Source organism: Euphorbia lathyris, chromosome 8 (genome assembly GCF_963576675.1).
Source record: "Euphorbia lathyris chromosome 8, ddEupLath1.1, whole genome shotgun sequence".
Classification (NCBI taxonomy): domain Eukaryota; kingdom Viridiplantae; phylum Streptophyta; class Magnoliopsida; order Malpighiales; family Euphorbiaceae; genus Euphorbia; species Euphorbia lathyris.
Window position 1 is genome coordinate 4,427,661 of NC_088917.1, and position 72,089 is coordinate 4,499,749.

Here is a 72,089-nt window from a genome sequence, read left to right on the forward strand (position 1 = left end):
ACTCAATAGTAGGATTGCCACCAACGGTTCCTGAACCTACTATCTTACCCTTTTTGTTGTCTCCGAAACTTACGCTTCCTCCATGTTTATGCACGAGTGTGATGAACTGAGTTTCATCACCAGTCATATGCCTCGAGCATGTGCTGTCAATGTACCACAACTTTGACTTCTCAGCACATCTCAGGTCAACCTGCAATACACTAGTTACTTTTAGGTACCCAAAGCTTTTTGGGTCCTCGTTGGTTAGGCTCAGCAGGTGATACGTTATACTTCATTCGGTGACGACACACCTTGGTAGTGTGGTCATTCTTGCCACAAAAGTCACAATTGATCTTTTGCTGGTGAATCCATTTCCGCTGACCAGCACCTGAGTGCTGAGCACAGCGACACACACTCGTTGTGTGTCCTTTCTTCCCACAAATGTCACATTGGACATTTTGATGGGGATTCCATCTCCGTTGACCAGTACCCGAGTACTGAGTGTGGTGATGGGGATTTCTTTTATTCGGAACCCCGAGTTGGTTCTGAATAGATGTGATGTCCTTTTTCAGTTTCTTTGAATCTGATTAGACCTCAATGACAAACTTGTACATAATCTTTAGATTTTCATCCTGCCTGGTATTATCCTGGAGCAGATGTCGAAGGTCACTGAGCTTGACCTCCTCTATCTCATCACATCGCCTGCTGAGTGCTTTTACTTTCTTGTTACATTTTTTAACAAGTGTGTAAAGGTCACTCAGGGCATTAATCATTTCATTTCTGAGCAAAGGTAGGGACATTACCTCAGTAGATTGCTCCTCATTGTCTGAAGCATATGAGGGGTCAGCTTGCTCAGAAAGACAGGGCTCAACAGACTCATCAGCCATGAAGCGGATGTTTGCTGACTCAGTGGCACCAACTCCTGATAAGGATGACGCATCACTGTCGCTCCAGGTGGCCATCATTGCCTTTCTGCTGCTCTTCTTGTCCTTCTTTAGGGTAGGACAGTTTGACTTGATATGGCCAGTTTGATGACATTCAAAGCATGTGATGGGCTTTAAGCTTTCTTTCTTATATCTGCTGTCGCTTGACTCAGCTTTATATTTGTCATTCTTTTTGAACGGCTTCTTGTTGTACTTGTCATTCTTGCGAAACAACCTTTTCATCTTTCTAGTGAACAAGGCCATCTCTTAATCATCTCGTGGGTCAGAAGAGATCCAATGAGCTCATCATACTTGTAGGTGGTCAAGTCCCGAGCTTCTTCAACGACAGTTTTCTTTGCTTGCCAGCTCTTGGGAAGACTCCTCAGTATCTTCTTCACTTGTTCTTCCTCAGTGAAGTTCTTACCGAGTCTCTTGAGCTTGTTGATAATATTGGTGAATCTTGAGTTCATCTCAGAGATGCCTTCACCATCGTTCATCTTGAACAGCTCGTACAACCGTATGTGTTGGTTCACCATGGACTCATTGACCTTGCTAGTTCCTTCATAGGTGACCTCCAGCTTCTTCCAAATTTCTTGTGTTGACTCACAACCTGAAATCTTATTGTACTCTGCAGCATCTAGAGCAGAGTGAAGCATGTTTATAGCCGAGGCATGATTTTGCAATTTCTTGAGGTCATCCTCTGACCACTTAGCCTCTTCCTTGACGACCTTTTGACCGTCAACAGTTTCATAGGGAACAAATGGGCCTTGGACTATAGAGAGCCAGACACTCATATTTGTTGTCTGAATGAAATTTTTCATCATGTTCTTCTAGAAGGTATAGTTAGACCCGAAGAACAGTGGAGGCCTAGTGATAGATAATCCCTTAGGGAGTATCCGAGTTGTCTGATTTCCAGGGAGGAAACGAGTGATGTTCTCATCCATTATAGGGATCAGCTCAAGATAGTTATATCTTGTGCACTGAGCTGGTTGAGCTCTGATACCACTTGTTGGTCCCATGTAACGTGACAAAGTTAGTTCCAAAAGGGGGGTTAGGAACTATTTAAAAAATTTCACGTAAGGTTGACTTTATATTTTAAATTAAGACTTTTATTAAGTCTTTTAGCACAGCAATACTGAGTAAGGTTAGAGACAGCCTTAGTCAACTACTGACTAAAACTGTTTCTACTATGAGTCAGGAGATAGCACTTAAGTCTATTCCTGAACTCAACTCTCAAATCACCCAACTCAACGTATGTTCTTTTTAGCGTTTTACTAGGCAGTACTTAGGAAGCAATATATAAAAGAGTAAAGGGTTAGAAATATGTTACTCAGCAGACTTATCCTGGTTCGGCCTCCTTACATACGTCCAGTCCTCGGAATCTTTCCGAGCTTTTTAAATCCTCTACTGAGCTCTTTAAAGGTAGAGCACAAACCGTTTACAAATAGCTACTGAGTATACAAGAGTACCTTCCTCTATTCTTCTACTCAATACTATAACTACCGCTGAGTGCTATAACCGAGCAAATCAACTTCTCTTTTCTATTCTCTAGAAATGATAAAGTGTTTGTTCTAACAAAAGCTAAAAACACTTTAGATGAATGAATCACTCTAGACTTTTACACAAAAATAGGAATTGGTGTAAGGAATTGCTTTGCTTTTCAAGACAGAACTTTGAGTTGGTATTTGGTCAGCATTTCGACTTGATGAAGATCTGCATCGAATGAAGCATTTGAGAGACCTATTTATAGTGACATCTGAGGCACCTAGTCATTTCGAATTTTGAAATAATCGTTGGAGGGAAACGACTTCATGTCGCTTTCACTCGGTCAGTGCTCAGTGTCTTCGGCCAATAAGAACGTTGCATCTTCTGTCTTCGTCAGGGATCAATTGCTTTTGCGCAGGCTGGTCAGAGTGTCTCCATATTTTAGGAAAAGTCTTCCAGACAGCTTTCTGCCTCGTATGAATATTTCCTTAAGTGGAAATACTTTGTCTCCAAGTTGTCCAGGCCAGCTGCTGACCTGACCTCCTTGTCGCTTGACTCAACAGCTTCGTCTTGAAGCAATTGAGAAGGCTTCTCGATTCTTCTTCTTGCTGGGCTCCGTTTACTTCTGCTGGACCGTGTGGCTTCCATCTGATGACTTGGGCTTGACTTTCTCTTGTGGGCTTTTGGGCCTTAAACTTTTAATGTCTTGATTCTTATAATTCAATTTACTCAACATTGAACAAACACATTAGTATTAATAAATCAAAGCATTTAAATTTAATGTGTTGGAATATTTTATTATGGATAATTAACTATACTTTAAATAATTTTGTCAAATCAAAATTATGTGGAAAAGTGTTTCAACAGACATGGGTTATGGCGCTGTGGTATGGTGATCGATCGACCACCAAGACGAGACATATTGTATAGTGTTTGGTAAATCGTCGAACGAGGAATGAAAAACGTATTGGTTGATCGATTGAGAGACGAACGATGAAGCGTTGTCTGAAACCATGGTATATTCTGGCGAAGCAAAGTCAAGGCAAATGGTAGCGAAGAGATGGACTAGGAAGCATAAAGGGTCGAAATTGGATGAGTGTCGAAACATGCTTGTGATACCCTGTTACAAGAGTGAATGCAGAAAGAGGTATATTAATTGTATATTGCCTTAATTGTATTGTTACAGATAATAGGGAGTATAAATACATAGTTAAACCTAATTGTTATACATGATAAAATAAATATGAATTTGAATTTTAAAATTAGCTGATCCTAACAGGTTGAATAGATTTAGTTACAACTAATTATAACTGAGAGATAATTATTTTGAGTAAAATAATTATCATTAACATACCCAACGAGTTACATTCAAAAGGTAAAAATGATACTTAGTTTCCGTTTGTTTTTATTTTCTAAAACTATTTCTTATATTTTAATTTTAAACACAACATAAAAAGATGTGGTAAAATTTCGAAACACCTGCTTTTAGCAGGAAAATCAACTAATATATACTACCTATCACCAACACTAAAAAAGCTAATAACAACAAACATGTGAACTAAATGTTCCCTTATTTAATTAAGTTGAAAGAAAAGTAAAAGTTAAATAACTTGGGCAAGCAAAGATAATTGTTTGAGAGTGTATCTAAGACCTAAACTCCACATATTAAAAAAATGTAAATTATAAAATTACTACTTGTAGTTTATTCAATTTGTAAACGTGGTCATGTGATTAAAAAATTTACAACAATGACATGTGGATTATGCAGTTTGCAGTTAAAAGATCTGTGAGTCAATTTTCCGAATAGTTCCATTTTAGGGTAAATAGATACAACAATAATTTTTTACGGAACATCTTTATTTGGAAACTATACAAACCATAAATTTCTATTTGTAAAGTTTTATCTCACGAGATTGTCTTTTTAAATTTATCAAACTACAATATTTATTTCTATACTTTTCCTAAAAAATAGATAGTTTAATATGTTGAAAAATGGATTTTCTAGCAGGTTAAGTAATAAAAACTAGGTACACGCTATGTTTACTTTGTTTTTTTATTTTAACTTCTTAAATTTTTTACTAGTTTAATATGAAATAAGGGTAAATAATTTATTAGTCCTCAAATTTTACGTAACACAATGTTTAGTTATTTTATTTAAAAAAAATACATTATAAGGTTCTTATCTTTTGTTAATATTAACATTTTATCTATTTTCTAAATTTTTAACCGAACATATTTTAACTTTCAGAACAATTATATATAAATAATAGGGGCCTTTTAATATATTTTTCAAAATATAGAGATTAAACAATATATTAGGTGAAAAATGAGGGACTAATAAATTATTTAATTTTTATAGAGCGGCGGGAATAGTAATATATATTGTGAGACTAAACCCCTAATACAGAACAAACTTGAAGTGTTTAGGGCGTTAAGTGTGTGTGGGTGCGGAACAGAATAGAAGAAAGGAGGGCGGAGAAAGGAAAAGGGAATTTTAGGGCACTTTGATGGTAAAATAGAGATTTGCTATGGTTCAGGATTAAATTGTTTATGGGCAATAGAAGGATGGTAAATATTTATGATTTTGATTTGATCTTTTATTTATGCATATTCATTTGATTGAATCAGTTTTTTGTTCATTGATTTCTGAGAGTTGTTAACTTAATAGACATTGGCATTCCTTCGTTGACTTTCAATGAGTTATCCACGTTGGAAGAGCTCTAGCTTGTTACGAAAAAGAGCAGACAACCCTAAAATTAGAGATAAAGTGTAAAAATACCCTAAAATAGTCATCTTCCTCCAATTAAATGTAGTGTAGTTATGGAAAGTTTATACCTAGAAACACTGTGATAATATTTGCTAATAAGGAACTGGAACACCATTTTCTAGGGCAAAAGAGAAAAAAGGGGCCAAAATCGAAAATCAAATTCTCATTTGAATTTTACAGATCTCTTCTCTCCCTCGCTCGCGTGGTATCTCTTGGTGTTTCCGTAGCGGAACCACCAGCGTCTCCTGCTGTTGCTATGGAGTCCAATTCTAATAACCCCAATTCGGTTAACCTAACCCCAACACATCCAACATCCGACTCTACACCACCACCACCGCCACAATTACAACAATAATCCGCAACTTCTATTTCCGCGATAAGTTCTAGTTTTAACCCTAATTCTACATTGAATCCGAATTTAGTATCTCCATTGGCACCTGGGATCCCATCCTATGGGCCGGCTGCGATCTCTGGCAACGCTATCCGTCCTTCGAATCAGTTCCGCAATTCTCGCAGCTGCTGGATTATCAAAACCCTAACGCAGGGGTTCAGCCGCACTAGTAGAAAAATGTTCATTTGCATCGCTGCATTTGCATCGGCCCCTTCAAACACGCGATGCAAATTGTCATAAAATAAATATTTGCATCGGCCTCTTATTAAGGACCGACACAAATACTTTCGCTATTTGCATCGACCTTTATTAAAAGGCCGATGCAAAAGGCCATTCATATATTTGCATCGGCCCTTTAAGCAAGACCGATGCAAATACTTCTGTTATTTGCATCGGCCTCTTATTAAGAGCCGATGCAAAAGCCTTCATATATTTGCACCGGTCCTTTACGGTTATCATTTGCATCGGTGTTTGATAGGGCTGATGCAAATGAGTCAAAGGAAAATAACTGGCAAGTCAATGGAAAATGAAGGAAGAAATAAGGAAAAATGTTTTGCCATTTTCAAAAGGGTAAAACATTTTCCCCAAAACATACGCATTTAGAGAAAAATGGGAAAAACGTTAAAAAATGTAAAAATACAAAAATATGAAACGCGAAAAAACATGAATAACGTGAAAACGTTACAAAACACGAGAATATGAAAAAACCTCGCAAAAACATGAAAAGGTGAACAAACGTGAAAAACACAAAAACGCAAAAAAAAAAAGCAAACACTTGAAAAAGCACAAAACATGAACCACGCGAAAAAGTGAGAAAACGCGAATTATACAAAAACATGAAAAATACAAAAAATACGAAAACGTGAAAAAATACGAAAAACACGAAAACGCGAAAAATGCTAAAACACAAAAATGTGACAATAACTGAAAAACGTGATAAACATGAAAGGACGAAAAATGCAAACAAAACACGAAAATGTAAAAAACACAAAAACATGAAAACGTGAATAACACGAAAAAGTAACAAAGTGAAAAAAAATTAAAAACACGAAAAAAGTGAAAAAGGGAAAAATCGAAAAACTAAACGTGAAAACACAAAAAAAATGCAGAAAAAATGCAAAAAAACACAATAACGTTAATAACACGAGAAAACATACAAAAAATGCCAAAAATGTGAAAAAACGTTTTTCGTGTTTTTAACATTAATTTTTTTTCACATTTTCGTGTTTTTCCATTTTTTTCCATGTTTTTAATATTTTTTTTACTTTTTGTGATTTTCGCATTTTTCCACTTATCGTGTTTTTAACAAATTTTCACATTTTGTTTTGTGTGTTTTTTCACTTTTTTAGTGGTTGGAAAATATTTTCTAGTGTTATAACCAAACACTGAAAAATATTTTCCACTATTGTTGCGAAACACAGAATGCAATATTTTCCGCCAAACAAATAAATGGCCCTAATACTGAAGAAAGAAGTTTACTGAGGAAAATGCAGAAGGTCGCTTTACTGAAGAAAAATTCCTATCATGGAAACTATCAGGTTAGCGACATTGTCATCTCCTTAATCTGTAAGAATGAATCCAGCAACCCCATCTTTTGATGAATTCTCTTCACTTCCTCTTGAATTCATTTCCTATCCTCCCCTTCCTAATCCCTCTCCTAATCCCAATTCCATCCCTAATCCTACTCTCTCCCTTCTTGATGCCCTTTTTCCCTTCTCTATCCCTAAGGGTCTGTTTGGATTGGGGTTAGTGGAGGATAATTAAAAGGAGATTATTTTTTTAACCTTATTTGGGTGGGAGTTTAAATGGAGGTTATTTTTCTAACCTCATTTAACCTTGCTTGGAAAGAAGTTTAAGTTTAAATGAAGTTTAAATGAAGATTAAATAGAGGTTCAAAATGCTTCAATTTCAATCCCACCAAATTGGTGGGATTTGGAGGTTGTCTAACCTCCTCCCTTTAATTAACCTTGTGATTGCCCCTAAGAAAAGGCGTCCCGGTCGCTCCCAACTTACCACCACCACCACCACCTCCTTTATGCTTCCTCATCTTCCGCCATTGCCGCCAACTAACACCTCAATAGAAAACCCTAACCCTATTTTGCATTCTCTCACGCGAAAACCGCTTGACGTCGCCGAAGAGATCATTGTAATTAACAAGGAATCCACCTCCGAGGCTTTGATCGCACTCTCTGCCGGGTTTCCTGCGGATTCATTAACTGACGACGAAATTGAGGCTGATGTAGTTTCTGCAATTGGCGGAATTGAGCAGGTTAATTACATTCTTATAAGGAATCATATCATTGCCAAATGGCGCGAAAATGTGAATCTTTGGATTACTAAAGAAATGTTCACAAATTCGGTGCCTAAACATTGTCATGGCCTTTTAGATTCTGCTTATGACTAAGTAACTTCACACGGGTACATCAATTTTGGAGTCTCACAATCAATTAAAGAGAAAATCCCCAGCGATTTTACTGAGGCTAGTGTAATAATCATTGGTGCCGGTTTGGCAGGATTGGCTGCTGCGAGGCAGTTAATAAGGTTTGGGTTTAAGGTTACAGTTCTGGAGGGCAGGAAACGTGCGGGAGGGAGAGTTTACACCATAAAGATGGAAGGAGGAGGTGGAAATAAGGTTTCTGCATCTGCAGATTTGGGTGGGAGTGTGTTGACAGGGACTTTGGGAAATCCATTAGCAATTTTAGCAAGGCAATTAGGGCAGGCATTGCATAAGGTGAGAGATAAGTGTCCCCTATATAGGTTTGATGGAAAACCAGTTGATGTGGACACTGATAGGAAGGTTGAGACATCTTTTAATCGTGCCTTGGGTAAGGCCAGTAGGCTTAGGCAATTGATAACGGATGTTTCCATGGATGTGTCACTAGGAGCAGCATAAGGTGAGTTAAGTACCTTTCCTTCACTTCGCTTAAGGAGGCTGAATTAAGTACCTTTCCCCTGAGTCTGAGTCTGAAGAGAATTTAAGGAGGCTGGTTCACTGTATCAACACTTTGTTATCGTAGGGCTTCATTCTGACATCAATCTCGAGGCTGTGGAAGATGTTTTTGCAAGAAGGAAGAAGTGGGAGTTCGAGGCATCAAATCTGATATTATAGCATTAAAAAAACTGCAGTCTCAGGGGCCTAAATTTCCTTTAATGGAACCTCAGGTTAACCGATGATTATTACTTTAATAGACCATTTTACTGTTGTCATCACTTCACATGTTAATCCAATGCAATTCATTGTTAATTTTCTGCTTAGGTTTGAAAGCATCCGGCAACTTGTCTTGTGATTGTTTGGACACGTAAAATTGCTTAACTTTGCCATCTAGTATGCTGCTTTGTCCTTGTAGATTTCAAGGCATTTTAGGTTCTTAATGGAAAAAAATATATTCAAACTCTGCTAGTATTTTCTGCGAGATATAATTAGAATTGCTGTACCTCGTGTTGCATTCTGGACATCCTGACTCAGTACAACATTGATGTAGAGTTTCTTTAAGAACACTTAGCTGATGAATCTGATTTTCTTTCCATGTCAACTGACCTTGTAATTATTTTTTCTGTGCTACAGATACTTTTCAATACCCTCCTAGGAAGAGATTACATTTGCGCCTCAAGGATTTATGTTCCTTCTGTTTTCCTGAAGGTGTTAAGGTTTGATTCCACTAATTACGTGAAGTAGAGGACTTCTCCACCAAATAACAATCTTGAATATGTTTACTTGGTCAATTTACTTTGTTATTGTTAACATTCATCTTTCTCCATTGTCCAGTGATCAGAGACCATTTATGGATGGTTATGATATTGAGGTCGTGGATAATGAGATTTGGCAGGTTAAAACAGGTTTACTGCATGCTTGGAATGGATTAGACAGGGAAAAGGAAGAAGTACAGCAGCATGCTAGTGAATCATTTCAAGAGAAAGTTGATAATGTAGCATCTTCGCAGGTAACATCCTTTTCGCCTTTTCGGTTCTTCTGAAATCCGTATCCATTTTCATTTCACCTCTGTTGCAGTTGGAAATATCATGCAATGCTGCTACAAGAACTGCAGTTGGGAATACCATACAAAACTTCTCTATAAACCCTTGTCTTCTTCCTTTTCTTCAATTCTCACTCACTGAAGAAGCTTCTCTACCTCTCCAATGGCTATTCCCTTACTCACTCCTCTTTCACCTTCCCTTCTCTTCTATTCCTCCAAACGACTTTCTCTCCATTCACTCCACATTCATCATTTCGCGCTTCCAATGCCGGCGTTCGTAATTTCCATAATCACTCCAATTCCTCTCACTCTTTCTCACTCGCTACATCTCCCACCCAAAATTCACACTTCTTTGAAATGGATTCTCACTCTAATCGAAGAAGAATTTCCACTAAATCATCGAGTTCAGATGGCAGTAGCGTTAAAGTTATCCCTCTGCTTCCGGACTCAAGATTTGCTACATTATAGGCAAGTAAAAGCTTTGTTATTGCTTCATTTTTCTTTACAAATCTCTCAACTAGTGAACTGAATCTCTCAACTACTGAGCTGATTCAAAATTGATTTTTAATGGTAAACATCCTAATATTATCATTTAGAGGTTTGATTTCTCGGTTATAATTGATACTGCTGCTGCTGCATCTACCATCTGTAATTGTGTACTGGTTATTTTTCCAAGCTTTGGAGAGAGGTGTCTTTGTTCTTTGCTGTTTGATTCAATGAGAAGAGAGGCCAAGACATGACAATTACACCTTGAGCTATACACTGATTATTCGGAAAACTGATTTCTGATCCTCGACCGGAGTTGCACCTCAGTTGGGACAATGTAGGTCCTCCTGGCACAAGGAAAACACTTCTTGCTAAGGCAACTGCTGGTGAATCTGGTGTGCCCTTTCTATCTATTTCTGGGTCAGATTTCATGGAGATGTTTGTTGGAGTTGGGCCATCCAGGGTTAGAAGCTTATTTCAGGAAGCAAGACAGTGTGCACCTAGTATTGTATTTATTGACGAAATAGATGCAGTTGGTCGAGCAAGGGGCCGTGGTGGTTTTTCAGGCGGAAAAGATGAACGTGAAAGTACACTCAACCAGTTGCTTGTTGAAATGGATGGAATTGGCACCAAGTTCAAGTTCTTTTTAACCTTATTTTTGTTATCCTGTCTATATAACTGCTAACGGCTCATAGAAGGAGTAGAATAATTATTCCATATGGAGTAACTTTCTTATGTTTGGTTCAAACTTTTATCCTTAAAATAATTGTTCCATGTAATACTTGATCTTTAATTTTAAGGAATAACTATTCTTTGTGAAACTCAAGAATAGCTATTCCATGCTTTGGTGATATATTGATCTTGTTTAAATTATTCTCTTAACCTGTATATGAAACAACAGAGCAAAAGACATCAGCTGTCAACATGTTATTTTTAAATGTCTAATCTAACAATGTTTTCATATTGAATTTGATTTTGGATCTAAGTTTTTACTACTATGCTATGCTTGCTGTTCTAAGGTACCGAAATATTTTATGGTTTCTGAAAGTTGGAAATATATATGAATTTATGTGCATTAGCAAGCTCGAAAGGAGGACTGTTGCTGGTTGGTTTTTGGAACATGCAGAACCATTGCTGAAAGTATCAATTGTTCCACGTGGTACAGCTACTCCGGGATTTGCTCAATATGTGCCCAATGAAAATCATTTGATGACCAAAGAGCAGCTCTTTTGATATGACTTGCATGACACTTGGTGGTCGAGCTGCTGAGCAGGTAACTCTCCTGTCTTTCCTTTCTCGTGTCTTTCTATGAGCTATTGATTGTTGAATTAGGAACTTACACTGAAGTCGAGGGTTAATATGGTTTAGGTATTATGAAATGTCAAAAGGATTGCCAAATTTTGTTTCTTTCCAAATGCTAAGCTTTGGTACTGTTAGCGTTAATACTAACTGAAATTGTAGAATCACTTGGCTTGGAAGAGTGGTTCTTTTCTCTCTGTTAATATTAACTGAAATCTACCCAATTCAAGGTATGTTTTACCTATTTACTTCAAATATTATATAGTTTATATTATATTAAGCTTAATGATGCAATTAAGTGGGTTTAACATTTTATAATTGCAGAATGATTGATGAGTAAGAATTATCCTGACATCATTTGAGCAGGACAGAATCTTCTTCAATTATATATTTAAAAAGTACAGCGATACTGAGTGAGTCAGCTATTAGACATTTTCCCATATCTTTTGAATTGATTTGATTGCATTTAGATGATGCATATCTGGAACTGGAATAAAACCCAATATGTTCCTCTTTTAACTACTGCAAATATTTTATTTTCTTTCTTATTGCTTCCTTTTTGTTTTCCATCCAACACAAAATAATAATAATAATAATAATAGAAATGATATCACCATTCATTCTCCTCCATATATTTACGGGATTTTAGTTTTGGTATGAATGGGTTTATTAAAAAAAAGCCAAAGCATATCATCTTTTTATCTTTCAATTTTACACATTAAATTCATTACTCCCTCCATTCCCTTATATAGGTCATTCTAGCAAGGATTAGGGATTTGATGAGCAGAGTGACTCTGGATTGTTTAGTTCAAGGCATCCGCAATGCATCTAAAACTTGTCTTGCATTGATTTGTGTCTTTTCTTAGATAGTAATCAGTTGATTTTCTTTCTCGACACTTTTGTTTCAGGTACCAACTATGCTTGATAAACAATGGGCACATTTACTTTCAGTTGCATTCCTTGTTGTTTCACGAGCATGGGTCTCTGATAGTATCGCCTCACTGAATGGTACTAGTATCTATTCATGAAAATATGCTTTATTTTCAAGGAATAGTTTTGTTTTTATTGAATTCTTTGTTAGCAGAAAAATTAATGATCATGCATGAATGCATGTTTGGCGGACAATTACAACTCATTGGAAGGTTGCATCAAGCAGCTCCTAGAACAGGTGGCCATCAACATGTCAGACAGGTGATAATTAATATGTTCAATTCTATGTATAGAGATTAGCTGTTTGTCTTGTGTTCTTCTGAAGTATCTTCTAAAATTTGCCAAGGTTGGAACTTTAACAGTACTAGTATAAATTCATTCACATACTGTTATTATAATATGCTCAATTTATTACCAAATGCCTTCTATAGCTGAGGTTGAGATTAGAAATATTAATTTAATTGTTGATGAGTTTCTTTGCTATGTGATAGAAATAGTGCAGCAGCATAGTTGAGCATGATGCATTGATCTTGTGGCAAAATACAAGTTTATTAGGCTTAAAAAATCATTGGTAACCCTTGAATGTCCCATTTATAGGTCGGTTCAGAATTCATAGCCTTAATGATTTGTTTGCTCACGTATGAATTTTAACATTTTATCTCCAATATGGCAATATAAATTTGGAATTGTAATTTCTATGTATAGGCAAATTGTACTTTTTACATGCATTGAAGCTAAATATGTTCACTTTTGTTTGTAGACTTTCAGTTCATTCTCTAGCCATTATAATAAATTACTGAGCTCCATTCAATCCAAATTCTTTTTTAATTCGGAAAAAATAGTCATTTGCATCGGCCCTATAAATTCGTGATGCAAATGGTTTGCGCCGATACAAATACATTTGCGTCAAAGGCTTTTGCATCGGCCAATGGCCGATGCAAATAGCCCTAAACGGCCGATGCAAATGGCCTTTTTTCCACTAGTGCGCCTGGTGTGAGTGCGCCGATGGTTGTTGCTTCTGGTGCTCCTGGAGCCATGGCTGTCCCAGCTCAGATGATGGCTTATCAGATTAATCCTGGTCAGCCTCCGAATCCAGTTTTGAGACAATATGCCCCTATGCCAAATGGTTATGGTGCAATTCCTGGAGGTGTTCCTCAATGGACTTTGCCCTCTTCGACTGGCCCCTTGACATTTGGCACCCAAGAGCAATTTTACCAACTTTAGGGTAAAATTGATCCAATTTGCCAAGGTTAGGATTAAAATTGCTGTTGGCGGCCAACTTTAGGGGTAAAATTGCTCTTGGCCACCAAAGTTACGTCTAAAATTTCACCAGCAAAATTGCTCGGTAAAAGTTAGGGCTAATTTTGCATCTTATCCCCTAAATTTGTGTTTTTTTTAATCCTTAATATATATGCTTATTCTTACACTTGTTTGTTTGGTGCGGAAAAGGGTGCTAAGTTTGAATTAGTAGGAATCTGCTCTTACACTCGCAAAAATCAAGTAATTATCCCTTCAATTGATGAGAGATTAGCTGATTGGGTTCATATCAGCTTCCTTGTTAAACCAAGAGAAAGCACTGATGATGATCATGCTGAGCCGAAACTCATCTTTGCTGAACTGTTTGCTTATAGAAATGGATCACCATTCGATTTTAGAATCGCTCATTGCTGTGTACTGGAACCTAATGATCCCGGTAATGTGATGTCCCTACTACCTTTTCTGCATTTTATGATACTTATTGATCTTTTTTCCTTTGTTGTTCTTGTTCAATATATCATTAACTGTCACTGTTTATCCTTTTTTAATTTGAAATATATATTTGCTAATATTTGGTTTAGTAGTTGAACGTGGCCTAGGCGAAACATGAGATAAAAGTGATTTTGATGATTTGATTACTTGATGTTGATTGGTTTTGGCTCTATCTATTTTGTCGAATTTTATTCTCGTTGTCATTTATTCTTCTAGTCTTCTCCTTCCAAAATCCAAAGTTTGAGTTTACAATTCCAACCGTCTGATTATTAATCAAGATACAATTCTTCTTCTACCCTTCCCAAATTCTGATAAATTACACCAATAGTACCTGAACTTTACCTATTTTACACTTTGGTACCTAAATTACATTTTGTCCCAAAAATATACCCGAAGTAACGATGACCGGACAATTTAGTAAATTTTACCGGTAAATGACCGGTCAATGCAAGTTTGTTTGAGTAAATTACATTAATGGTACCTGAACTTTTCCTAATTCACACTTTGGTACCTAGATTTTTTTGTCCTAAAAATATAACTCAAATGAAGGTGACTGAATAATTTAGTACATCCTATCGGTTATTGACCAATAAACGAGAGTTTGACCATTTTAAATTAAAAATTAGGACCTACAATACACTCAATTAACATAAAATTATAATACTACCCTTTAATATATATGTAGAGCTAAAGAGTAGTATTGTATATGTTAATTGAGTGTATGATGGGTCTAAATTTCTAATTTAAAATGGTTAAACTCACGTTGACTGATCAAATATACTAAATTATTGATTCATCTTTATTTGAAGTGTATTTTTTGGACAAAATGAAATTTAGGTACCAAAGTGTGAATTAGGGTAAAGTTTAGGTACTATTAGTGTAATTTACTTGTCAACCCCGCATTGACCGGTAAAATATACTAAATTGTCCTGTCATCGTTAGTTCACGTATATTTTCGAGACAAAATGTAATCTAGGTACCAAAATGTAATCTAGTGGACAAGGCCAAAGTAGGGTGAGGAGATTGGTAAGATGTTCTTATTATACTATGAAAAAGCTTGCACTTCCACCAACAAAAACAAGGTGGGTTATGCACCAATACCATGCAAAAACCACACATCTTATTCCAAGCCGAGTAAGATGGGTGGTTTTTGCATGATACTGCTGCATAATCCATCTTGTTTTTGTTGGTGGAAGTGCGGAATAGCTTTTAGTATGGTAAGAACTTTTCTTACGCTATCTCCCCACCCCTTATTTTGATAGGAACACTGTCCACTAGATTTCCAAAATCCCACTTTTGTTTTCCTTTTGAGTCGATTGCTATTCGATGAAAGACTTAATATCATTGAGAACAAAAATATAGCACCAATTATCATCCAAAGCTTCTCAAATTTAGATGTTAAAGAGTTTGATATTAGGAACATTTCCTTTTAAATTAATCCTATTGATATGGTATGTTGGGCAGAGTAATTTTATAGTATGCAAATTAAAAGTTAAAAGAAAAAGCAGATGAGTAATGGAAAAAACTAGAAAAGCAGAGAAGATGAAGCAATGAGTTATCGACATTTAAGATTTTGGTCCACTAGAATTTCGTGGTCTCCATCCATATATTGCTGGATTATTAAGTTTTTTTTACATGTATAGTACCTATTTTCTTTGGGAAATTGGGTCCCTTTTAGGCCTGGACCCTAGGCGGTTGCAGTCCCCGCCTAGTCTCAAGGCTGGCCCTGTAGTTGGGCGAAGTCTCTGGTCATAGTGCAACATGCTCGATTTTGCTTCATTATACTGCCCTAGTGGCTGGACTCATCGCGTCACTTGTTATTGTCTCTTAGCCTTTGGAGCTGATTGAGTCTCTTGTTTATGTTGCACATACATTTTGCCCCAGTTTACAACTTACTCTATTCCACAATCCAAACTTGAGTTCCTTCATACCGTTTTCCATGTATGTGTGCGTGTTGAATCACTCATTTAGCTATTCACAACATGAATGCTTATGCTTCACTGTGTATGAATGAATAAATGATGGATTGCCGCTTTGGAGTGTTTGAATCTCAACTTTGCTAATACATGTACACCTGCAGGAATCACTTATGAGTGTGGAATATGTGATCCTAGCAAGAAAATTCCTCATTCTTCTAGATACCTTGTTGGTCACTGGCCATACCAAAATGGTGAAATACCTAATTCTGTATATGAAAGCCATTGGTAAGTACTGTACGGTTTAATATTTTCTTCTGAAATCATGTGTATGATTGATTTTGACCTCAACTTTTTCCTTTGGTTTATCATGCAATTGAAGGTTCAAAGAAGAGATGTCTGGGAGCTCCAAGGGTCGCCAACTTGATCTTAATAAGCTATTCAATGGGAATATCCCAACGCAGTACGCCCGAAGGTAATATCTGATCTTTTATAATAAAGAAATTGCTAGGCTGATATGAATTTGATCGTATATGCATTAGCCTTTTTGAGCCGGATGCATCAGTTTAGATGTTTTTTTGTTTTCTTTGATGATGAGCGGTTAAGATTTTAGAGAAAAGAAACCAAACCTTAAACTTACAAGTTCGCTGGTAATGTCAATTTGTTAGGCTTATACATTCCACGAGACAACAAGCATCTATCTCGCTTGGTTCTCTGGTCAAGTCAAGTTTTTGCAGTTATGCTTCTTCTTTATGGGCGACGTGATTGATAAATCTTTTCCAGGATGATTAATGATTGATATGTATTTCGAGTTTAAATGCTTTACATTTACATGCTTAGTGAATGTTTAATAGGTTATGTCATGAGCATAACAGTTGTTGCAACTATGTTTTCTGAATTATATATATATGCTTGCTTTGGAACAGGATGATGAAAAGTGCTGATTTTGCTGAGCTTGCTTTGGAACTTCATAATAAAGGACAGGTTTTCTTCTTGTTGAAGCGTTGGGTTCCAGTCGTCACGTATTCACAGGTTGTAAGGTGGAAGATTGGGTTCATGTTAGCTTCACTGCTAAACCCAGAAATGGTTGCTGCACTGAATCTGATGATGTCTCTCCGAAGCTGTTTTTTGCTGAACTCGTTGCTTATGGAGCACAGAAAGATTATAGTCTGGTTCAGTGTGTTGGGAATTTTTCAGGATTGCGACAATTTAGCGGAAACGATAAAATAATTTTATTGAATTGTGAGGTTTACAAAAGGGTGTTACAATGGGATAAAAACAAAAATAGTACACTCAGGTGTTTCCCAAAATACCCGAATTAATTATCTTTACTATTTTGTCTTTCCCCAAAATAATTGAACTACCCTCTGTTAACAAATACACAATACTGCATATATAAATTACTCTCTTTCAATATTCACAATTCTCTCCTTACCACCTAAATTTCTAATCCCTCAAAATCCAAAAATTAAGGAAGCATCTCCTTAGCTTTATAAGCCAAGGAGGGGATAAGGCCAGCAATAATTGCTGGCCTACCCAATTAATTAGGTAGCAGCAAATTGCTGCTGCCCATTATTTTGACTTGGACCACCAATTTCGGTGGTCCAACTTTCACATTTTTTTTTTTTTTATAATTTACAAATTACATGAAAAACTCTCTAATTAATACAAATTACATAAATGATCCCTCATTTATTGGGACTTCAAACTAACAATTCCTTAATTGTTTTAAATTAATAGTTAATTTTTTCAACAATCTTTCCCTTAACTATTAATTTAAAACTTTTCATTTTTTTTTTATATATTTTATATGATGTACTTTCCCATCATCACCGGAGCACTTCTCTCCGCAAACAACTTCTCGGTGCACTTCTCACCGAATCAATGATGTACTTTCCCATCATCACCGGAGCACTTCTCTCCGCAAACAACTTCTCGGTGCACTTGTCTCCAAATTAAGCAAATTCTTCTTCGCCAACATGGTCTGTCATATTGACACTTTCTTTTCTCTTGTTTTTGCAATTCCGTTGCACGTGCCCAAACTTTTTGCACTTGAAACATTGAGGCTTCCCCTTGTACCAGCAGTCCTTCTCATCATGATCATGCTTTTTGCAATGACCACATTGAGGAATTTCCCTTTTTCCTTTTGAATCTTGGGTGAGGAAAACTCCCTCAACTGCTTCCTCATTTTTTCCATTTCTCATTGCTCTTCTTTGTTCTTGAGCTTGCAAAGAATTAATTAATTCGGATAAGGATAATTGACTTATATCTCTTGAATCTTCAAGAGATGAAAGTTTTGCCTCAAACCTTTCAGGCAAGCTCACAAACAATTTTTCAACAACTCTGCTATCAGGCAGATCTTCTCCCATTAGCCGGATTTTGTTCACAACCGCCATCAACCGGTCATAATACTCATGTACCGACTCATTTTCTTTCATTCTCAAAGTCTCAAAATCTCTTTTGAAATTCAAGACTTGCATCCTCTTTGTTCGTTCATTGCCTTCATAAAGTTCTTTCAACTTTTCTCAAGCTTCATTTCCTGTTTCACAAGTCATAATTCTCGTGAAAATTGACTCTGAGACAGCACCATGAATGATAGACAAAGCTCTTGGAGCTTTCGATGATTCCTCTTCATGAGCCCTTATTTGATTTAAAGTTGGATTGTCTCCAAGAGGTGTTACCTCCTTCTTAGATTCAACCCACTGCCATAAACCCAACCCTTTTAAATGAGTTTTCATTTTGATAGCCCAAATTTGATAATTTTCGCCATTGAAACTTGGAGGAGGAAAAACCGAGGATGATTGGTGGGCTGCCATTCTCCAAAACTCACCGATCCCTTAAGATCGTTGAAGCTCTGATACCAGTTGTTGGGAATTTTTCAGGATTGCGACAATTTAGCGGAAACGATAAAATAATTTTATTGAATTGTGAGATTTACAAGAGGGTGTTACAATGGGATAAAAACAAAAATAGTACACTCAGGTGTTTCCTAAAATACCCGAATTAATTATCTTTACTATTTTGTCTTTCCCCAAAATAATTGAACTACCCTCTCTTAACAAATACATAATACTGCATATATAAATTACTCTCTTTCAATACTCACAATTCTCTCCTTACCACCTAAATTTCTAATCCCTCAAAATCCAAAAATTAAGGAAGCATCTCCTTGGCTTTATAAGCCAAGGAGGGGATAAGGCCAGCAATTATTGCTGGCCTACCCAATTAATTAGGCAGCAGCAAATTGCTGCTGCCCATTATTTTGACTTGGACCACCAATTTCGGTGGTCCAACTTTCACATTTTTTTTTCAATAATTTACAAATTACATGAAAAGCTCTCTAATTAATACAAATTACATAAATGATCCCTCATTTATTGGGACTTCAAACTAACAATTCCTTAATTGTTTTAAATTAATAATTAATTTTTTCAACACAGTGTTCTATACTAGAACCTAATCATCCTGGTAAAATATCATTCCGTCCCGCATTTTTAATATGGTTTTATACTAGAACCTAATCATCCTGGTAAAATATCATTCCGTCCCGCATTTTTAATATGGTTTTGTTGAATATTATATATAATTAATTTGCATTTCTTCGTTAATTTTTAATTTTGCAGGAATCACCTATGAGTATCGGATTTGTCATCCAATGAAGAAACTTGTACGTACTTGTCTGCAGGGGGCCATCGGTCGCCGGACGCTGGATGAATTTGGGAGGGGCGACACGCATTGAATGGTGTGTAGTATGGCAATTTAACTTTAAGAGCTTATTCTAATATCTTGTTCTATGCTTGATTTCACATTAAGACATAGCACCTATTTGGCTTTCCAAACTAAAGTTTCAAAGTCAATTAGGATTTTAAACTATCAAAATCATCAATTAGGTCTCTGAATTAAGCAAAAATCACCAATTAAGTCTTCATCGAAAATCATTCAATTGAACAGCTTCCGACCCACCTCCCCAAACCCATTTTGAGCCAACTCGGAGATCATTTCAGTGCATAACAAATAGTCATAAGTTTTTAATTTTAGGATAGGATGGGAGCCAATAGATTATTTTTTGAGTGGTCAAATGAGTGTTATGCCATAAATTAAGTTATCAGCCACTTGATCTAATCGCTAATATTGTCTCAAAAACAATAACTATTGTATGGTTTAAGCCAAAGATCATATTGGTTCTGCTTTTGATAAAATTTTATGTTTGGAATAGCAAAAATGGGTATTAGATGACAATTATATGTATTTGATAAGACATTTTTCGATTAGCTAATTAATGATTTCTGAAAACAAGCCCCTCAGAGGACCTAGTTTATGCATATGATCCTAACTTCGTTTAGCTCGTGGAACTATTAACATGTCATTGTTTTAACAGGCCACCTCACGAGTAGAGGTGGTAAAATGACACACGACCCGATTACACGACACGAACACGACACAAATTTTTAGTGTTAGTGTTGAGCTTAATAGGTAATGGGTCATTTTTGGGTTAACACGAAACTCACACGCTAATTTTTAGGTTGGGTTAGTGTTGATATGTGAATCCGAAAACGACACGAAATGACACGGATATTGAAAATTATTGTTATATTCTCTCATGTTTTTTTTATATATGTCACTTTATTAATAAAGATAATAAAATTATAATTATTAATTACAAATATTGATTTGAATTTCCTAAATTGTTATAAACACATTACATGACCCTCAAACATGATATTATCGAACTTTTCGATAATTATTGTTAACATACTAATCTAAAAATGATATAAAATGTTTAAAAACAGTATCATATCTTCTTATATTTTTAAGAGTTATTATTAATATATATGCATAACAAAATTACATGTAACCCGAAAACACGACACGAAATCGACACTAACCCGAACAGGTTAACACGACTTTGACACGGAAGTTTTTGGGTCGGGTTTGGGTTTACTCTTTTTGACACGAACCCAAAATGACACGACACGAACACGATAATTGCCAGGTCTACTCACGAGTCACTGTTTTTACTCATTTAGCTGTTAAATGGAGTTTGAACCACATATATAATTGAGCGGTCTAAGAGAGGCTTAATGTGTTTAAAAGTAATTGATCAAGATCAAGAACTTAATAAGTAAAAAATATTTGATCATGGGCTCATAATATGCGTTTTGCCATGATTATAGTAAATAACATTTATTATTACCCGTTAGCAGCAGGCCCATGAGTTCTGATTTTGTTGAGCTTGCCTTGGAACTTTATAACAAAGGACAAGTTTGCTTCTTATCTTTTTCTCTCTCCTTCATCTTTAATCTATAACAGAGCCGAGCCGACTTTTGACCTGCTCATGCTCGATTCGTCAGAAAATTGACGAGCTCGACCTCAACATTCTATTTGTGAGCTGTTCACAAGCTTTGCTTGCGAACAACTCGTTAATTCAATTTATGAACTCCGGTTACAAACAACTTATTGATTGTTTTCATTATTTATATTGATTTGGAATTTCTTTAACACAAAACTACGTAGTTTTGAAATCTACAAAACTAAAGTTTACACAAAACTACGTTGTTTTATATTTTCCCTTTATAGGAAATATTATTATTAAGAAAATAATCGAACCAAGTTTGTTCTCGAGCTTGTTCATGAACATTATAATCAAGCTTGTTCATGAACCTATAATTGAGCCCGCTCGCGAGCTTTCCATCCGAGCTTCGTCGTGCTTAAGCTCGACTCGTTTATGAATCGAACCGAACACGATCGAGGTTTTATCGAGCCAAACATAGCTCATGAACGGCTGAACTCATTTACAGCTCTATATACGAGTTTCCTTCCATCCAAATAAATGAATAAAACTAAGAAGAAAAAAGACATTGTTTGTCTTTTGAATTCTTGAAGTACTCACCATTAAAATAATGGTAGGAGATTTTGTCTGAATCTTTGACAAACTTCTTATGCGAAATCCCCGAACAAAATCTCGTGCTGGTGATATCTCCGACACATTCATATTTCCGGCTGATATGCATACTTGGAAATTCTTCCGTCGGTGATCACTCACCGCACTGAAGGAATTTACTGGTTATGCTGAAACTTCTTGTAGTATCTCTTGCTTTGCTTTATCATTAATCTTTACAGTAGATGCATCATCAGCGGTTTTATGTTGGTTACTTAGGATGCCGAGTATGAACTTGTTCAAGCATCCTGTTCCAGTCGGCGTACAATATGTTGTCAAAAGGCGGGAAAGACGGGAGATTTTGTTCGTGCTAACTTCATGGCTAAACCCAGAAATATAAATACTGAATCTGATGATGTCTCTCCAAAGCTGTTTTCTATTGAACTGTTTGCTGATGGAAAAGGAAAACAATATCGTCTGGCTCAGTGTTCTATTTTCGGACCTAACATTCCAAGTAAAACATAATTATCTTTCCTCGTGTCTTCGCTAGGCTGATTTTGTTTAGGGATGGCAACGGGTAGTATACCCGCGGGTGTACCCGCGGGTATCCGGCACTACCCGATCCTAATGGGACTATCCATACTCTGTATAAAAGGGTATGGGACGAGTATGGGATCAAAACTATTACCCTAATGGGACGGGTCCCTAGGGTACCCGGTATCCGTTATAAAAAAAAATTATATTAATAAATATCATTGTTTTTTAGATGTAAGACGTGAAATTTAAACCCCAACCATTTATTTTTCAACAATTGAGTGATACCACTAAGCTACTTTATTCTTATTAATTAAGGTTCAATTTATTCAATTTTTAGATTGATGATTTATTAAATTTATAGTTTGTTAAATTTGTAATATTTTATTTATTTATTGATTCTTAACGGGTAAGGGTACCCGCGGGTACCCGCGAATTAAATGGGAAGGGTATGAGATGCAAAAAGTATACCCGTTAGGGTAATGGGACGGGTACGGGTAATTAAAAAATAAAAGGGTAAGGGTTTGGGAATGACATTACCCGCGGGTACCCTACCCGTTGCCATCCCTAGTTTTGTTGAATATACAAGGCAAAAAGTACAATTAAGCCCCTTAACTTTATTTGTGTTAAGTATGAAGTCTCTAATCAATTATTTTTCCATATTGAGCCATTGATCATTGATTCTGTTATGGATTCGGCTCTTATTTAACTTTTCCATTGAGTTTGGGCGGCACGCATCGTTAAGGTGATTCGGCCTATTGATGTAGACAAATAAAAATAAGAGTTTATTAATTAAGATAGATAGAAAGTAAAAAGTGAAAAGAACAATTACAGAAATTAATTTCCAGTAGGTTTTTTCAAGCTTGATCTTCTCCTCTCCCAATTCGCGATTTTCAGCATTAGAACCGGCAAATCAACATTCTCCCTTAACACTAAAATCCATTTCTAGCAGGTTCTTTCAAGCTCGATTTCTAGCTTGAAAGAACCTAGTGGAAATCAATTTCAGTAATTTCTTTCCTATTCAAGAAAAAGTTATTTTTTATTTGTTCACATGGAAGTGGAGATGTTCACGTTAGCTGGTCGAATTACTCAAAATCTGGTGTTGCCCAAACTCAATGGAAAAGTTAAATAAGGGCGGGATTCATAATAAAATCAATGATCAAGGGTTCACTGTGGAAAAATAATTGATCAGAGACTTGATCTTTAAAACACGCAAAGTTTAGGGTCTTAATTATGCTTTTTGTCAATATATAATGGAACAATGGCCTATTTGGGCTCCCGTGCTATTCAAAATCTTGTCCTTTAGGTGACATTTAACTTATTTTGGATGAAAAGTAACAAATTTGCAATTTTTTACGTGACATGTACAAATGATAATTGTTTTAATTTTTTTTTCCATGTAGGCTTAATATGTTAATAAATAAGGAAAAACTTATTCTTATTTATCCACGTATTAAGTTTAAATAAAAAATGTCTAATACATCTTCACCCTCCTAAGTTGTTCTAGAACGGTAACTACATTTACACTTAATTCTTTCAACTTATTTATTTAGAATAAATAAACCCCCAAATAGGTTAATATTGTGATTTTGAAGTTTTTTTTACCTTTTTTTTGTTCATGTATCAGTGGATTAGTTAGATGTGACATTAGATACTTTAGACACATCTTTTATTTATGTTATGTTGAATGTTTTTTTGGGTTGAGGGCTCATTGGAAGGGTTAGTTGTAATGTTTTGAAATTCAGGGATTGGTTGTAATTTATGGACAACTTAGGAGGGGGCCTGGAGATGTATTAGGCCATGAAAAAAATTAAAATAATTGTCACATGTATATGTCCATTATGCAACAATTCAGTTAATTTGCCATTTTTAACCAATTGACAAATGATACAAGTAAATGACAAAATTTTGGATATCACGTTGCCAAATAAAACTTTAATTCTAAATTTGCAGAGTACAAGTGTTGGGTTTGCGACCCCTAAGAAGAAAATTGCTCATCCTTCTGAATTCCTGGATGCTCAGAGGTACCAAGGTGGATGAGCAGCCATTGTTGTCTGAGAAACGCGAGATGAAAATGCGCAGAAGGCTCTATTATCTGTCGGTTTCTTCCTTTTTTACGTATACATGACGGAAATGAATCTGAAAGTTGTATTTCGATCCTGGTACCAATGCTTTTCCTAGCTTGTGTGCTTTTTACTGCAATGGGAACTTGTTGAGTCATCTGTAACTTTTGTTCTTTTGAAAACTTCCTGGGGAGAGTTCGGTTTTTATTTCCAGAATTCTAGAAATAAGAGATTTGACACAAAAAATGTAAGCAATAAAACTATCAAAACATTTCAATAGTCTGATTTAAAACCGATTTTGTGGCAATACTATGGATTTGCTTAGATTTTGTTTTTGACCGGTTGTATCACTCAAAATCAGTGTCATGACTTGGATTGAACTGGTTTATAGAATTGGACAATTAGAGTCAACTTATGACCCGGAAGTTCAATCGGAACCAAAACGACTTCCAAAACATGGTGAGGATTCATCTTCGAAGGTTTGATTAAAGCAATAAAAATATTGAAGGAATGAGAAAGATGAATTGGTTGTAATTTTTTAAAGGAAATTTAAGTCCTGTTTAGTTTATTTATTTGCTAAAATTTTCATTTTTAATACAAAAAGTAAATAGGATGAGCAAGAGAGTAAATGTGATTTAATACTTTTTATTTAGTAATAATGTTTTTAAAAATATTTTAATTAAATTTATTTGATTATCATTTTACAAGGAAAACATCACAAGTAAAAACATAAGAATATTTTTACAGACTTAATACATCATTTTTAGTTTGAACTTATTCACAAAGGTTGATGGACTCTCTTAATTTTTAAGTGTTTTGATAGTCCTTTCAACTTGCATAAAATAAACTGCATGTGAAATATGTTGCTCGTGTCTTAAAATGTTATTACATAATTCATATAATATATAATAAGGAAGTTTTTACTTATTCGATCGTAATTTGTCTTTTCTAATATTAAAATCACATATCCCGACCTTGATCGTTTTACTCTTTTTAAGATACGTGCAATAGATCTTCCGCATTTAATTAATTTATTTTTTATAACAGAGTAATTAATTGATTATATTTTATGTAAGTTCCGGGAACTAACTGAATATTTTATATCAACATTTTTGGATAAGTTCACGAGAGAAAAACGAGTATTAAGCCGATAACAAAAAAAATAAAAAAATTAGACTCTACTTAATACTCTATCTCTAATCAAAGCTTCAACTGCTTTTCGTCCTGATACCAGAGCACCATCAAACGTAGCAGAAGTCATATAATCACCACACAAAGATAAACCTGACCCAACCTTTGAATTTTTCATCAAATCAGACGGTGGACATTGATTTGGCTGTGCAAATCTAACCCTATACGTTCTCAAATGCTTCCATGTTTTCACCATTGAATCACCAAACCAATCACACATCTCCTTCACAATCTCATCCGTCAGATTATCATCTGAAACTTCATCAAATAATCCAATCAACGACACTGATACTAACGCCTTCCCCGGCGGACCATACGACGTTGCTACATTCGTTGCAAAGTACATGTTGTTCACTATTCCCTTGCCTGACCCGTTGAGAAACAGTGCCGGATCTTTAACCGGGATTTTATCCGGATCTGATGAGAAATACACGCATACTGTACTCCGAGCTGGTTTTCTATGTACCTGTTTAATGTTCATTCCTGCTAAAAGCTTATCCGCCTCCGGTTCTTCAACCACGATGATTACTCCGATTTCGCTATTTATAATTTCTCCGTTTTGTAATGTTACACTCGGCGTTGCATTTGATGATGATTCATTGAAATCAATGGAAGCTACTTTTGTGTTTAAGAGAATGGTACCTGGAGGCAGTTTTGCTGCTAACTGGTTAGGGATAGCTCCGATTCCCTTTGCTGGAAGTGTATTGTCCCCAAGAGCTAGACACTTGAAGATGAAATTGAACAATCTCGACGTTGTTTCAAGCTCTCTGTCGAAGAAAATTCCGCCGAAGAATGGCTGGAAGAACCGGCGAATAATCGAATCTGAAAATCCAATTCTCCTAAGTAGATCAATGGTGGAAACTTCATTATCGCTAAGAATTTCATCATCAGATTTCGTCAATACCTGAATTCTCGTTGATGCGATGAGTAGTTTATCGATAACAGAGCCTATTGGATTGGTTAAGGACTGAACGGCATCCGAAAAGTGACGTAAAGGATCGGCGACGGTGTGGAACTGATTATCGAAGTAAATCCGAGCACCGGAGTAAAATTTCTGTAAATCCAACGCTTGATAATCGAGGAGTTTCTGAGCCTCTGGATAGCCAGTGATGAAGATTTGAAAGCCGCGGTCGAGGAGAAAACCGTCTACGTTATCAGTACGGACACGGCCACCAACTCCGTCGGAAGATTCTAAGAGAAGGAACGGAATGTTCTCAGATTTGAGCTTGGTTGCCGCTGCTAGACCAGCAAGGCCGGCACCGATGACAATGACTCCGGTTTGACGATGAGATTGGGATTGGAATCTGACGGAGAAGTTCTTTTTGGTTGAAAATGAATGAAGAGAAGAAGAAGAAGAAGAGGAGGAGAAGGGGATAGATGGAGAGAGTGAAAGAGTCATTTCGATAAGGCTCGGAGTCTCTGCAACAGAACCATGGATTATCCTCTCCGATGACGTGGATGTTTCTGCAAATGGATAATGGCATAAAGTATTTAAAAACAAAATCTTAAATTTTTAGTCCTGTGTGGACCAATATATGACTTCCACGTGTCTTTCCAATCCTATGTGGCACTGAGTTAGCAGCCACTCAAAGAGTAATCTTGCCACGTCATATACAATTTTGAAACAAATTGATTATAGTTTATTTTGAATTTTTTTTTTATATAAATATGGTTTTGATGAAAAAAAACTAATCCCCACCGTAAAAATAATCATGAATTTTTTTTATTATGATACAAATCCATTAGACTGTATTAATAGAAACGTAATATTTATATGTTTTTTTTTTTACACCGATCATTTTTTGATGAGACGATAGTTTCATTTTTTATTAGTCGAGTTTATCGGATCCGGTCTATTATAAAAGTTCTCATGGTTCGCTCACTATTTAGAACGAGTTATTTGAAAGTATTGAAAAGACATGAACAAAGAGTTGAAACCAAACCATTTATTTGATAAGAGACTACTGGTCTTGAGTTTCGATGGTAAATAAACCTAAGGAGCTAGACATCTTTGATACATACCGAAAAACACCAAAACATGCCTACTTATAATAGTCATTGATCTGCTCTCTTCATAAAATTCATCATACGATGGAAAAGAAAGAAATATATATAAATAGATCGAAGCTTTGCTAATAAAATCATAAACAATAAACGTGAAAGAGAGATAAAGAGGAAAAGATACTTGTAATAGGTACACTCCAGAGGGAACTCGCAGTTTCTCACTCTCCTTTTAGTTTTTGTTTTGCCTTTTTCATTAATCTAAAAAAAAAGCGCGTCAAAAGTTTGCAAAAAATCTCAAAAGTTTGCTAGATGATTCTGTTAAAGCCTAAATGATATAAAAACTTCAAATTCACAATTAAATTTTACAGAGTGAGATTAATTGAAATAATAATGCACCAAAATAAATCAAAGATTAAAGACTTGAGAATTGAAAATGAAATCAGAGACTTCTAAATTGAATTGACTAGACTTACAAATTTGAAAACTAAAAGTAATGAGAATTATTGAACAATAAATAAAAGGAAGAAATATAAAAATACTCCTAATATTGACAGCCGCAAGTAATTTAACCCTTAAAGTTTGCAGCAAAGAGCAAATTTATCCCTAACATTGGCAAGTCAGGTTAATCTGAAAAATAATTCATCAAATTGCCTTTTCAATCATTAATTGTATCATCTACACTTCATATATACGTCATTTTATCACTCATTAGTAACAAATCACAACCATATAAATAGATGTGAAAAAAAAATTAAACAAAAAACTATATTATATTGTGTACGAGATGGATAAAACAAATCCAAATATTTTATCGAATTTAAAAATATTAATTTCAAAAATTATTAAATCACAAAAAACATGAAATCATTTTTTAAGAACTGACTAATAGGCAACTAGTGCAAAATCAGGAACAAAATATACATGTATTATAATGATGTTGCAAATTGATCCAACTTGCTAAATTAGAGGTAAAATTGTTCTTAATTGCCAACGTTAGGAATAAAATTGCACCATTTTACATGTTAGAGGTAAACTTGCTCCTGACTATCAACGATAGTGGCATTTTCGCATTAAAAAAATTGTAATTTTGCAGATTTTGTTCTATAATTTAATTTAAGTACGTGTATAGATTCTCTCTAATGCACTTTTTTTATTATTATTTATACTCAAATAAGAAAGTATGATCCTTAGAAACCATAGTTTAATGAAAATTTCCTACTAATAGCGAAATAAAGAATATGCCACGTAGATCAATAAAGACTTTCCCGTCCAATTTATCATTCCACTTGGCTCTACACAGCATGACGCATTCAACACCTAATTTGTAGTGATTGATGTCGAGACACCAAATCCTCGCTACAAAAAGAAAGAGGGGACACTTATTTTGGAGTGTCAGTGCATGTTTCCAAGTGTCCCCGAAGTATTGGAGTATCTGACACTCATACTAAAAGTGTCGATGCTTCCTAGGAATATACTGAATTCCTACTCTTTCAGTTCTGGTTACTTCCTTCTCTGAATTTTTCTTCTATTCCTTCCTAAATCCTTCTAAATCTGTACTAAAGCTCTGTTCTTTATGACTGAAAAAACTGAACTGCATTGAACTGAAACTGAAATAATAATAATATAATCCTTTAAAAATAGCAATAATTAAAATAAAAATTTGATAAAATTAATAATGGTTCTAATAATAGTGATAATAATAATAATGAAAAAAATAATTATAATTACACTAAGTAATGATAAATTACTGAACTACACTGATTATTGAACTGATTGTTACAAATTAAGTAATAAAGAACAGAGTCTAAGTCATACAATATATCTTGCGGACTCCTCGTTTACAATTTCCAAATGGCTACACATTCAGCTTATTGAGAAAGAAGCTGGATAGAACTCTACAAAGTCATGATAGAAATCTACATAACACCCTGAAATTGCTATATATATGGTGCAAAAGGGATAATGGTAAATGCAATTCATTCTTCAAGCAGAGAATGAGCTGCATTTTGTTATCATGATCTGCCACTTCAGATGTAAACGGAGCAGGGAATACATTTTCCATCCTGACTAATCGGGATTCTCCATTCCTGTCCCTGCGAACTAAACGGGGACAAACTTATCCACATCTCCGTCCCGCATGGAATCCCCGTCCCCACGGGGATCTCGATTCTCCATTTACGGATGTTCCAAAAACGTTATCTCCATTCTCCGCGGGGAATCACCGTTTATGTTAAAAAAAATCAATAAAGACAAAACTTAAAAAACAGTAGCTAATAATACCAAGTATTAACAATCATTCTCAAATTTTCCAAATCACAAAAAACGAAAAATTGAAAACCAATCACCTAATTAAAATGTATTTAAATTATTCAAAAAGTTCAATTATCATAAGAAATAATCGGGGATTAACGGGACGGGGATACCTTTCTCCATCACCGCTCCATCACCGTCATAGGGGACAAAATTATCCCCGTCCCATGGGGATACGATAAAGGAATCTCCGTCCCAATCAGGGCGGGTCACCGATGGGGATGCGGAATCCCTGGCCATTCTACGTCACCATATACATCCCTATCTCTCACCTATGAAGCACCGATATAGGTATGTATACGCATACGGGTACGTCAAACGACATTTTTGAAAAATATGAGACACGAGTACGACATTCATAAACCATAAATCACATTCATAACTCATGATAAAACCATGAATAACACTCATAATAACTAAGAAGTCATTAGTTCATTAAAAAAACATTTAATACTTCAAACTATTTAAACTACAAAGTCTAAAGACTATTATAAGACATCTTTATGTTCTTTATATACAAACATTTAATAATGATTAGCTTTTAGTTATTTATTTATTTATATTTTAGCAAATAAAAGGGTGAGTGCTGACTGGTTTGATTAGTTATTTGTATTAGAGATTTTTATATAATAAGGATGTTATTCTATTTACCTAGTTCAGAACTATGTATAGTTGTCGGTTCTTCTAGGTAGAGTTAGGTTAGGTTTCTGTTTCTCTTAATTAGTATTGATCTAGGAATGGTTTCTTTATGTATATATTTGGACAACTCTGTCAAGGAATATGGAAATGAATGATTTCAGAGTTCAACATCTTTCAATATATTAATTTTTTTTTATAGTAACCCCTAATTAACTCTGAAATATATCTCGACATATCCCATATATCTCGACATATCCCATAATTAAAAGAAAAAAGAAAATGGTCGTACTCTTCCAAGTAGCCTTGGTGCTTGATTCTGTATTTCTTACTGCTCACCCTTGTCAACATGATGAGTTAATAGTAATAATCAGTTTCCTTCATGATGGTTAAACGCATCATTGATCACTAAACTTACATGGTTATCTCAAAATAGTCATTCAACTTCAATTTGTTACAATAAAAGCACTCAATTTTGAGTTTTCTTCAATTGGGCCACTCCGTTGATTTCAATAGTTAAAAGACATCGAAGAAATAATGACATGGTCAACATGAGTCAACTCAAATCTCTGACCAAAATGAAACATGACAGCCACGTGTCGGTTATTTTCATGAAAAAAAACTAAATTTTGTTTTTTTTTCCATAAAAACAACTGATAAGTGATAGCCAAGTGGCGCATACGTGTGCCTTTTCGGTTAGAGATCTGAGTTGACTCCTGATACGTAGGTTATACGATGATTTTTAATGACTGAAATCGACAGAACGACCTAATTGAGACAAAACTTAAAATTGAATGATTTTATTAAGACAAATTGTAGTTAAGTGACTTTCTTAAGACAACCATATAAGACCAATAATCCATTTAACCCGAATGATGAGTGCTTCTTTGTTTACGATGAGCATGATGCTTGTGGTGTCTTCTTGCTCGCAGCTCGTGATGTTTATTAACACGAATGTGACGATGATGGTGATGATGATGGATATCAATTTTATGTCTTGGTCTATGTCGAGTTCCATGGTTATCATCCCACCAGTCATAAAGAGGATCAAAGAATCCTTTTGTATGTAAAAGCCAAACTATCACAAGCACTGCAATATAAGTGTATTGTTATGTTTGAGAAAGAAAAACTATTGAATTTTGAAAGCAGGCTTTGAATTAAAAGGAAAAGGAAAGGCTTAATACATCAGTTATCCTTCAACTTGTACCCAAAAAAAAAAAAAAAAAAAACCTTAATTGGTCTTCTGAATTTATATGATATCTCATTAGCTCCAAACTTGCTTAAAGTGTCGTGATAAAGTCCCTAAATCTATAAAAACGCTATAAACATGTATAAAATAGAAAGTTAATTTGTTTTAAGGACTTAGAATCACGAATTAGATCTTAAGTTTTGATTTTTTTTATAGATTTAGACAAATTGCTATGTATATCACTCTAAACAAGTTCAGGGATAAATGGACCACTGTAAGCAAGTTCAAAAGGCAATAAGTCATTTTAAACAAATCAAGTGGCCAATAGATTATTTTAAGCAAGTTGAAGGACATCAATCAAGTGTTTTTGGACAAATTCAGAGGACTTTTGATGTATTAAGCTAAAAGGAAATGTTGTTTACCTATTGGAAAGATAGCCAAAAGTAAACCAAACATCACCATCCAACTCATGCATATATATTGTATGTGGCAACTGAAATCAAAGAAACTGGTGCACTTCCTTCTGCTTGCAAAAAAGAACCACACAATAAAACTCATCTTTTAAACATAACTCCAATAAATACAATAAAATAGATACCTTTTAATTGATTAAATGGTTAATTTCAAATAAATGTTCTGTTATTTCATGTTTTTCAGGTTGGTATCTATAATTCTTTTTGTTACAAACTGAACCCTTGGATTTGCAAAATTTTCATTTTTTTATCAACAAGCATGAACTAGATTTATATATGGAGCACACAGAAGACCCAACCTTTTATATGTTCAAATCCTAAAAGAATTTTGAAACACTATCACAAATCATACAGTTCTGCAACTTGAATATAATACACAAAAGAACATGATGTTCATTCTAACAAGATTTTATAATTGAAAGTTCTTCAGCATGGATATGCTCAAATATTTTGTAAAAACAAAAAAAATTAATACTTGTTCAAAAAATTTGATTGACCCCTAAACTTACATGATGTTTCATTAGCTCTAGAGTGTCGTGATTAAGTCCTGAAATCTATAAAAACCCCATAAAGATGTACAAAACGGAAAAGACTTAGAATTACGAATTAGACTTTTATTTTTTAAGTTTTGATTTTTTTTTTTTTTTTTTTTTTTTTTTGCAGATTTAGCCAAATTGCAATGTATATAACTTTAAACAAGTTCAGGGGGTAAATGGACCGCTGTAAGTAAATTCAGGAGGCATATAGGTCTCTTTAAACAAATTCAAGTGACCAATAGATTAGTTTAAGCAAGTTGAGGAGGCTAACGAGACACTTTGTAAGTTTAGAGGATCAATCAAACTTTTGGCACAAGTCCAGGGTGTCTTGATGTATCAAACCAAAATTAAAATAAGACTCCATGGTTAGGCAATATTTATTGTATCTGGAACGCCTCAAGTATTAAGGGGTGTTTGGTTACTCATCATATTTGCCTTTTCACTTTGAAATAAGGGTTTTAGGTGTTTGGTTAGACACCTTCTGTTTGCCTTTTATAGCTAAAAAGTAGCTTTTTACAAAAGTAGGGAATCTTTGTTTTTTGAAAAAGCACATTTTTCCAACAGCAAACGTAACATCAAACAGTAACAACAGTTAAACCAAACGGACCCTAAACATGACAACTACTGCTGTGTTGACAAGTGCTAGTTAAAGGGGCTAGCAATAAGTAACTGATTGAACATTTTGGGTTACTATAAAGGGCATTAATTCCAAGGTAGTCTAACAAAATATATAAAGCTATGTTTCTCAGAAGGATAAAGAAAAAATGATGAAAAAAAGAAGCCTATTCAGTAATGTATGCTTAATGTTAGAATTTAAACATTACAGCAATTCCATAGTTTTAATAAAATGAAATTGTGTTATGCCAGTTACAAAAGTATAAGGATTTAATATATCCCAACTCTTTTTATGCCTGTATTTCTGAAGGACTGCTGGGTGAAGAGGGTGAAGAGTTCAGCATAGAAACATCCTCTTTAGTTTTTTTTTTTTTTTTTGGCTTAATACATCATTTCAGTTGCCTCTGAACTTGTTTAAAAAACTTGATTGGCCTCCTAAACTTTCAAAATGCTCGATAGCCCCTTTAACTTGCATAAAATATTCAATTAGCCCCTTGAACTTACTTTTTTTTTTTTCCATCCGAGTGATTAATTGATTATATTTTACGTAAGTTCAAGGGCTAACTGGATATTTTATGTAGGTTGAGGGGGGCTATCGGGATACTTTGAAAGTTCAGAAGTCAAATGATGTATTAAGTTTTTTTTTTTATTGTTTTTTTATATAAGCATGAACTTCAAGGTTAACGCCAAGCATAAAAGTAAACAATATGAAATATATACAATAAATTCAAAATATAAATATGCATATGAGTTGAAAAGAATGCAAAACACTTTCATCCCAACATATTTCATGCACATATCTATGTAATTCCCCACGGGGACACGTACCTGCAAGTTTTTCCCGTGATGAAGTCTGCGAAACCTTCCCAAAATTTGGACAGAATGCTTTCAGTAGATTCTAAGAAACCATTAACACCATGTTTTGGGGGTTGAAGTGGAGCTATCTACAAAACATTCAACATTTAAATGGCGTTAGGTGCGTGGAGTGTCCGATAACTTCTTAGAAGTCTCGGTGCTTCCTAGTATAAGAGCATTAACCCGCTCTGTAATGTTGCACCAGCTTCATATGGATCAAAGGATTGATAGGGTTAAATTATTGGACCTTAACTATTGGTCTAAACTTTTTGGTTGAAATAGTTCCTCGGCTCGGCACCAAAGCTAAGTACATTTCTAATTAAACCTTATCATATTTTGAGATCAAGAAAAAAGAAACAAGGTCATAGGTTTTGAGAAACTACCCAAACCTGTGATCCATTGTTAAGGATGGTAGCTGTAGTAGAAAATTGGCACTCAGCTCTATCTACTTCATGATAATTAGAATCCTTCAGTATAGCTGGCATTAAAGCACGAACATCAAGGTTTCAGTCTCTTCAAGCACAGGTTAAATGCACTATTGGTCGCTAAACTGATGTGGGTATCTCAAAATGCTTACTCAACTTCAATTTGTCTCAATAAAATTATTCAACTTTGAATTTTCTCTCAATTAGGCCACTCCAGCGATTACAATGATTAAAAGGTGATAACATGGATGACATTTCAAGCGACATATGACATTCACGTTTGCGCCACCTGGTTGTCATCTGTCGGTTATTTTTATGGAAAAAAAACAAAATCAAGTATTTTTTTTATAAAAATAACCAACACTCATGTTGACGTGTCAACCATTCTCATGCCTTTTAACCACTGAAATTAAATTATCAGAGTGACCTAATTGAGACATAACTCAAAGTTGAGTGATTTTATTGAGACAAATTGAAGTTGAGTAACCATTTTGAGACAACCATATGTAAGTTCAGTGAATAATGATGCATTTAACCCCTTCAACTTCAAGCACCATTGAGAAGATCGAAAAGGTTGAAGTAAAACCAAGCATTGACTCTACCTGCACAAACATACTTTGCAGCTTGATCAGTGGTTGGGTAGAGTTTAAATGACTGCGTTGCAATTCCATTTGGTTTCATGATGAAAAATTGTTCCTGTCAAAATTGACAATTTATCTATAAACACTTAGTAATTATATATGCAAGTAAAAGAAAAGCGTATAAACATGACTGCAAAATAATAGGCGTCCAGTGAACAAGATTCATGCACTGACAATTGATAGTGAAAATGCTTATACAAAGAAGTTACCTCCATAAGGGAAACACTTCTTGAGCAGTCAAACTGCAATTGCAGAAAAAAACAGTCAAAATTACAATTAAATGTAATTATATAATCATGATGGGTCCTATCTTAGGATGCAGTTTCAGGCCATTGCCTTTTAGGCTGTAAATGAGCCGAGCCGTTCATGAGCGGTTTGGTGTTCGGCTTGAAAGTTCGATTATAGGTCCATGAACAAGCTCATGAGAAAGCTCGATTATAATGTTCATGAACATGGTCGTGAGCAAGCTCGGCTCGGCTCCAGTCGGTTACAGCCCTAATTGCCTTTGAGGCTTTGGACCTCAGTATAGTCATGTTTCAAGAACATAAAACACCATAAAATACCGTTAAGCTGTATGATGCTTCCACTTCTCCAGTATTCTTTGCTGTGATTGTAGCAACTCCAAATTGAGTAAGGGCTTCAAATGTTGGGATAGTGACATTTAATATTTTCCCAGGGCTCCTAAATTTTAAGAAAACTAACATAAGTTATACATAAGTAATGAAACTTTACAAATGGAGCGCATGAAGACAGACATCATCTTTGTGCAACTCTACAAAAGTTCCGTCTCCATTTCTAGTTATTCAGTGAATGACTAATAAATATACAACTGTAACTAATACACAGGAATATATGGATACCATGTAAACTAAACGTATCCCCGCCGTATCCGTGTGTCATTTTTAAAAAAATGCCCTTATCAGTGCTTCATAATTCAGAGTCATGCCTTCAAGAAATATCGTGACAAGCTTCCATAACAGCCATTTATAGTAGCAGTATAGTATGAATGTTTACCTTTGAAATACAAATTCTATGTCATCGGCTCTAAGCTCCAACAAAATATTAGTATTAAGAACTTCCGTGATTCCTATAGAGAATGAACGAGTTCCTGCATTCTGCAGTTAAAACAAAATAGCTCATGGAACTCAAGTAAAGAGCATGTTATCAATATCAAATGTGACTAATTGGTGAAAAGCTTAACTGGGTGTTGGTTTATCCTCTCAAACCTTCCTTCCACGCCATACAAGGGTAATTGCTTCCTCTCCTTTCGGTTTTGATCAGCCTGAATAGACAGTCTCTTATTAGTTCCACTAAAACAAGTCTACATGAATTATAGGAACCAAAAATGGAAGCAGAAGATGAAATATGACGCACAAATAACAGAGGGTTTAATGTATATTTACACCCTTCAACTTGACACGTTTTGTCTATTGGCACCCTAAACTTTTAAAATAACCTATTACACACCCATAGTTAGCTTTAAAAATCGTTATAGCTGGCTTTAAAAACCTATCACATACCTATAGTTGGCTCATTTGGACCTCTTGCACACAAAATCGTTGATCTATCATCTTTGACATATAGAACGAATTCACATGCTTTTCTTTTTTTATATACTAAGCACACGCTGCCTCATCTATCAAAGAAAACAAATCAATGATTTTGTGTGCATGAGGTCTTAATGAGTCAACTATATGTGTGTGATAGGTTATTTTAAAAGTTCAGGGTGTCAATAACCAAAACGTGCCAAGTTGAAGGGTGTAAATATGCATTAAGCCAATTACAGAGACTACTCAATATGGTATACTGACTTCTTTGAAGTTCCACAGCTGATTATGTAAACAACTCCGAAATGGCGAAGAACAGAACCTTGGCTGCCCTTTAAAAGCCTCATAACTAACACCAATTTTGTTGCAGTCAACACCATCTAAGGTAAACCTGACTCTCTCAAGCAGCATCCACGTTGAAAAATTTCTCCCGAGATCTTGTGGTTGGCCAGGTGCACCCTTCCACAACATAGAAAGGAAACTCTCAGCAATACCACAGCAATGAATATCAATTTAAGCAACAGATGACAAGACAATGATCACAAGCCTACTCCCTTTTTGTTTAACTAGTGGATATAACTATAGGTTTTGAACCTAAATCCATTCTTTCCCTATCAATACCATTACAATTTCACTGTAACAAACTCAGAATCAAACCTAAATTTTAAAAAGATACATTTAATGAAATAGAAAGGTCGTGCATGGTTAATTGGAAACTGTACGTCCTTCTTCTCAAGATAATGGAAATTGATTGTAATCATATCCGTAAAGGAAGCACACCTGCCTAGGAATAACTAGGTAGAAGTCTTCAAATGAAGGAAGGCTTGTGTACCCAACAAAATCTCCAATAAGATTAACCCTTAGAAAATTATCCTTGGATATTGCCGTTCTATTTTCAGGGCCCACTATCACTTCCTGCCAAAGAAACACAAACGACGAAGTTCTTCCATTTATGAATACATCATTGTGATACAATAAGTCAATGGAATAAAAGTAACCATTCTTATATCAATTAAAGCATGTTTAGTAAGTAAGCATTCTTATATCAATTAAAGCATGTTTACGGTGTTTCCAATCACAGTGTCTCCTTGATTGAAGGACAACCTTGTATATATATGTGTATTCTTCTTAAATAAATATATCAATGTAGTTTCTCAATCTAAAATGGTATCCCATGTATTCCTAATGTATTACATAGTCTATAACATGGTATCAAAGCTTAGTTTGGCTTCAAGTTCTGGCCTTGTGTGCCTGTTTTCTTTCAGCATTATTATCTACCTTATGAGCAGATTGATATGCAATTGGTGCAAAATTACAAAATTGATATGCAATTGGTGCAAAATAAAGAAAAAAATGACTGTATTTTATAATAGTGTCTGAAATTGATCCAATTTATCAATGTTAGGGATAAAATTGCTATTGACTACAAACATTAGGAGTAAAATTGCACCATTTTAGATGTTAGGGGTAAAATTGCACCTGACCCAAAACGTTAGGGATATTTGATGTGTAACAACCCGAGAATCCTGGAAATGGAACAATTTTGCATTTTTCGTCACCAAAAATTGAACAATTTTGCATTTTTCGTCATAAAAAATTGAACAATTTTACATTTTTTGTCTAAAAAATTTTTACGTAGAATTTTGCCCCCCGCTCCCTCAAATCCTGGATTCGCCACTGCCTAGGTTCCAAGTCCCAGTTCTCCTTCAACCGCGGTCGCCACTCTGTTTCCGACATGTCTATCTGGTTAGTTTCCGGTGAATCTCTTTTTGTGCATTGATGTTGGTGGTAGCCTCTTGTGTGTTGCTTCAATTGAGTTTTACTTATCTGTTTCGACAAAGCTTGATGTTCCGCTGATATCTCTCCTATCAGATTTTTTCTTCTAAGTTGCATTTCCCAGATTATACTTTTATATTCTTAAATATCTAGAGTGTCCTGTCTTAAGACTATGTTATATGTATTTGTAGCAAGCTAGATTAAAATTCATCCTTCAACTTGAGAGGGAGTGTGATATAATAAGTCAATGTAATAAATGTAAACATGTCTATATTATATATAAATCAGATAGGAAAATGTACATATTCAGTGTTAGGCATGTGTTCGGAGGAACTACAAAATATGCTCCGATAAGAAACTTCACAGTAAAAATTGGGTGCTTCAATTAGTTGAAAAATAAAGCATAACTGCAGTGGAGAATGTAGGATTGATTCGTTGGGGGTTGATTTTACACATATATGCGTAAAAAAAAAAATGTTAAATCAAACTTGTTCAAATTTTTTCTGTATATCTGAGTGGTCCAGAACCAATTTTTACGTACCAATTTAAAACTTCTCAAAATTAAGCTAGATTTGGACTACAAAAGTAAGATTGAGTCGTTTTCAACAAACTTAGAGAAATTCATTGCCTATCATGTATTAATCTAGTTGAATTTTGTAATTAAATTACAAACTCAGTTGGTTAATTAACCACTCCAAACCTTAATTTATCGAAAATAGAGACTGAAACCATCCATAATAGGAGTAGTTCTAACAGCCATAGACCGGAGCCATCTATGGTAGGGGTGGTTTCGGTGGCCGGGGCCTCACCCTCCAAGCCCCCTTGTCTCTGACCCTAAGTATAACTTATAAGCATAGACATATCGGCATAAGATTATATGAAGAAACAACATACCGAAACTTTATATTTTGTTTTCACCTCAATTCGAACACTAAATCCAATTGATGGCTGCCCAATTCCAAAAACATGGAACCTAAGTAAATGTTAACTATTAGTTCTGGCATAATAATGCAAGACAGACAAAAATTTAGAATAAAAACATTTGAAGGCAAACAGTTAAGCAGAAATCATAAAACCATAAACCAGTATTCGTACTCTGATCCATTAATTCAAGCCTCTGCATGATTATTCCAGAACTAGAAACTCTACTCATCCTAGAGCTAGAATTTCAAATACTCTACAACGCAGATACAAAGTCACATAACAAATCTTACTTGCCCAATAAATGTTAATCAAAACAGAAAATCCTTTCAAATATAAATACAACTTTCATTGATTCAACATGATTTTTGTAGCAAGGCAGAATCAAAGTAAAACCAATAGCAAGAAAGCCATACCAATCACCTGGAAATCTGACACAGTGTGCAGTATTAGGCTTCCCCTGTGTTAATCTGGTAACTGATCAAAGCAAAATCAATTATGATGAAATGTAATCTTTATACAAAACGTTAAATTTGAAAATGCTAATAAAATATTACAGGAATCACTTACAAGGGGATCCACATGATCTAGTTATTCGCGGACGATGATCCCCACAAGGACAACAAGTTGGCTAATCACAAGAAATGAAGATGAAAGGAAAAAAAAAAGAACAGATAAGAAAAAGGCGTATACTATCATCAATTTAGTTAAGCCTTATATAGACTTTTGCCAAGAAAGTATACACAAGTAAAATATATGTATTATTACTCCACGTAAATGAAAGCAAATACCCATATATGTAAACAACAATTTATAAGACCTTTAAGAGTGAAAAGTTCCACCTCTGTGTACTCAATAATGTGATCATTTTCATCCCGCAACCTAGAAGATGGTAACATGAATAGGTGAGCTCAGAAATTCAAATGTGCAAAAGAATGAATTAAATCTCTCAACTTCTAGATCACCCTTAACATAAAGGTTTAATTACTCTTCCAAAACAGCACGTCATATAATCACAGGATATATAACATAGATGGTCATTGATGCATAATGCACCGAACAATATCACTTGAAATATAAGCCTTGATTATAATGAAGATTAATTCCAGAGCTAATTTTTTTTTTATAGAAATTAACATTCTCCCTATTCTAACGCATCTTTTATTTTCTTTGCTGATTGCTTTGAGAATATAATGCTACTGACTAGAACTTTCTGTGCAAAACCAGTTCCAACTGAAGCAATCACGAATGAAATATGAAATCAAAATAATTTTGCACAAGCGTGAAAAACTAAATATTCACATAGAAAATATGATTCTCAAAAACATTATAAATATAAAACTAGTTGCCTCTGGCATTGCCCAACTTTTCCCCCAGCTTCCGGTTCACATCTGCGTGTCCTCACAAAGTATTCTTCAGGTTTATAAGCAACATCCTGAATTTCAGTACAGAAATAATAGGGATTGTAATCTAAGTACGGAGTAGTAATGTAAGCAACTGAATCATAAACCAATCTTCAATATAACAATTTATCAACATATTAAGCTCGCATTAAACTCCGCCTGTGAGGGTCACTTGGTGGCCTTTACAGCCGGTCCCAAGCCCGGACAAAGGAGGAGGGTTGCGGTAGGTTTGTGGCGGCCAGCGTAAAACTTAGCCACATCTTATGACATGAACCATAATATAAATACCGTTGGGGCGTTCCCTACTCAGCGACGCGCTGCACTTCCTAGACCCGGGTGTAGTGATAAATGTGCAAGGGTTGCTAGGTCGTCGCCCCGAAGCGGCGCGCCACCCCAGGACCCGGGGGTGGTGTCAAATATGCAAGGGTTGCGGGTAAATAAGCTAGTCCACGGTAATGGTAGGGGTAGGGGTAAGGGTAGTAGGTTACGCTTTGGGACATGGAACATAGGTTCTTTGACAGGAAGATTAGCTGAAATTGTAGATGTTATGAAGAGGAGGAGAATAAATATATTATGCCTACAAGAAACCAAGTGGGTTGGAGCCAAGGCTAGAGAGATAGCTCCTTGGGGTTATAAGCTTTGGTACTCAGGAAAGGATAAGGGTAGAAATGGAGTAGGTATTCTTATTGATAGGGAGTATATTGATGAGGTAGTAGCGGTGTCTAGGAAGAGCGATAGAATTATGAGTGTTAAGCTAGTGATAGGGGATGAGGTTGTGAATGTCATTAGTGCATATGCGCCACAAATAGGATTAGATGTGTCTATAAGACAAGCTTTTTGGGATGACTTAGAGGAAGTGGTGCAACAGGTTCCTAGGGATGAAAAAATGGTACTAGGGGGTGATCTCAATGGACACGTGGGTTCTAGGCGAGATGGGTTTGAGAGTGTTCATGGAGGGTATGGTTTTGGAGATAAGAATGAAGCAGGAAATGATATTTTGGAATTCGCATCAGCCTATGACTTGAGTATCATGAACACATGGTTTATGAAGAGAACATCCCACTTAGTGACTTATCGGAGTGGCGGTAATGCGAGCCAAATTGACTTCTTCTTAGTAAGGAGTGCTTGGAGAAAGAGTTATATTGATTGTAAGGTGATCCCTGGTGAGAGTACGACAACCCAACATAGAGTAGTGGTGCTAGATTTTCGAAGTAGGAAATGTATAAGAAAACAAACACCTCAAGTAGAGACTAAGATTAAGTGGTGGAAATTGCAAGGGGAGAATCAACAAAAATTTGTGGATGAGATGACCAAAAAAGATATTTGGACTTGCAATATGGATTCAGATATAGATTCAATATGGAATAAGATGGAGCATAGTATAAGGGAAGTAGCGAAGGAAGTTCTAGGGGAATCTAAAGGTAGCATGCCACCGGGTAAGGACACATCTTGGTGGACAGAAGAAGTACGACAAGCAGTAAAGAGTAAGAGAGAATCCTATAAACTATTGGGGAAATGTAGGAGTGACGAGAACTACGAAAAATACAAAGAGGCTAAAAGGGAAGTAAAGAAGGTCATACGAGATGCTAGAGCAAAGGTGAATCGGGATCTGTATACAAGATTGGATACGAAAGAAGGGGAAAGAGACATATATAGAATTGCTCGGATGAGAGATAGGAAGACGCGAGATCTCGGAAAAGTTAAATGTGTGAAGGATGTGGACCAGAAAGTCCTAGTTGGAGATAAGGATATCAAGGAACGATGGAGGTCCTATTTTGATGACTTATTTAATGGAGATCGCCAACAAGATGTTGGAGATATAAGTATCCATCACGATATGATAAATCATGAATGCCTGCGGAGAATTCAAAAGGGTGAAGTCAAAATGGCATTAAGTAAGATGAAGTTGAAGAAAGCAGTAGGACCTGATGGCATCCCTATTAAGATTTGGAGATGTTTGGGAGAAAGAGGAATCGAATGGTTGACGACGTTCTTCAACAAAATTTGGAGAAACAATAAGATGCCATCAGAATGGAGGAAAAGTACCTTAATCCCTTTGTATAAGAACAAAGGCGATGTCCAAGATTGTGCCAACTATCGGGGAATCAAATTAATGAGTCACACTATGAAACTTTGGGAGCGAGTGATTGAACAAAGGCTAAGGAGGACGGTGAAGATCTCGGAAAACCAGTTTGGCTTTATGCCGGGAAGATCAACTATGGAAGCCATCCATCTAATGAGACAATTAATGGAGCACTATCGAAATAAGAAGAAAGACTTGCATATGGTTTTCATTGACTTGGAGAAAGCATATGATAAGGTACCAAGGGAAGTACTTTGGTGGGCCTTGATAAGGAAAGGCATTTCGCGGAAATATATTGACATCATAAAGGACATGTATGAGGGAGTATGCACGAGTGTACGTACTAGTGTTGGGAAAACTGAAGAGTTTCCTATTACGATTGGAGTGCATCAAGGTTCCGCACTAAGCCCATTTCTTTTTGCCATCGTTATGGATGAACTAACAAGTTCACTTCAAGATGGTATACCATGGTGCATGCTGTTTGCAGATGATATTGTGTTGGTTGATGAGACGAAAGAAGGAGTGGAGATGAAGTTGGAACTATGGAGGCAAACTCTAGAATCTAGAGGCTTTAAGTTGAGTCGAAGTAAGACAGAATATTTGGAGTGTAAGTTTAGCGGCCGTAGGAGTAGGGAGGCAGGGACAATCACCCTAGATGGGAGAGTTGTTCAGGCCTCGGATTGCTTCCGGTATTTAGGATCTATTATCCAAACGGATGGAGAAGTAGATGGAGATGTTGCCCATAGGATTAAAGCTGGTTGGTCGAAGTGGAAGAGTGCTACGGGTTTCCTTTGTGATCCCGGCATGCCTAATAGATTGAAGGGAAAATTCTACCGGACGGCAATTAGACCAGCATTGTTATATGGTACGGAGTGTTGGGCAGTGAAACACTGCCACATCCATAAGATGTCGGTGGCGGAGATGCGTATGTTGAGATGGATGTGTGGTCACACGAGAAAGGACCGGGTGCGTAATGAAATAATTAGGACAAAAGTAGGGGTTACATCTATTGAGAATAAAATGAGAGAAAACCGACTAAGGTGGTTTGGCCATGTGAGACGTAGAGCGCTTGATGCGCCGGTTAGGAGAACCGAAGAGTGGCAAAGGGATGTAGTGGTGAGGGGTAGGGGAAGACCTAAGCAAACTTGGAGGAGGGTGATCGAGAGTGATATGAGTTTATTGGGAATTGAGGAAAATATGGTAGTGGATAGGACGGAGTGGAGGGAGCGAATCTGTGTCGCTGACACGACTTGATTTTCACGGTTTTATATGATGGTTCATGTTAGCCGACCCCGAATCATTTCGGGACTAAGGCTTTGTTGTTGTTGTTGTATTAAGCTCGCATTAGAATTAATAATTTCAACGTACGCGTATATATGATAGCTCATACTGCGCATAAGCAGACGATTTATTGATAGTTACTGACGGTGGCATTCGCAATGTTTTCATGCTGCTGTTCGAATTCTCCTCCACCTCCACTATCTCCGCCACAATTGACGACTCTCCCCCACTCTAAACAGGAAAAAAAATTGAAGGAAAGAAAAAGCAGCGGATACAACTATTCGAAAAAAGCACTCAAACAGCTTTTGTAATTAGGTTTGCTTCTGAAAAACAAGATGTAGTAAAATGTCACTTACTGAACCGCTGGGAACGGCCATGTTCAAGACGATTTTAGAAGTGCAATTCAGAGGACTAGAATCGGAGACCTTCTCGCACTTTTCAAGCTTCGATTTCGATAGAATCTCTACTCCGTCAACATTTCCCACACTTAAATAACTCGCCAAGCAACAGCAAATCAACATTATCGCTTGCGCCTCCATTATTTGTCTTCTTAAGCCAATTCCTTTTTGCACTGAAAACGTATGCAATAAACTAGGCGGGATTCATATTCTGTTTTCAAAAACCAATACAGAAAGGATAATAATAATAACTGCTGTTAACGGTTACCTTGGAGGCTTGCAAATATCTCCCTCTCTATACGCCATTGAAGTGTGCGAGGAAATTGATATTGAAATTGGAACTGGAAACGACAACGTTTCACCTATTTGTAGTTTGCAACCTAAAGTAAAGTGGTGTTTGGTGGGTAAAAAATTTACATGCTTACTAAAGTAGTTGGCTTAATATATAATTTTACAATAGCCCCCGAACTTGTATATAATGTTAAAATAGTTCCTTAACTTATATAAAATATAACAAATTGATCATTCGATTGAAAAAAAAAAAAAAAAAAAAGCTAAGTTACATGTGGAATGTGTGTTGTGCCACGGGACCAGATCTAGGCTAAGCCAAAATCCCGTGTGGCGCCTCGATATTCCCTAAGTCTCGGCCAGCCAACTCCTACCGAAGGGTCCCGTCAATGCATCTGTCGGTATTCCATCCCGGAGGCTCTCCCTATAGTTAAACCTCACCCTAGAATGGGCACGCACTGTGGGCTTGGTCCGCCCAAAGTGTCCATAGAGTTCCCCTCTATGGAGGTTTCTGCCTTCCTTCACGAAGGACGTATGCCTGACTCTTCTGTCTCTAGTGGACGAGGGTGGATCACTTAAGCCAGTTCCGACTACTGATCCAGGGGGTGGCGGATATCCAACGTCAAGGTAGTCTCTGTTCTCTATAGTGTTCCTTATACCAACTTCGCCTCTTCCATCAGCATGCGTTGATATGTCTCATATGCCACTCCATACCGAAACCTTCTCATAGCTTTGCTAATACTTAGGGTTGAGTTTGCTTATGACCAATCTCCCACCTCCCTTACATGTTGCACGTATCTTGAAAAAGTAAAATGATTAAAGTCAGATACGTAATTTTAATATTAGATAAGACAAGTTTTATAATTCAACAAGTAAGAATTTCATTTTAAAGTTTGCGTAACATATTTTTCACAAGCAGTTTATTTATTTATTTTTTTTAATGAATGATTAGTTTATTATATCTTACAGAAATCGATAAAATTATCTAAATATTTTATACAAATTTAAAAGGTTACAAAGACACTTTTAAAGCCAAAATAAATTCCAAGACAAACGATATATTAAGCCAAAGTAGTTTTTTACTCCATAAACTTACTAAAGTAATAAATTTATATCTGTAGATAATTTATACCACTAGACAGTTATATTAATGACACCTCATTATCGGTGCATTCTATGTTTACTTTGTTTTTGACAAAGTAAGTTTTATTTTGTTTTTTCTACCATTGGATGAGCTTATTTTGTCAAAGTTCATCACCATCCAATGGTGAAAAAAACAAAGTAAGACTTACTTTGTTAAAAACAAAGTAAGCATAGCCTAACCCCTCATCATATATATATTATATAACATGTGTCACTATGTGAATGGAAATTAAAAAAAGAAAAATTGTCCGAATATTAATATCCTACATAAATCATATCCAAATTAATTGATTTCATTTCTTTTAATTGCTATGTTGCAACATATTGTAAACATATGTATTGTTGATGTAGCAATCACGATAGCTTCTCGATATTCCAAACTGCTAGGGATGGCAACGGGTAGGGTACCCGCGGGTAGTGCCCTTCCCATACCCTTACCCGTTTATCTTTGAATTACTTGTACCCGTCTCATTACCCTAATGGGTATCACTTTTAGGTCCCATACCCATCTCATTTAACCCGCGGGTACCCTTACCCGTTAAAAAATAATATATAAAATAACACAATATTATAAAGTCTAACAAAATCATAAATTACATTAGTAATAAAAACAGGAATCAACATCACATATGAGGATTAATAATAGAAAACAGGAATGAAATTACATTAATAATATGAGGAATGAACATCAAATTAACCAGATCAGAAATCCCAGTAACAACAATAGCAGGCTGCTGCTCTTTCACAATTTCTTCCATTATTAAACTTAAATAAAGAAGAGACAAAAACACAAAATGGAGAGAATGTATGTAAAGTATGTATGCAATGTGTGCTTTTTCTAGGGGCGAACTAAAACTATCAACCTTAAAAAACCATCCAAAATCGCGATGATGATGGCAGCACGGTGAGTCGAAGCAAGTAACAACCAAGGGTGGAGGGCCTCCGACGATGAGATGATGGCGGCACGGTAATGGTTAACGGCGCAGATAGTGAGCAAATCAATGGAGTGGAGGAGAGGCGGTGAGGGAGGAGAGAATGGAGGCGGAACAAATGAAATAATAATGTGGTGGCTGTGTAATTTTAGGGATTGATTGGATGAAGAGTTTGGAGGGGTTAATAAGGGAAGAGTTAGTAAGGGTTGATAGAAACCCTTGTTTGGGAGGAGGAAAGATTAGTAAGGGTTTCTACAAACCCATGTTTGGAACACAAAAAAAACTAGAAGGGTAAGGGTTTGGAGGGGTTTTGAAGGGTTTCTTTTTAAGAAATTCCATCCAATTTTCAACCCTCCAATTTGGTGGGTTTGGAAGGGTTAGAAATTACCCTTCATTCCCCTTCCTTCCCTTTCCTTACCCTTCTTTACCATTCCTTTATTAACCCTTCCATACCTTTCATCCAGTCAAGCCCTAAAGTTTTTGTTTTATATAATTAATAACGAAATTAATATAATAAATCAATCACGTTTTGAATGTAAGCAATAATAGCAAAGTGGTGAAGTGGTAAGGCTCTTTGGTTTCAGCTAGGAGAGCATGGGTTCGATTGGGTATTGCTATATACCGCAACTTTTTTTTCACCCACCGCACCCTTTTGACATTTATGCCCTTCTCATTGTTTTTGTTCAAAAACAAAATTTTTTTTCCTCTCTTTCTCCCCTAAGCCTAAAAACCCGAATTGGACGAAAATGGACCCGAGCATTCCCGAAGACCATGATTTCGAACACAAGGTAATCCTATGATATAAATTTAAATTAAAATTTCGTTTTTTAAATTTTGAATTTTTTTTAACGGATTTGGCCTAAACGGGCGGCGCATGCCGCTCGTCCGCAGACCGAACAGATGAACTACCCGTTCGGCCTGTGGACGAGCGGCATGCGCCGCTCGTTTGACCTGCGGAACGAGCGGCATGCGCTGCTCGTTCCACTAGCGGAACGAGCAGCGCTCGCCGCCCGTTCCACCTACGGAACGGGCGGCACGCTGCGCTCGTTCCGCCGTGGGACGGGCAGAGTGACCTGCCCGTTCCAACCGACGGTGGAACGGGCAGGCTGCCCCTTTAGGCCTAATTTGCCCCGTTTTTTGCATTTTAACTGGGTAGCCTATCCGTTTAGCCTATACGAGGCCCGAACAAGCTCGGAATTGTAATTTTTAACGTGCAGGCTACCCGAATAAGCCCTAAATTTATATTTTTTAATTTTTACGCGTATTGTTACTACCTATTATGCACCCGAATGCCATTTTTTTACATTTTTTCGTGTATTGTTAATACATATTATGCATTTTTTATATATTCAGGAACCGTTAGAAGATTGGCAACCCGACGACATTGATTACAGTTCCCGTTTTATAACGGACACCGTTTTCCCTTGTGTGAAGATGATGTTACTTGGGCAAAACAGGTAGCTATTCGAATTGGGTTTGAGATTATAATATCTTCGCATAAACATGGTGGAAAGCAAAAGCAATTGAGATGTTCACGGGGTGAACGCTACAGAGGGAAAACAGATGAGGCAGGGTTAATACGAAAAACTAAAACTAAAGCGTGCAGGTGTAAATTTGAGATTAAAGCATATCAACGGTCAGACCTTACTGGTTGGGGGATAAAGGCTAAGGTTGGATTAACTGGTCAGCACAATCATTCGTTACGTGTGTATCCAGAGGGAAGTCGGTAGATAAGCGGACTCAGTATCTCATCTAAATTAATCGTTCGTGATATGAGTTCGGCTCAAGCAAAGCCTTGTGCTATTTTAGCAGCCATTAAAGAAAAGCATCCCGAAGACAACCCAACAATTAAACACGTCTACAACTATAGAGATAAGATGAGGAAGGATGGGTTCGAAGGTAGAGACTTGGCTAGTCAGTTCTATCATATTGCTCTCAAGAACAAGTATGCTCATTATACGCAAACTGAGGGTGATTCTAGCGCGATTACACATGTGTTTATGGCACATCCAGAATCAGTAGATTTATTCAGGACTTATTACTGGTACATCGTCATTGATTCAATGTACAAAACCAACAAGTACAAAATGCCATTTGTTGAAATTATTGGGATGACGCCTTGCAATAACAATTTCAAGATCGCATATGCCATCATAAGGAGAAGTTTGTTGTTGCTTGGACGAAAAATTTCATACATCTTGGCAACACAACCACTTGTCGTGTGGAGAGCGAACATGCGAGTCTAAAGCAATGGCTCAATACAGCCACAGGATCCCTGGATACGGTATGGCAGAAGGTTCACAAACAGATAGAAGCCCAGGCAACTAATATCAGGTATTTTCAATACGTTCTACTGGAAGATGTTTATATTCTTATCATGTATTTGTAATCTCGCTCAACTGATAGTATGTTTATGTTCTTATTAGGTACATGCTTGAGCAGTCCAGGCTTCGTAAAGGAGTCTTTTACTCCGGATTCCCTTTTAACTACATGGTATGCAAAGTCCCCCACTACTGCATGCAACTGCTCAATGTTGAGTTAGATCGCATGAGAAGTTTGAGCCATGAAGTGAATGCGCTTTGTGGTTGTGTATTGAGAACCTCTCATCAGATACCATGTGCATGCGAGATCAAACAAGCTTATCAGTCTGGCGAGATGATCAGTATTGAGAGGGTTCACGTGTTTTGGAGAACACTTTTGATTAATTATGGTCAGACTCATGAAACTGAAGGGTGTCATGATCAGACAGAGGATCAGAGATATTTTAAAACCTTAGTTGACCAGGTCTCTAAAGGTTACCTAGCCTTGTTGTGGAACATTTCAATACTTATACATGATCAACTACATCTTGATCAAGCACATTACACCGAACCTGATGTGAAAATTAACGTTCGAGGACGATCGAAGGCGAGTAAATCCACAAAACGTACGCCTAGTGCCTAGGAGTACAACGAAACTCGGTGTGGACGTGCTCGTTCTAGTAGTTCGTCTATGAGCCGTGGTAGAAGTGGTAGGAAAAGCTCTTCATCATCTGTCCATAATTTTGCATCCTCAGGTAATACAGTTTTGCAATATCTAATTCATTTACACTTAACATAAGTTCTGTAAGGTTTACAATATCTTATTTCACTCAATGCACATGGAAATACGTATGAAGTTAATGATTTCGTACATTCTGACAAAATAATTGGGATCATTAAGCCCTATGTTGAAACATATTGCGACGTAATCGGTGATGGAAATTGTGGCTTCCATGTTGTTTCTACCTACATTTTTGGCACCGAAGAGAAGTGGCAATCAGTTAGGCATAACCTTAGGAATGAAGTAATTGCTAACCGTTTTCGGTATAAAACTGTGTTAATTAACGGTGTTGATGCAGCAATTAATAGGATAAGTTGGGACGATGGAGCTTGTTCGCATGAGCATTGGATGCTCATTTATGATGACTTGTTTCTGATTGCTACATTGTACAATGCTGCTGTAATGTTTTTCGGTTTCATGTATGGAATTAACTCTAGTTTTTGTGGTACTGTGTTACCATTGTATGCCCCATCCACTGCTACAAGACCAGAACGAGAGATCTGCATAGCTCATTTGGGTAATCACTGTCGCCACTATATTCGTTTAAATTTATCTCCTAATTTTCTAGTCCCCCATATACTAGGGTGGAAACAACACCATGATCGTAGCGTTGAAGGATGGGATCGCATTTATGCAGCTAGGACAACAGAATGGACAAGATTGGTTAAACTTAGAACCAGTTAGCTTTATATATGTTACAGGTTGATACTGATTGAATTCTGATTGATTCTGGATAACAAACAGTTACAGTTCTGACTCAGTCGAGTTACAGGTTGTGTCTGTATTGAGTCTGTATTGATTCTGTAATGTTCTGGATTGATCCAGTTAGCTTTATATATGTTACAGGTGAAGGAAAATTAGGCTAAGGTATAGCAGCGGAAATATATAAATTTTAGCCTATTTCCTTTTAACCATAGGATCCGTTAATCGTTATTTCATATAAAGAGGGATAAGAAGAAATATCTTTTGAAGAACAATTTACCGTTGTTAAAGAAGCGCCCACAACTCTTCTCCGAGTTCCCAAGCACGAAGTAAAACACGGTGGGGTTAAGTAAGAATCAACCGTATGAGATGCAACCAAAATAGATTGCCTCTAATTAACCAACACAAGATCAAAGTAAAAGGAGATAGATGAAATTAATCGATCGATGGAAGCCGTATGAATTCTTGTCCACAAACTAGGGGAGTCGAATTCTCTTTCTCTCTCTTACTTGCAAATTTCGAAAATCACAAAGGGGAGATTAGGGAGCTTAGTCGAAATTCATGTAGTAGGGGGGTATATATAATCACTTGTATCTAAACCCTAGTTAGATAGGAATAGGTTACTTAATAGGAATTCCATTCGGAATAGGATTCCCAATTATTATCTTATTATATATCTAATATATCTAGGATAATAATAAATAACCTAATTAGATAATAATAGGAGTATATTAATCTAATTAAAACTCCTAACTTAATTATCTCTTAATTAATTTAATTCACATTCCTAATCAAATTAGGATTAATGGAATTAAAATAATTCCTTATTAATTATATATAAATTTCGGCCCCCTCTATTTAAATGGGCCTTACTGGGCTCAATTGGGCTTCCATCTATTAATGACATCAATCTCTCTTTTGGTTCCAAGTCTTATGTGTGATCCATTAGGTTCTTACTACTTCTGGCCGTATGCAACTATTAAATTAATTTCTTCAAGAATTATATTTAATCTTTGCATAACGGAATGATGTACTGAGTATGTTATTGGCAAGTCTGTAATCATTCCCCCAGAGTTCGTTAAGAAGACAGATTGATTCTGTCGTTAACCTTTCCGTATTAGTTATAGTATAATTCGATCCTTTATCAACTACATCCTTGAACTGAATCTTATGACTATGGGTGATGTCAAGTCACATATAGCGAGACGTTCATTTTACTTGTATAGGCCGAGTCAACTCAAAATAGATAGGTTAAGTGAAATCTGTATTTCTTACTCTTAAGCTATCACCTTGCAAGGATTTAGAGTCGAGTCTTCCACAAGCGATCCTTGGATGTATCTCCCATTAATCGGGAGTGATAAATGCTCAATCCAATGTATAACTACCCTGACATTACCTCCTGTGACACCCAACCTTTGCCGTTCACACCCCAGAGTCATCTCTGTTAAGGATCGTGGGACAGCAGGATCAAAGTCTCACATTCAGTAATTCAGGATGACCAATTAACATTCCTTTGAGTCCGAGGATTAGTTATACCTATTAATACCAATGAGATGAACATGTGACAAGGATGAATCTACCCATCCTGTTATCTCAAATCGAATCCCCAATCCTAACGAACGACGTTTCATCGGATCTATGTAACTGTCCAGATATCTATATATATGAAGCTTGTGAGATCAGCTTTCTGTCGGACAGAAGACATTGTTACATACAAGTCTCAACAGTGATATATCAATCCTAAACATATCACTTGACTTGGGGTGGTTTTAAGTTTATTAGTTTATTATAAAGTTTTGTCTCACTTCATGCTTGTATGAACACTTTATAATCACTTTAAACAAACTTACGGATTTCCTTTTATTAGACTTTATTTAGTGCTTAAAAGGGATTGCCTTTATATAGTTATAAAACATATATCTCATTAAAACAAATGATATAAAGAACAATTCATTTACATTAAGTTTGTATCCTAGAACAATTGTCTATAGGACACTAAACCCCAACAACAGGTTGATACTGATTGAATTCTGATTGATTTTGGATAACAAATAGTTACAGTTCTGACTCAGTTTTGTTCAGTCGAGTTACAGGTTGTGTCTGTATTAATTCTGTAATGTTCTGGATTGATCCAGTTAGCTTTATATATGTTACAGGTTGATACTGATTGAATTCTGATTGATTCTGGATAACAAACAGTTATAGTTCTGACTCAGTTTTGTTCAGTCGAGTTACAGGTTGTGTCTGTATTGAGTCTGTATTGATTTTGTAATGTTCTGGATTGATCCAGTTAGCATTATATATGTTACAGGTTGATTTTGATTGAATTTTGTTTAATTTTGGATAACAAACAGTTACAGTTTTGACTCAGTTTTGTTCAGTCGAGTTACAGGTTGTGTCTGTATTGATTCTGTAATGTTTTGGATTGATCCAGTTAGCTCTGTATATGTTACAGATCGATTCTGATTGAATTCTGTTTGATTCTGGATAACAAATGGTAATAAACAACGTACTTATAAAATTAAAGTACTAAAATACCAAGTACATAATAAAGATATTATCCGAATGCCAACGTCCATATACTTATAATAAAAACTACTAAAAACACAACCACAAATCACTTGGCCGAATGCCAAGCATCCAAAATCTGGTCGTAATACTGTCTCCACTCAGCCGCAACATCCTCATCAAGAAGGTTCAACGCGTCCACTGCACCTTCTCCCCAGTTAGCAAAACGACTAACCCATTGGCAAAAGAAATAACCCAAAATGAATAAATATCATTTCATTTAATATAATTTGATAATTGTAAATAAATTGATTAAAACTTAAATTACTTACCACTTCGCTATTCGAGCGAGTATGAATAATCGGTCCGGGTGCAGGCATATCCGGCAATAGCTGAGGGTGTGAATGCAGGTAGTAACACGGCATGTACTACTCCTCACAGTCCGAAGGAGTCCGTGCTAGAGTGAGCCGAGACAGTACAAGCACGGCCGCCTCGGGAAATGAGGTCCAAATATCCTCCGCCATGTATGCGGGCACTTCTACCCGATACTTCAAGCTGGACCAAAGACGTACGGACTTCAACAGCCTCAAGATCGGTCGGAGTATGGTCTGCATGTAACCTAGCTGGCGAAGGCATCTCTCCGGCATGTACGGCTCGATCACATCCTTGTAACGTATCCATCCGGCGTATGTCGTCCTAGGGGTATGCGTAATGGCATCAGGACCATACGGCATCCACATCACCTACAGACGTATACAACAACATTAACATACAAGTAATACAAGTAAATGAATTTGGTTTATTTAATTAAATTGAAATTGTACCTCATTAGCAGTCAATCTATCAAGCCGGACGCGATATGATCTCAGTCGATCCCCACTCTTCTCCAACGGTATAGATGGCCACATGCAAGCCTTCAGAAGCACCGGATCCAATGTGACTCCCTCTCACTGAGGCCTGAAGCATGGGAAGTACTCATAAATCCATGCCTAAAGCAATGTCAGACAACCCGTGATCTGCCCGTAGTCTCCTCTGCTAGAAATACCTAGATGACGGTATAGATATGCTAGTGCAGCTGAGGCCCACGAGAGTCCAATGACTCCAGCTACCGAGTCTTGTACCTCCAACAGACAGGAAAGTCGAATGCGGTCCCCATTCTTATCCATGAACAATGTGCAACCGAGCATAAGAAACGTCCAAGCTGTAGCCTGTGCATCAGGAATCCGATCTCCTTGACAATACTCCAGGACGGAAGCCGCTCGTATACCGCCATTAAAGTAGTGACCCTTCTACAACTCCTCCCGAGTCATACCAAACAACTCCATCACACAAGACTGAAGCTCCTCAATACTCGCATCAGCAGTCACCATAGCCCCATCGATGGGGATGCGCAAAATCTGCCACACATCATGCAACATAATGCTCATCTCACCAAACGGCATGTGGAATGATGACGTGTTTGGCTGCCACCGCTCCACAAAAGCTGCAATCAAGGGTGCATCGATGTGGCCATACATGATATTGGGTAAATGGGACAATCCAGATGACTCTATATGCGTCTAGATCTGCTTAGAAGCACCACCGTACCATACACACAACTTCCCACAATATACCAAGCGTGTCTGACACCTAAGGAGGCCCCTATCCTGCCCGCTCTAGATAGCATGGGCAATATGTCCCAAGATGCTCGGGATCACAAGACCATTAGATGGACCCCCAGGAACCGGGGTCTTCATGATCCAGTCATCCTCTCCATCACTCCTCGAGCGCTTGTTGCTACCTGAAATTACAGTAAACTCATTTCAGAATATTCCTATATTTTTTAATAATCGCGAATAAATCACATAATAATAACTAAATTTAAATTTCTCACCCGGAGACGTCCGTCACGACCCCTGGCTATGGTCTTAGCAGGTACTCGCACAGAGGACGAACTCTGAGGAGGTATAGAGTCATCTCCGTCCATCTCCACAGCATCCGCCATCTCCTCAGTTTGTGCCCTCTAGGCATCCCCCATCAATATCTGCTCCATCCATTGCCTCCGGGAAGAGGCAGTCACAACACGTGACCTTGTATGTCTCTGTCCAGAACGGGCCTCAGCAATATCAGCTTGTAAAACCAAAATTTTTTTACATATATAAGCAAATAATGCATTTTTTTAATATACTCAATTTCTCATTTTTTCGATTTTTTTAATAATTTGGGCTTGCCAACGGGCGGGCTGAATGAATTTATTTTTCAAAAAAAAAATTCGGGGCCCATTTTGCCTAAACAGAGCGCCGCAACCGTTCGGCCGCTGGGCCGAACGGTTCCGGCGCTCGGGTCGGCCACAGGGCCGACCTGGGCGCCGCACCCTTTCTTTCAATGCGTGGTGAGTGATCACTGATGGAAGAATGTCCAAGTATGCATATCTATCTAGATATATGAACCAACACAGGAGATTTTGTTCGGGGATTCCGGATAAGAACTTTGTCAAAGATTTAGACAAAATCACCAACCATTATTCTATCATTTAGACAAAAATGTCTTTTTTCTTCTTAGTCGTTTTATTTGGATTGAAGGGAACTCGTATATAGGGTTGTAAATGAGCCGAGTCACTCATAAGCAGATGTGTGTTTGGTTCGATAAAAGCTCGATCGTGTTCGGCTCGATTTATAAACGAGCCGAGCTTGAGTACGCTCGACTCGAAAGCTCGCAAACGGGCTCGATTATAAATTCATGAACAAGCTTAACTATAATGTTCATGAATACCTCGTGAGCAAACTTGATTCGATTATTTTTTTAATAATAATATTTCTATGAAGGGGAAATGTAAAACAACGTAGTTTTGAAGATTTTAAAACTATGTAGTTTAGCCTTAAAAAAATTCAAATCAATATAATTAATGAACATAATTAATAAGCTGTTCACGAGCGAAGTTCATGAATTGAACTAATGAGTTTCTCGGGAGCAAAGCTCATTAACAAGCTCACAGACAGCTCAAAAACAAAATATTGAGCTCGAGTTTGTCATTTTCTAATGAGCCAGCTCGATTATAGCCCTACTCGTATATAGATTAAAGATGAAGGAGAGAGAGAAAGATAAGCAAACCTGCCCTTTGTTATGAAGTTCCAAGCCAAGCTCAACAAAATCAGAACTTATGGGTCTGCAATGTTATTTACTATAATCATGGCAAAACACATATTATGAGCCCATGATCAAATATTTTTTACTTAATCTTTTAAATGGATACATTAAGTATCAATTACTTTTGAACACGTTTAGCCACTCTTAAACCGCTCAGTTATATGTGGTTCAAACTCCATTTAGAGCGCATGAAATTGATTGTTCCTCTAAAGTAAAAAGTTTAACTAAATGAGTAAAAATAGTGACACATGAGATGGTTTGTTAAAATAATGGCATGTTAATAGTTTCACGAGCGCTAAACAAAGTTCGAATCGTATGCATAAATAAGGTCCTTCGAGGGGCTTGTGTTCAGAAATAATCTATGTTGCATGAACACGGATATGGATATGGGAAAAGTTATTTCTAAAACATAACCTTCATAAAATAGCCTACAAAAGAAAATGGACACGGACACAAAATGCTACTAACTAGAAGTGTTCATGCAACATATGAAATAATTAATTCGCTAACCGGAAATGTCTTATCAAATACATATGATTGTCATCTATTACCAATTTTTGCTATTCCAAACATAAAATTTCATTAATTTAACACCCTTGAGCATCATCAAAAGCAGAATCAATATGATCTTGAGGAAAAGATTTGTCAATCATGTTGCCCCTAAAGATAAATAATAATAATAATAAGGGACAATTACAAAACTAGCACCTTTTAAGGTGTTAGTTTTCTTTTCTAACTCATTTTGAAAAACTCACCAAAACTAACACATTTCATTAACTAAATTCCAACCTTGCCCTTGTCTCTAACACTCCGCTCCCCGCTCTCTAACATTCGAACTTCCATCTCTCTAACCTAACACCCCGCTATCCCTTTCTCTAACTTTCCGGCGATTCATTGACCGATTCTGTTCATTTCATCCGGCGAATCTCTGTTACTTCGAGTGGAAATGGCGAGAACACGAAGCTCAGACAACGAATCGAATTCAGAAGGAAGGACGAAAAAGAGGGTAAATAACTTGACTTTACATTTGCGATTCTCTCTTGTATGGTATTTACATTTGCAATTCTCTCTTGTATTGTATGTACATTTGTTGGGTTTGAGAAGGAATCTTTCATTTCGTTTACTTTTTCTGTTGTTAGGGTTTATCTGGGTTCATATGGTGTTAGGAAGTCATTCGGTTTGGTCAAAATGCGTCGATATGTATGTTCTATCGGCAACCTAATTGTAGATAATACATAGATATAGACAGCCTAATTGCCGATAGAACATAGATACTGACGACCTAATTGTCGATAGAACATTCATATCGACGACCTAATTATCGATACAACATAGATACCGACGACCTAATTGTCGATAACTCTCTTATTTTAGCCTACGTTAGCTCATTCTAGCTCAACGTTATAATTAGCTTAATTGTATGCTAGCTGATGATATATCTACAATAAATTTCAGCATGATCGTGGACACAAGAGGAAGAGAGATGAGCATGGCTCTTCTTCGAAGAAGAAAGCCAAGGAGGACTCTGAATATAAATACCGAAAAGCATTTGGAACGAAAAGCGTCATCACAGCTAGGTGTAACCTAGAAGCAGCAAAACATATAAAGGACTTTTTAACACCAACCCAAGTAAATCTATTTAGGAAGAGTTGCTTCGGGCAGTATTTGGATATGACTAATACAGTATTTCCAGGAGTCCTCTGTCATACCCTTTTAACAAGGGAGATCATATGTGAAGACCTCAAACCCAGGGAGCTTTGCTTCAAAGTTAGAGGTGTTGAGTTGAGATTTGGGGATTGGGAGTTTGGACTCCTAAGTGGGTTACGGTTTGGAGACATGGAAGCATTTACCGAAATGTTTAGTGTGCTAAATAAGCCGAATAGATTTAGGAAGAAGTTTTTTTCAGACAACTCTACACTAACCTTTAGAGATGTGGACACAATTATGAAGCAAACTGTTTGGAAGAATGAATCTGATCAGGATGCAGTTTCATTTGCCATGTTGTACTTTGTCATTGGACTTGTGTTGGATAACACTGCCAACAAACTGTTGAAACACCTTTCCACATGATTTTGATTTGACAAAATTATTTAAGTTAATCCATGACTAAGGGGCAATTAAATTTAAGTGCTTTGATTTAATTGTACTAATATGTTTGTTCAATGTTGAGTATAAATATAAATGAAAACAGAATCAAAAAGTAAGACAGGACGAAGTCAGCATGAGAACACAGCACAAGCTAAGTGGAGTGCAACTCAGCAAAACAGAAGAAAAACCATCTTCAGAACAAATATTTGAAGATGAAGCTAACCAAAGAAGCTGAATAAGACGCAACTCAGTATCAAAGAAGAGAAGTCCTTCTCTAAACTAAAGCTTGCAAACGAAGCTGACCACGGAAGCTGAGTAAGAGTGACTCAGAAACAAAGAACAAAAGCAACGTCAATAAAGTCAAGCTGAGTGTTCGTCAGGACAGCATGAATGATCCGTTTGCTAGAAGACAAGATCCGACAACTGTCTGCACCAATAATAAAAACCTTGGAATTACTCACAGAGTTAATTTCGAGATGCATGGGTCAACTGTCCGCTAGCTAAAAGACAAACTGGCACTAGAAGACACACCTGCGAGAAGAAGACAAGTCTGACGCCTGCGGAATTCAGACGACAGGATTGGCCTGCAAATCTGGAGCTGACTAGAACAATGTCGCAAGAAAGAGCCATTTGAATCCAACGGATAATTCCGGATTCAAATGATTGTGCCTTCAGATATCAACTATAAAAGGACAAGTTTATTCTTGGATCATTAGCCGATTTTGCCAAGAAAAATACAAGAGAAAAGGAGAAAAGATACTGATAGGGGCATTTTACCCCTATCTTTTAGCGTGATTTACGGGTTGATTTTGGATAAAATAAATAAGTTTAATTACAAAAATAAAGTGTTTTGATAAAATAAAGAAATAAAAATAAATCTCGTACTTTCAGTTAATTTCCCGTGCTTTTGATTAGTTTAGGAAATAAAAACGTCAAGCTAACTCGGCTTGCAAGATTTGTATTTCAGGTACGAGCAAGGAGCAAAAATCTACCCAAATACGCGGGGCGTATAATCCTGTACGCGAGGCGTGAAACATGTGTCAGCAATAATTGCCTTATCCGCAGGAGCCATGTGGAATTGACTCAGCATACGCGGGGCGTATGCCACTCTACGCGGGGCGTATGACATATGTCGGCAATAATTGGCCTAATCCTGAAAGTCAGACTGCACTGTCTCCCTGAGTCAACTCTTCGTACGCGGGGCGTATAACCATACATGCGAGGCGTACCAGGCATTTCCTCAATGATAAAAACTCAGAGACTCTTTTACGCGGGGCGTACTTCAGCTACGCACGGCGTAAAAGCGCCAATTCAAGCAATAAAACTTCAGAGACTCAAACACGCGGGGCGTACTTTAGCTACGCAGGGCGTGCTTGAGACAAAAAGACACGGAATTGGTCCACATGCAGGAGATTTCTGACGGAATGGGCACTTATGCGGGGCGTAAACCACCTTACGCGGGGCGTATCATGGGATTTCTGCACCAAATAATGTTGCTCCATACTTGTACTTTGTGAAATTACAAACTTGCCCTTGCTTGATGTCTATAAATAGGAAGCTCTTGAACTTCATTTGAAAAGAAATAATTACACACTAGAGAGCAAACTATACTTGTTTTGTTACTTGTTGTAGTGTAGATTCAGTTTTTGTAGCTAAACTCTCCACCTCGAGAGCTTGTTCGGTTGTTTCGGCATTCCATCGAAGTTCCGCTCCGCCATTCGTCACCAAGCTCGAGAGTTCCACCTCCACGACCTAGGAGACGGCTTTGAGTCCGGTTAGCTAGTTTCAAGGGCGGATTCTCCCCTTTTACGTGCTAATTAGCTTGTACTCTTCCTATGTACTAGGCTTGGTTGTATTCCATTTATATACATTTCATATTTATAATTTCATGATTTATAATCTCTATTTCCCTTTACGTGTTAGTGTTTGCTACTTGTTTTGATATTGATAATTGACTATTGTGTAGGAGAACGCGATTTCCGACGCCATTCGGGCTATCCTTAGGGAATTATATAGGTGTTGCCCTACCGGAAGTGACAAACCGGAAACCGTAGGAGTTGACAAGCCACGGAACTTACGGGCCCTAGTTTTTAATTCCCCCGCTTTAGACACGCCTTGACTAGGAATCACGTAGTCTAAGTGCTTCACGGGTCGGTCCTACTACACTTAGTCGTCTTTGCAAGAGTAATTTACTATCCGTATACATTTAGAGTCATTATTTATCGTGGTTATAACTTATCGATATTCATCCCACTTCATAGGGTTTTAGCTACATAAATCTGTAGTTAGTGTGTAGTTGTGTCTTACTTTACCCCAAAGTAATCGCCGCTTAAATAACATATGAAACCGAGTCGTCTAATACTTGTAATTATAAATCCCGTGGATTCGATACCCGGTCTTAACCGGATTATTACTTGATACGACGGGGTACACTTGCCCCTAAGTAGTAGCGACGTCTAGTGAACATAGAGCATTTAGAAAGACCACATCCATAGCCAAAGCACTTATCATAACACACATTTTATCGTAGAAAACACTACACTAGACTTCCCGCTATCAAGTTTTTGGCGCCGTTGCCGGGGATTTATAATCTCTTACAATATTAGACAAAAACGTTTCATTGTTAGTTTAAGCATTCTTATCGTATAAATTGTTTATATATACTTTGACTAACATTATTCTTTCTTGTTGATAACCTTTTATACTTCCTTTTTACTTTATGCACACCCGATCGAAAAGTGATTCTCTTATTCCTATTGATCTCGAAATTGAACGTACTCTTTGTAAGATTCGAAAAGAGAGAATGGCAAACCCCAACGCCGAGGTCAACCAACCCAACGGAAACCCAAGGCCGCAAGTGAACAACATCCGCGGGGGCAATGATACGCGTTCGATGATGGAGATCCTTGCTCCGCATCGTCCCCAAAATCGTAACGGCATTGTCGCCCCCACAATCCCGGCCAATACATACGAGATCAAAACCGGGATGATCCAATTGATACAACAATGTGGTCAATTCGGAGGGGAACTCCATGAGAACCCCAACGAACACTTGGATAAATTTCTTATGTGTGTCGATACCTCTCGGCAAAATGGTGTTCCCGTTGAGGCTGTGAGACAGAAATTGTTTCCTTTTTCATTGACAGGATAGGTGTTGGAATGGCTACACTCATTGGAGGCGGGATCCATCACGTCATGGGAAGAGCTCGAAAAGGAGTTCCTTTCCTACTATTTTCCGCCGTCCAAAACAGTCAAGTTACGGACCGATATCACATCCTTTAGGCAGTTGGAATGCGAGGCCCTTCACGCAGCTTGGGCCAGGTTCCGGAAGTTGCTCCGAAACTGCCCCCACCATGACATCCCAAAGCATGACTTGGTAAGCACTTTTTACCACGGGTTAACCCCCACTAACCGTGCGACTGTTGATTCCGCTGTAGGTGGGGATCTATTTCAGAAGTCAGCTAGTGAGGCCTACGAGCTCATTCATGAGCTCGCAAGGAAAAGTGTGCAATGGCAAGAGGATTGGCTTGCCGGCCCGTCGCGACACCAGATGTTCGCTGTGGAGAAAGAGGCTCCGAAAAGCTCCATAGCAGAAATGAACAAGAAACTTGACTCGTTGATCGCCCAATTGAGCCTCAATAAAAGTGTGCAGGTCCTGATGTGCACTCACTGTGGTGGAGACCATGATGCGTTTAATTGCCAAACCGGTAGCCCCTTCGCCGGCGACGCCGAAAACGTAAGTTATATAGGAGGCAACCAAAGGTATAATTCCCATTCGAACTCCTATTCTCACCACAATAATAATAATAATAACGGCGGATGGAGGCCTCGGTATCAACACCCGAACTTGTCATATGGCAATAATAATAACGTGTTGAGGCCCCCATCCGGCTTTGAGCAAGAATTTCGGGAAAACGGGCTCGGGCAATCACAAGCCGCGCCCGGTAATCGGAACGCTCCACCTTCCAATAATGTACACGACCAATCAGTCACGTCCTTGTTGAAGGACATATTAACCCGTCTTTCCGATAGCGAAGTGTTTTGCAGGGATCTTAGCCGCCAGGTGGCCCACCTAAACCGTCAACAACAAGAAAGGCCACTCGGAACCCTCCCGGCGAACACTGAACAGGTGATAACGCTCCTCAACAATAGGAGTTCGGACCCTTCAAGTTCCAACCCGGACATCTTGCCCTAAGCCGCGACGTGAGAAAGTCGAGCTACTTCGACTATAAACGTAGCATCGGTTTGAATTACTTGAACCTTTTTGTTTATATGTATTATAAATTTTTGTTCTTTTCTCTTCTCTTTAATTTTTCCTTTTTAAGTTATTGTTTTACATTTTATTTTCGCTTGTGTTTTAATTTTTGCTTTCATTTTTATTTTTAGCTTAGTTTCTATTACCTTTATAAAACCAAAAGAAAATCAAATCCCACATTAATCCAAAAACTTCAAGGTACGCGGGACGTATAACCCCATACGCCCCGCGTATCTTACGATTAATCCCAATAAGTGCCACATAGAGGGCACGCGGGGCGTACCCTAGGGTACGCCGTGCGTATCCTCGGGGAGTTATGAATCACAACTCCCCATGGCAGCCTTTCTTTTGTCATAACTTCCCATCACTCCTCTTCCCCAAAAAATCTTTCCCACTTCTCCACTCCACCTCTTCCTCCATCCAATCAACTTCCACCCCTTTCAAATTCAAATCCTCAACCTCCCTCCACAATAAATTAACATTAACTACCCTCTTAATTTCCAAATTAAAACACCCAAAAACATTAATTAAACATAAAAACCATAAAAACATTAACACCTCATTAATAATATCATAAATCAAAACTCCAAAAAAAATTCAAAATACATCTAAAACCGAAACAATTTTTTTTCACATTCCGTTTTACGCGCGGCGTACTCCCCCGTACGCCCCGCGTCCCTGCCTTTTTCTTCCATAAAAAAGGGCAGGAGGTGCACTACGTGTGGTGTACCCCCATATACGCCCCGCGTATCACACCGCTCTTGTGCAATTAAGCGCTCAAAAGGTGGGATACGCGTGGCGTGGCTGCTTCACGCCGCGCGTACCCCTCCTGGGGATCCGAGTTTTGCTTGGATCCCCACTTCCTTCCTATAAATACCCCTCCTTTTTCCCTTCTTTTTCTCCACTTATTACCCAACTCTTCCCCAACACTCATCTCCCACTCTTTCTACTTCTCCTCCATTCCTCACTATTGTCATGGCACGAAAAAGAGCCACCGACATACGACCCCCACGGTCCACTCGGGCCCGATCCTCCCGTTTTGCACAAAACCAACAATCACCTCCACCTCCCGAACGTGAGGAAACTTGTAACCCCCCTCACTAGGATCACATGATATTTCACACGATATCAGTTATAGACATGCTTTCAATTCTCAATCATATAAACTTCAATCTCATATAAACTTTACATATTATACAAAGAGAAAGCATTTACAATTTATAATACACGTTTAAGTCATTATCCTACATAGATGATTTACAAAACAAAAGTACATCACAAGACTCCAAAATGCCTAGATGAGAATGGACTGACACTGCCGGTGCGACCTTAAGCAAGAAGAACTCCACCTAACCTGTAAAATTTGTTGGCAAGGGGTGAGCTGCCTACTCAATAAACATATTATGCTTATATGTATATACAAAAGTAATGTAAAGAGCACAAATCAAAATATATCATCAGTACCAAGTTAGAATTTTCATTAGAAAGATATTCACTTGTTTCACTTAGTATAGTAATATTTATTTTAGAAAGGCCTTGCTATACTTAGACAATATATATAAAATGGTCCTTGGGCCCAATCTGTATTCCGGTTCACTAAATTCGGAATACAATCATCTGTGCTACGGAGGAGTTACACTCAACTCACGTACTCATATATCTCAACACATGTGCTTCCGGCTCACAATATTCGGATAGCACTCTCAACTAGGACCATTTCACATATGCATCTAAGCAAGCTCATATTCATTTCTTATCCAACCATTATTCAGTTCCAGTATGTGCACAAGGCTCAACATGCCGTATTTACTCGTAACATTGCAACATACTCAATCATATCACTTTCTTATCAATCATAACGTATCACAAACACTCAAACATTATCCACATCATTCATATCAGATTCAACATCTCACACTCAACAAGTTACAAGGCACAATACATTCATACACATATATAAGCAATATGCTTACCGTCGCACTTGGTTCGATCTATTCAACACGATCGGGTGTGCGTTCAATTTCACCTTGTCCTCCTAATGTCACATAACATTTATACAATTAGACTTAACATAAACTTAATGAAAATATAAACTAAGGAATGCTATATGAGTTACAAGACACTAATGCCACAAAGTTCATGCAATCTAATCCTTTTGTCTTAGATCATCACATGACCTACTTGCACACATTCTGCCATAACTTTCTCTATATGAATCCAAATGATCTGTTTCTTGAACCTACTGAAACTAGACATATATGGGTATAACATATCCAAAATTCATGTTAAGATCACTTCTACACAATATATGGCATGCAAAATTATTCTGTCCTGTTTCCAGCCAAGAAACAGACTATCCAGATTTGCATCTACCATAATTCACTCAACCTAGCTCACACTAAACACAATGGATTGTCAAATACTTTTGCAGACATATGCTTCAAGTAGTTAGGAACACTTTTGTATGAATAAACTTTCCCAAATTATGATTCTAAGGTCCTCAAAATGCTACATCAAAATGGCTGCCTCACATGACATTCAATTTCGAGGCAGTCATGATCCATCTAGGTTTTCTTCCTCTATATATGGAATTAAAGTCCCATATTTTACAGAGGGTTTCATAACACATATAGGAACATATTTTATTCTTTATGTATCTTCAAATTCGAACAATAGTAATATGAAAAACATGCTCCAAAATGACTGAAAGCAGTACCCTAGATTTCTGTTTAGAGCACTTGATACATATCTTGCATTTGGACAGCCTATAACCACTTGAAACAACACCAAAACTCAACAAAATCAATCACAACTCATCCAAAACAAATCATATGATCATACCTAGGTATTTCAGAATCTAAAACTCATAGAAAACAAGCTAAAACGACATACTAACCTTCAAGTTGTGTCTATCACCTAGTATGCTTCCTAACTTAACTTGTTTGGCTTGAAAAATGGAAGAAATTGGAAGAGTTTTGTTTGGAGAGTGTTAGGGTATGAAAAATGAGAGTTTGCTGAAGCTTTGGTCGAAATTGTGGCTGGAATAGATAAAGAATGAGTTGTGCACATCATTTGGCAAATGAAGAGGTGTATTTTGTCTTAATATTGGGGTGACACCTCGTGCTTGCTCACAAATCTCAAATTCAGCCCTCCTAAAGTGTAACTTAATCAATTTAGGACATATGAATTCATTCATTCATTCATTCATTTAAGTCCTCACTCAATTAACCAATCGTTACATCTTAACGATACACTAATCGTCTACTAATCGCCTACTAATCGCACGGTAATTGCATTATGCATATGAAACTTCTACTGACAATGAGATGAATCTAAAATGTATGTATTCAATTGTGAAAACATATATGAATGTGGGAAGACTCATATGTTAGGGTTTTAGGGATGTTACAAAACTCCACCACTCACCCGCCAATACCGGGCTCCTTTTCATCTCCTCACCGAGGAGGAGGCCCAAAGGTATGAAGATCTTTGTGCCGCCACTATCATGGAGCTTCCCTATATCCAACGAAGCGTGCTTGATCAATATGATTTAGGCATTCCCTTCGAAGGTCACCTCCGTGCCCTCGGTTGGTACGACTTCTACTCTACGCATCGGCGGGTGTACCCGTCACTAGTGGTGGAGTTCTACACCACCCTCACCTCCAACAACGTCCCCGGAGCCGCCCTCTTCAACTTCTGCCTCCACAACCGCCCCTTTTCCATTGACACTCAATGGCTCCAACACCATGTCACTTCCCAAACGGAGGGGGGCAGATCCCGTTGGCCCGACGGCGTTGCGGCTCATGAGTTTTGGGCCTCCATTACGGGGTCCGATGACTATCACGTCTCCAACCTCCGCCCATCTCTCATCCGTGACCATATCCTCCAACTTCTCCACCGCTTCATCTCATTTTACTTTTCGGGGAAGTCCGAGGCATCTAAGGTCAACAAACACGAACTGTTGGCCCTCTACTGTTGTGTCAATGGGCTCACCTATGACCTCGCCTATCACGTGGCTGCTCACCTCCACTCCACACCCGTCCGGAAGCGGGCCAAGCTCGGTTTTGGCCACCTCGTCACCATCTTCGCCCTCACCGCTCTCGGTGAAGCTGCCCTCGATCGCCTCCCGAGCCTTTTGCCTCGGCCCGTGGATAAGAACGCCTTTAAGTCTCTTAAGCGTTCGACCTCCGGCCCGGGCGAGACTTCGGGGGCGGCCAACTCCAATGCAGAAGGTGACTCGGACTCGAGCTTGGGTCTCAATTTTAGTCCTCCACCCCTCCATGATTTTAACTCTCTTTATGCTCGGTTGGATATTTTGGAGGATAACCAACGTCGAGATCGGGCTCATTTCGACTCCCGCTTCGATACCCTCGAGGCTCAACGGCTAGAGGATAGGGCTAACTTCGACGCCTTCACCAACGCCTTCTACACCCACTTCAACATCCATGACAATCCGCCTCCACCACAACCATAGTTTCCCTTTCTTTTCTTTTCATGTTTTCTTTCTTTTCTTTTTGATGTTGTTTTTATTATCTCCTATGTTGTTTTTATGTTTTTAATGTACGATGTTCTTTTTAAGTAAAATCGTTCGGTTCCGTTTGTGTTGTGTGCTTTCGTTATTTCCATTTTTCTTGTTTAGAAGAACACCACGCGGGGCGTACCACGTACGCCCCGCGTGCCCATCATTTTTATGCTTAAAAAAGTTCAGAAACTCAAACACGCGGGGCGCCCTGTTCCTGCGCCCCGCGTATTTGAGTCTCTAACTCCAAACGCAATAAAAATGCTACCCTACGCGGGGCGCCCCCTGGGCACGCCTCGCGTAGGGCACCTGCCTCTAAGGGTCTTCTTCTTTTCCTTCCCTTACTTTATTTTTGTTTTTGTTTTAACTTCTTTTTGCGACGCCCTTGGAATAGGCGTCATTTTAAATAACGCGGAGGGCCGTGCAACCCCGCACTTTTAGTTTGGTTTGCACTACCAAAAATAAAAATAAAAATTAAATAACAACAAAATAATTAAACTAATTTATTTACTCTTTAAAATTTTCCCGACACGCTATCCCTCCCTCGGAAATTATCTAAATGTTCCGTTGTTTGTCCTTAAATGTAAATACCGTCGGAATACAAAGGATCGGTTTTAGTAAGAAATTTTTGTCTTAATTTTGAAGTTAGGAAATTTGTGCAAAGCTTAAGTTAGTACTAAACTAAGGCATTGTGTCTTAACCCAAATGTTATCTCCATAATGAACTTTAAAAAGGCAATAAAAACGGGATAGTTGAGAATTTAGCGAAGACTTGATAGTACACAATTTAAACCCAAATCTTTGTGAGGTATGCTTGAGACTAAAAGAGTTCGTACGAGAACTCTAATTCGTTCACCATTTTTCGAGAGCTTTGACTTCACTCGACTCATAGAATTTGCATCCAATACCGGGTTAAGTACACTTATTTTTGGTAAAAGGCAATAGATGATAAACCGAACCCACTTAGGCTAATTTTTCTTAATTTATTTTTCTCGTTTTCATTAAACATTAGGAAACCCCTTCGAGCCTATTAACCAACTTTTTGTTAATACCCTCTTAACCTTTAACCCTTTTTCCTCTTGTTCAAATACCGACATAACCAAGTTGCACCCGAATTACCCGAAATAAGTCACGGCCTTGGCAAATGAGCACCATAAGTTCTCAAAATATTGTTTTTGTGCCTCTATCAAAACAAAGGATACGATAAAAATAAAAAGGCATTCTCAAGCTCCACCCGAGAAATTTTGAAGTATATTTTGTAAAATTCGCCACGGCCGAAATAAACAAAAATACGGTGCAATCACAAAACGGTATTTTTTGAGCTCGAGTTTCTTTAAACTAACCACTAAAAAAGCCACCCACATTACAACCCCCCTCCGGGTTCATTTTTAATATTGCCTAACCATATTTTAGGAGGAAAAACCCGGATGAAAATGCAAATTCAACATGATCTCGAGTAAGTGCAAGCAAGAATGCTAAAACACCAACCCACCTAAAATTGAGCGTAAAGAGAAAAATCCCTTGGTGAGGTACTATCGGGTTCTCAAAAGATAATCAACCCCCGTTAATATTGCCTATTAAATCTTGATCATGGAGGTTTCAAACAAATTTCGCACTCAATTGTTTGCGTAGGTACTTACCGAAACCTTTGCACAAAACCATAACTTTGAAATCATGCACTTGGCAAAACCAACCTTCGGTTTGTTTCTTAATTTTCTCAATCCTTTGTCTTTCGATTTCTTTTACTTGAGGACAAATAAAACTTTAAAGTCTAAGGAGGTTTGATAGGGGCATTTTACCCCTATCTTTTAGCGTGATTTACGGGTTGATTTTGGATAAAATAAATAAGTTTAATTACAAAAATAAAGTGTTTTGATAAAATAAAGAAATAAAAATAAATCTCGTACTTTCAGTTAATTTCCCGTGCTTTTGATTAGTTTAGGAAATAAAAACGTCAAGCTAACTCGGCTCACAAGATTTGTATTTCAGGTACGAGCAAGGAGCAAAAATCTACCCAAATACGCGGGGCGTATAATCCTGTACGCGGGGCATGAAACATGTGTCAACAATAATTGCCTTATCCGCAGGAGCCATGTGGAATTGACTCAGCATACGCGGGGCGTATGCCACTCTACGCGGGGCGTATGACACATGTCGGCAATAATTGGCCTAATCCTGAAAGTCAGACTGCACTGTCTCCCTGAGTCAACTCTTCGTACGCGGGGCGTATAACCATACGTACGAGGCGTACCAGGCATTTCCTCAATGATAAAAACTTAGAGACTCTTTTACGCGGGGCGTACTTCAGCTACGCACGGCGTTAAAGCGCCAATTCAAGCAATAAAACTTCAGAGACTCAAACACGCGGGGCGTACTTTAGCTACGTAGGGCGTGCTTGAGACAAAAAGACGCGGAATTGGTCCACATACAGGAGATTTCTGACAGAATGGGCACTTATGCGGGGCGTAAACCACCTTACGCGGGGCGTATCTTGGGATTTCTGCACCAAATAATGTTGCTCTATGCTTGTACTTTGTGAAATTACAAACTTGCCCTTGCTTGATGTCTATAAATAGGAAGCTCTTGAACTTCATTTGAAAAGAAATAATTACACACTAGAGAGCAAACTATACTTGTTTTGTTACTTGTTGTAGTGTAGATTCAGTTTTTGTAGCTAAACTCTCCACCTCGAGAGCTTGTTCGGTTGTTTCGGCATTCCATCGAAGTTCCGCTCCGCCATTCGTCACCAAGCTCGAGAGTTCCACCTCCACAACCTAGGAGACGGCTTTGAGTCCGATTAGCTAGTTTCAAGGGCGGATTCTCCCCTTTTACGTGCTAATTAGCTTGTACTCTTCCTATGTACTAGGCTTGGTTGTATTCCATTTATATACATTTCATATTTATAATTTCATGATTTATAATCTCTATTTCCCTTTACGTGTTAGTGTTTGCTACTTGTTTTGATATTGATAATTGACTATTGTGTAGGAGAACGCGATTTCCGACGCCATTCGGGCTATCCTTAGGGAATTATATAGGTGTTGCCCTACCGGAAGTGACAAACTGGAAACCGTAGGAGTTGACAAGCCACGGAACTTACGGGCCCTAGTTTCTAATTCTCCCGCTTTAGACACACCTTGACTAGGAATCATGTAGTCTAAGTGCTTCACGGGTCGGTCCTACTACACTTAGTCGTCTTTGCAAGAGTAATTTACTATCCGTATACATTTAGAGTCATTATTTATCGTGGTTATAACTTATCGATATTCATCCCACTTCATAGGGTTTTAGCTACATAAATTTGTAGTTAGTGTGTAGTTGTGTCTTACTTTACCCCAAAGTAATCGCCGCTTAAATAACATATGAAACCGAGTCGTCTAATACTTGTAATTATAAATCCCGTGGATTCGATACCCGGTCTTAACCAGATTATTACTTGATACGACGGGGTACACTTGCCCCTAAGTAGTAGTGACGTCTAGTGAACATAGAGCATTTAGAAAGACCACATCCATAGCCAAAGCACTTATCATAACACACATTTTATCGTAGAAAACACTACACTAGACTTCCTGCTATCAGATACAAAGCACATTCAAACAAGAAAAAAGATCTTACACCAAACTTCTATTTCTGTGTAAAAGCTAGATTGATTTTGTAATCATCTAAAGTGTTCTTCATCTAGAAAGAACAAGTCTGCATCAATTGTAAAATTGAGAGAGTGGTGCTGAGTACTCGGTTTTAAGTACTCAGTGGTAGAGAAATCTAGGTGTTCGGTTATAACACTTAGTAGGAGTTGAGTAGACGAATAGAGGAATGTACTCTTGCATATTCAACTGCCTTGTAAACGGTTTGTGCTCTACCTTTAAAGAGCTCAGTATTGGATTGAAAAAGCCCGGAGGGACTCTGGGGACTGGACGTAGGCGGAGAGGCCGAACCAGGATAAGTCGTGCTGAGTAATCTCTAACTCTCTCTCTCTCTCAATATATCTATATATGTGTTGTCTGATTAAATTGCTCAGGATATAAATTGCAAAAGCTGACACTGAGTAATATTGGTGCTGAGTTGGAAGCTGACCTCAAGTGTTAATTCCCAACTCACAAGTAAAACAGTTCTAGTCAGCATCTGACTAAAGCTGTCTTACATTTCTCGGCCATGCTGACCTAAAACTAAGTTAAGTAACTTAAAGAATTAATTAAGTCAACATTATTTAGCGAAAAAGTTACATTAGTTCCAAACCCCCCCTTGGAACTAATCACACGGGACCAACAAGTGGTATCAGAGCTAAATAGCTCACTACTCAAAGATATAACTATCTTGAGCTGATCCCGATAAATGGCTGAGAACAACACTCGTTTCCTTCCCGGAAATCAAACAACACAGATACTCCCTGAGGGATTATCAATTAGTCGGCCACCCTTGTTTTTCGGATCAAATTATACTTTTTGGAAAAACAGGATGAAGAACTTTATTCAAGCTACAAACATGAGTGCGTGGCTTGCAATAGTTCAAGGCCCATATGTGCCTTACAAAACAATTGACAACGAAAAAGTTGTTAAGAGTGAAACTGAGTGGTCAGAAGATGACCTTAAAAAATTACAAAATAATGCTTCGGCTATCAATATGCTTCACTGTGCTCTAGATGCTGCAGAGTGCAATAAAATCTCAGGTTGCGAGTCAGCACAGGAGATATGGAAAAAGCTGGAGGTGACCTATGAAGGCACAAGCAAGGTCAAGGAATCAAAGGTGAACCAACATATGAGACTGTATGAGCTGTTCGAGATGAATGA

General features: G+C 37.3%; 3 protein-coding genes across 7 annotated transcripts; 1 reads left to right on the plus strand and 2 right to left on the minus strand.

Annotated features, from left to right (window-relative positions):
- Nucleotides 1-7,467: 7,467 nt before the first annotated feature.
- Nucleotides 7,468-17,297, plus strand: LOC136202912 (uncharacterized). Its single transcript, XM_065993896.1, has 12 exons — nt 7,468-8,707; nt 9,111-9,193; nt 9,312-9,486; nt 9,555-11,278; nt 11,467-11,534; nt 11,629-11,717; nt 12,213-12,312; nt 12,389-12,495; nt 13,684-13,927; nt 16,064-16,187; nt 16,282-16,374; nt 16,826-17,297. Exons 7-12 carry the CDS (start codon nt 12,222-12,224, stop codon nt 17,127-17,129), a joined length of 963 nt encoding a protein of 320 aa, XP_065849968.1. The 5' UTR covers nt 7,468-8,707; nt 9,111-9,193; nt 9,312-9,486; nt 9,555-11,278; nt 11,467-11,534; nt 11,629-11,717; nt 12,213-12,221; the 3' UTR covers nt 17,130-17,297.
- Nucleotides 17,298-25,455: 8,158 nt separating this feature from the next.
- LOC136202037 (polyamine oxidase 3) lies at nt 25,456-27,007 on the minus strand. The gene has a single exon (XM_065992487.1). It carries the CDS (start codon nt 26,962-26,964, stop codon nt 25,546-25,548), a length of 1,419 nt encoding a protein of 472 aa, XP_065848559.1. The 5' UTR covers nt 26,965-27,007; the 3' UTR covers nt 25,456-25,545.
- A 2,326-nt stretch (nt 27,008-29,333) lies between these two features.
- LOC136203544 (protein HAPLESS 2-like) lies at nt 29,334-44,976 on the minus strand. Of its 5 annotated transcripts, XM_065994722.1 has the most exons (19): nt 44,927-44,976; nt 44,617-44,831; nt 44,348-44,491; nt 40,843-40,928; nt 40,336-40,375; nt 40,064-40,124; nt 39,910-39,970; nt 39,467-39,545; nt 37,577-37,711; nt 37,061-37,255; nt 36,451-36,531; nt 36,264-36,364; nt 35,813-35,930; nt 35,459-35,491; nt 35,211-35,304; nt 34,567-34,661; nt 34,157-34,272; nt 32,127-32,227; nt 29,334-31,605 (listed from the first exon to the last, which is right to left on the minus strand). In XM_065994722.1, exons 2-19 carry the CDS (start codon nt 44,797-44,799, stop codon nt 31,379-31,381), a joined length of 1,950 nt encoding a protein of 649 aa, XP_065850794.1. In that variant the 5' UTR covers nt 44,800-44,831; nt 44,927-44,976; the 3' UTR covers nt 29,334-31,378. The 5 variants fall into 5 exon arrangements, with proteins under 5 accessions (XP_065850794.1, XP_065850795.1, XP_065850793.1 ...); XM_065994723.1 differs by lacking the exon at nt 44,927-44,976 and having other exon boundaries at nt 34,573-34,661; nt 44,617-44,895; XM_065994721.1 differs by lacking the exon at nt 44,927-44,976 and having other exon boundaries at nt 44,617-44,895.
- Between the last annotated feature and the right edge of the window lie 27,113 nt (nt 44,977-72,089).

What these genes read in the sequence shown, in the direction of transcription:
- LOC136202037 (XM_065992487.1), bottom strand. Translation starts at nt 26,964, where the DNA reads ATGACTCTTTCACTCTCTCCATCTATCCCCTTCTCCTCCTCTTCTTCT.
- LOC136202912 (XM_065993896.1), top strand. Translation starts at nt 12,222, where the DNA reads ATGCTTGATAAACAATGGGCACATTTACTTTCAGTTGCATTCCTTGTT. An exon ending in GCCATCAACATGTCAGACAG is followed by an intron (nt 12,496 to 13,683) that starts GTGATAATTAAT and finishes GGTGCGGAAAAG; the next exon opens with GGTGCTAAGTTTGAATTAGT. An exon ending in ACTGGAACCTAATGATCCCG is followed by an intron (nt 13,928 to 16,063) that starts GTAATGTGATGT and finishes GTACACCTGCAG; the next exon opens with GAATCACTTATGAGTGTGGA.
- LOC136203544 (XM_065994722.1), bottom strand. Translation starts at nt 44,799, where the DNA reads ATGGAGGCGCAAGCGATAATGTTGATTTGCTGTTGCTTGGCGAGTTAT. An exon ending in GTCAGATTTCCAGGTGATTG is followed by an intron (nt 39,546 to 39,909) that starts GTATGGCTTTCT and finishes ACATTTACTTAG; the next exon opens with GTTCCATGTTTTTGGAATTG. An exon ending in TGCAAAGTATGTTTGTGCAG is followed by an intron (nt 34,662 to 35,210) that starts GTAGAGTCAATG and finishes CTTTAATGCCAG; the next exon opens with CTATACTGAAGGATTCTAAT.